The sequence below is a fragment of the Martes martes genome (genome assembly GCF_963455335.1).
Source record: "Martes martes genome assembly, chromosome: X".
NCBI classification, from domain to species: Eukaryota; Metazoa; Chordata; class Mammalia; order Carnivora; family Mustelidae; genus Martes; species Martes martes.
In genome coordinates, this window is record NC_137897.1 from 118,752,373 (window position 1) to 118,824,461 (window position 72,089).

General features: G+C 41.8%; 1 protein-coding gene across 1 annotated transcript; it reads left to right on the plus strand.

Moving 5' to 3' along the window:
- Window positions 1-1,423: 1,423 nt before the first annotated feature.
- Window positions 1,424-54,720, plus strand: PASD1 (PAS domain containing repressor 1; the record flags this gene model as incomplete). The annotated part of the gene is made up of 17 exons (XM_080795591.1): window positions 1,424-1,455; window positions 2,783-2,937; window positions 6,334-6,422; window positions 8,507-8,596; window positions 16,195-16,294; window positions 16,725-16,838; window positions 19,160-19,290; window positions 21,678-21,760; window positions 40,017-40,092; window positions 44,761-44,887; window positions 47,234-47,361; window positions 47,407-47,550; window positions 50,278-50,460; window positions 50,807-51,004; window positions 51,354-51,649; window positions 52,890-53,136; window positions 54,598-54,720. The coding sequence occupies 17 exons, from the start codon at window positions 1,424-1,426 to the stop codon at window positions 54,718-54,720; spliced, it is 2,316 nt and encodes a 771-aa protein (XP_080651717.1).
- Window positions 54,721-72,089: the final 17,369 nt, after the last annotated feature.

Genomic DNA, 72,089 nt, shown 5'->3' on the forward strand with positions numbered 1-72,089 from the left:
CTAATTTGTTTAGTCTCATAGTTGTTCATAGCAAGAGGGCTATTCCATGGCCATAAGCAGTAGTCCCTATAAACTTCTCTTTCCATTGTATCTTCAAAAAAATATTTTCTAATTTCTGGTATAAAGGAACAAAATTAACTTTTATATAGTAATCTGGTATATAGCAATCTTGCTGAAGTATTTTATTATTTTAGTAAATTGCAAATCTCTTGGATTTTCTGTGTAGATAATCATAGTGTTCATGAATGAGGATTTTTATTTTTCCTTTCCAAGAGTTATTGATTTTATTTCTTTTTCTTATCTAAGTGCATTGGTTAGTACCTTTAGCACTATATATTAAATGTTTAAGTATGATCTTTGTATGCTTTTGGTTGTTTCCCTCTATCAGGTTAAGGAAGCTGCTTTATCTACCTAGTCTGTTAAAATATTTTTTAAAAAATTATACATGTGTTTTGAATGATAGCAAATGCATTTTCAGCATTTACTGAGATGATCACATTCTTTTTTCTTTTTGTCTGATATATTGAATTATATTTTTTCTAATGTGAAATTATCTTAGTATTTATAGAATTAGCTCCAATTTTTAAATATTCTCTTGGTTTGGGTTTGAAAATTTTACTTTGGATTTTGCATCTGGATCATAAGTAAAATTGGCTTATAAAATTTTCCCTTTTGTTGCTTCCTTTATCTGGTTTGGTATAAAGAATATACTAGGATTATAAAATGAGTTGGGTGAGTGACTTCTATGTTTTCTCAAATAATTTGCATGAAATATGGTATACATATTATTTAAACATTTAGAAGTGTCAGTCTGTGAATGCCTTAGGACTCTTTTATTTAGATTAGGTTAGGTTTTGACCCTGAGGTGATGTGTGAGTCTCATTATACAGTTCAAAGCAGAGGACTTTGGTGATTTTAGGACCATTTTTTATATGCCCAGGATTTCTGTGATAACAGCAATAAATGCATATTTTTTCTATTGTGGTGTGGTATTGTGTATAGATATGAAGCTTTTAACCCACGTCTGTCTTTGTTTCATTAAGTGTTCTTCAAGTTAGTGGAAGTTAAAGGAATTTTAAGGTCTTGTAGTTAGACCTACAGATACTTTGGGATTAAGTTGTCTAACTTCACAGTGTTTTTGTAACTTTTTCAAATGTATTCATTTGTAGTGCTACTGTGACTAACATTCATTGGGGATCAGACAACAAAACAAGTCTTCAACATCTACATAACTTATGAGAGAGTTATTGGTACTTAATGAAATTCTATCTTTAAAAGAAGTAGGCATTCCTTAAGGGAAAGGTGCTATGCAATTGAGAATTTTGATTAGTTTTATTGCTTTATTGTGATTCATCATAGACTGATTTCTTAGTAAAATATTGTTCTACTTTGATTTCAGAATTCTTTGTTACATCGCTGAATAATGGATGAAGCTGAGAGAGAAAAAAAGAAGAGGTATGAATTCATAACTATCTGATATTTCTGTCAAAGCCCTCTCCCCTGTCTTTTGTTTCTGTTTCACATCTTGTAAAATCCTGCTTCCTTTGGGAAGCCTGACTCAGGGAAATTTGGTCTCTCCAGTGGGTTTTCGATAACTCCTAGTTCCAACTCTGTTATAAAACTTAGTGCATTAGCTTTGTGCAGTGGCAGTATCGTAGCCAATGAGGTTTATCCGAGGCGCGATTATTGCTAATTGAAAACTTGGTGCATTGACTATGTACATGACAGCCTCCCTCATAAAACTGTGTCTTCCATGACTTACACAGTGGCTGCCTGGAGCTGACACTAAATAAGTGCTTTACACTCCCTGATAGGGTTAGAAGCCTGTTTTGGGGCCATGGTTTGCCTAGAGCTTAAATTCATGTATGTTTGAAAAAATAAATTACCTTATTTTTCTAGTTCTAGCATCTAAAGTAAATTCCTGAGTGGGAAGCAATCAGAGAGGGAGAGAAACTATGAGAAGCCCTTAACTCTGGGAAACAAACTGAGGGTTGCTGAAGGGGAGGTGGGTGGGGGGGATGGAGTAACTGGCTGATGGGCCTTAAGGAGCACATATGATATGATGCTCACCAGGTGTTATATGCAACTGATGGATTATTGAACTCTACATCTGAAACTAGTGATGTACTATATGTTGGTTATTAAATCTAAATTTAAAAAAGATGTTAGTTAAAAAAATAAATTCCATTGCACTGATCGAAAAGTTTTTGTCCAAATTTTTTAGTATGATCTGTTTTTCAAAGGTTAAAAAAGAAAAAAAGCTCTCAATTAGCATTTTATTGCTCGGCCTTTTCTCTCAGATGAAGCAATGGCTTTGCAAGAGCCTCTTGAGTAATTATATATAATTTAGAAAGAATTTTCTTTAATCAGAAGTACTCTTGTAAAAGCAGGTAAGAATATATGGTGGAACAAAGATCCACCATTTAATTCAAGTTCATCTGGATTTAATTTATTTTATATAATTCTTAGGTTACTGTGCTAGACACTGTGCTGGGTTTTGCAATGGAAGACACTGAAACAGATGTGGTCCCTACCCTTGAGGACCTCATAGTCTAAGGGAGATGAGATTGGCTTTCATTTCCTCATTTTTTTTTCATTGCCTCATTTTAATATTGACAGTTATTTTTGTCCTGTGATAGATCAAGGGTCTGGGTTTTTGCTCAAAGTTTGACATTACCAACTCCCTTTCTCTCGTCTTATTTCTTCTCCATCCATTGTTTCATCATCTGAATTTCTAGACCTACCCTTACTGTTAACAACACTGATTGTTTTTGTCACTTAGGGATGTACCTGATGTAACTGAAAATAAAAAGGAGGACCGGTTCAATGTCTTCTTTACAGAACTGCGTGCCATGCTTCAGACTCATGGTTACCCTGTAAAAGGAGACAGATCTAAAACATCACAGGGGACTACTGCTGCTTCACAGGAGAAGGAAGGTTTGATCTGGGCACCCCAACCCATCCTTATAGCTTTTTGATTAGCCTTATGGAAAATTGGTTGTGGGTGGGACAGCTGGGTCTCTCTCTTTACTTCAAACATCTTTGGGAAGGATTAATGAATAGAGGATTTCCTGAAGCACCTCCTAATGCACAAACAGTTTCTCTCTGTTCAAAGTTTGTTTATAGTCAATACTGAAAATATTGCTAAGGTTCATGTAAAAGTGGAACAAGGAAATGAGAATTAATAGAATAATACTGGGTAGGGAGCCTGGGTGGCTCAGTTGGTTAAGCAACTGCCTTTGACTCAGGTCGTGATCCTGGAACCCAGGGATCAAGTCCTGTACTGGGCTACCTGCTCAGCAGGAAGTCTGCTTCTCCCTCTGACCTTCCCCCTTCTCTTGCTCTCTCTCTTTCATTCTCTTTCAAATAAATAAATAAAATCTTAAAAAAGAAGAATACTAGGCAATAATAATGCAGATTTCTTTATCCTAGGCGCTTGAGGCATATGGTAAATGTCACAAAGAGAAACATGTCCCTGAGGGTGTAAAATAGTACCTATAATACTTAAGTAGGCTTAATTCAAAACATCTGAATAGGTTATACCCATATGCATATAATCATGCTGTAAAAGTCTGGTACTTAAAAAAATGATACTTCTATTACTCTGTTTCTGTGGCCTCTTCACAGCACAACTTTTTGAAAGGAATGTAAAGACCCTGTCCCCACATCCTCATCCCTCATTCCGCTTCACTGAGGTCACACTGTTCGTTGCTCCAGTATGTCAAGTAGTTGGCATTTTTCTAAGTGGAACATGAGATAGTTTAAAGCAGCAGAGTAGTATGTGTTTTGTCAGGAATAACAGTGACCTCCACATCGCTGAATTATTTGGTCCTTAACTCTCCACATCTTTCTTGGCCTTTTAAAAACATTGGATGGGTGACCACTCCTTTCTTCTTGAAGTATTTTTCTCTTGGATTCCAGAATAACATACTCACCTGGTTTCTCTCTTAGCTCATTGGCTGCTCCTTTGCTTTTTTTCCCCTATTTTATTTTTTTTAAAGATTTTATTTATTTTTTTGACAGAGTGAGAGGGAGGGAGAGCACAAGCAGGGGTAGTGGCAGGCAGAGGTAGAGGGAGAAACAGGCTCTCTGCTGAGCAGGGAGCCTGATGAGGGACTGGATTCCAGGACCCTGGGATCATGATCTGAGCCCAAGGCAAATGCTTAACTGACGGAGCCACCCATAGTGTGCCCCCATAGTGATCTTTTAAAAAACATGTCATTCTAAAGGCACCTGGGTGGCTCAGTTGGTTGAGTGTCTGACTCTTGATTTTGGCTCAGATCATGATCTCAGAGTTGTGAGATCCAGCTCTGCACTAGGTATGGAGCCTGCTTAAGGTTCTCTCTCTCTCTTTCCCTACGCCCCTCCCCCCAAAACACATATCACTCTCCTGCTTAAAAGTATCTCATATTCCACTTAGAATAATGCTAACTCATTAACATATAACCTACATGATCTGGCCCTGCCTGTCTTTCAGATTTCATTTCCTACTACTCTATCCCTTGGTCACCCTATCGTAGCCACTCTGGCCTCTTGTTTGTAGATTAAACAGGCCAAATTATTTTCTGCTTTGCTTTGTACTTACTGCTTCCTCTGCTCAAGATGCTTTGCTCCCAGGTTTTCCTGTGACTGTCTTCCTGTCATCCTTGTCCATGTGTTCATTACCTACCTACGCCCTCCATTCTGTAAGATACAAAAGGATAGTCACATTTCTTGTCTTGTTCATACTATAAACTGAGTCTCTAGAACAAAATAGCATATACATAGTTGGAGCTCAGTAAATGTTAGTTAAATAATGGGGCACCTGTCTTGTGCAGCTGGTTAAGCATCCATCTTCTGGTTTTGGCTCAGATTGTAGATCTCAGGGTCATGAGATCAAGCCCTGTGTCAGGCTCCGTGCTCAGTGCAGTGTTTGCTCCCTCTCCCTCTGCCCCTCCATTTGTGTTCTCTCTCTCTCTCTCTCTCTCAAATAAATCTTTCAAAAAATTAGTTACATAAATGAATGAATGAGATTTAGTTTAATAAGAATTACCAAGTCCCTATTATGAGTTAAGTATTATGCTAGATACTGGGGTTTTAGTGAAGAATTGGATATGGTCCCCATCCTATAAGCCAAACAAGAATAAATTTGTGGATAATAGTAATATAAAAAGCTCTTTATGGTTGATTGATAAAATACATTGGTCTTATTTTCTTGGAAATATGTAGACTCTCTTTAGTCTTATCTATTTCTTTGGAAGGAGTGTAGGAGATGAAAATCACTAGGTAGAGTTGAAAGTCAGTGGGGAAATGACTTCAGCAATCAGCTGTAGGGGAGTGTCATGGGTTGTTTCCTGAGCTCGAGGAGCTGTAGCCAGAATTGAGTTTCCAGGCTGGAACAGTGGTCAGAAACACTGACCTTGAAGCATTTGTGCAGTTGGTGTGGTTTATTTTTATATTCTGTCGTTTCCCAGGCAGTTACACACCCGCTTTTCATTCCTTCTTTAGTGAGGGTTCTGAAGCTTTTCTGCTCATGCTTGGCTTCCTTCTTATCCAAATCTACTGATAGGAAAGGATCTGAGACCTATACCCACTGAGAAAACAAGCTCTGCTCTCGGAATTATCCTTGTCAGGGGACAGAACATTTTTTAAAGAGATCAAAGTTGTATGCCATGGGTCTCTGTTCTGTGAGGAGCAGAAACTAAGTTATTGACATGCATTAGAATAACTGGAGATTGGAGGGCTGCGTCAGGGAAATCCCTGTGTTAGTGCAGTTAGTGGAGTAGGTGGGATTAGAGGAGGTAGTGCTGGGAGATGTTGATAGCAAAGGTTCTGAGTGAGCACAGCAGCAGAAACAGTGCTCATTGGGAAAACCAGAAGAACTTGAAGAATGAAGAAAGATGGACAAGAGATAGAACTTTGTTAACAACTTTGAAGAGATATGAGATAGGGCTTAAAGATATTCTGGTTAGGTATCTTGATGTGCTTAGAGCCCTTGACACAGTGTGTACTTTCTCTGACATATTATGATTACTGGTTTTGGTGTAATGCAGAAGACGTAAAGAAGTCGAGAAAAGGAAAGAACTACAGGTTGAATATCAAAGTTTTTGGAGAGGTGTGTACAGTGGAAATTGAGTTGGATGATCCTCAAGGTCTTTCTCAGTTTGAAACACTTCTCTGTTTATGATCATTTATAAGCAATTAGTTAGTCCACATCAGCTCCTTCATTAGCACTCAACATTTTCTCTTGAGAGTCTTTTCTATAAAATTAATTATAACTTTGAAAAATCTAATACCCATAGCTAATCATTTTAATGTGACAGTTTTCTATCCTTTCTTTGTTTTTCTAAAAAGGCAAAGTCAATCCAGAAACCTCCAGAGAGCAATCTAATTGGATTCCATCATTTCATAGCTATGAAGACTTCAAGTGTAAGACACTGCAAGTAAGAGGGGATTTGTTCTTGGATTACCTCATATGCTAGAATACGTTCAATAGAAAATAAAGAACAGTGTTTTTCACAGTGTGGCTAAGAGACCATCCATATCAGGATTACCCGGGGAGCTTGGTAAAATTCCAGATTCCTGGGACCCACCTTAAATTGTTTGAGTCAGAATCTCAATTCTGGTAGGGCTAGGAGCCTGCATTTCTAGCAGGCTCTCCAGATGCTGCTTATGCCAACTGATTTTTGAAAAACTCATCTTGAGTGACAACAAATACGAATAAGTCTTTGTTAGGGGAAAATTAAGTAATATCTGGTAGATCCCTCAACATAGATTGTTAGCCTCTAAAAAACACCTTCAAGTCTTACCTTTTCCCCTCCAGGACCTGATGTGTTTATGGTTTCCATCTCCAAGGAAACTGGTTAGCTTCACTGAGTTCAAAAGCCACAAACTAAAGCCTGAATGACCATGGTCTTTTGAGACAGACAGATATGGTTATGAATCATGTCTTTGTCATTTACTTGCTCTGTATCCTTGAGAGAGTTATTGCCTCTGAGCCTTGATCTCTTTCTCTGTAAAATGGGTATTAAAAATTTTCTTTCGCTGGGTTGTGAGAATAAAGTGGATAGGTGTAATATGTCTAGGGACTTCCTCACTCCCTTCTCCATGTCATTCAGTTTCCTGTATTTTCCATCCCTGTCTCTCTCTCTGTTTTGGTCTGAGTCATTTCTCCAGCTGTTTTCTTTCCAGCTATGTTCTAGCATAGTGAATTTTTATTTTTGATGATAATATTGTTTCTAGGCATTTTGTTTATTTTTCACATCTGCCTGGTCAGTTTTGAGTCTTTTGTTCCTTCATCATATTTTCAAATTTGTTGTTTATTTAAGCCATTTAAGCAAATTTATTTTATATTCTATCTTCAATAATTCCATTATCTACTGTTCTTGAATCTGATTCTGCATTTTATTATTTGTACTGCCCCTTGTTCATGATGTTTCATTTCTTCCTCTGTTATTAATATCTTATTATAAACTCATGTTATTTGGAACTTTATCCACAAGAATTATTTGAGCCCTGGTTTTAGAGTGATTCTCTAGAGATGATTTCAGTTTCTTTTTACTAGATGTCTGGGGTCAGGAACACCTTAAACTGAATAATACGCTTGGGCTGTGCAAGTCCACACAGGTAGTTTGTGAATTCCAGCTCCAAATCTCTGTGAGTGTGGGTTTCTGTTTAGCAATTCTCAGAAGAGTTTTAGTTTTCCCTCTCTATCCAGAGCCGAAACTGAGGCATACATGTGCATTCACTGTCTTTCTTTGATGGATAAGATCTCAGCCTGCTGAGGGTGTTACGCTTTGGGAAGCTTGGTTTTATGCAGAAGTCTCTGATTTCACTTCCCACCTTGTGTAGCCTGGGTTTGCTTTCTCTCACCCAAACTCTATGCCATCAGTGTTGTGCAGATATTTCCAAGGCAAATACAGGCTCCAGTATCTCCCTACCTTTTAAATCCCATGTTGTAGTCATTTCTGTTACCAGATTGTTTGTTTTACTTTACAATAAGCTTGGTCTCTTTTTGAAATATAAATTTTTATATACTTTATTCATCATGTATGTGTTCTCTACCAGAAGGCATTTGTTTGGATATCAAATCCATTATATAGCAGGAAAATAATGGCAATATCCATATTTATAAGTAGATGACTAAACTATTCACAAATAAAAAAATGCCCTGCAAAATATTCTTAGCATTTTTGAAATTAATTCTGAATTAAATGTGAACAACCTACATACGGAAATGAATCTTCATAGCTTGTGTTGGAGAGTTTTGTGTTAATTGAGTATACATTAAAATTTGTTTGTCTAAGTGACACATCATTTGATAAACATCTCATGCTTAAGGTTAAGTAGATTCTGTGTAGGAGGCAGAATAATGGAATTTTAATTAAGTCTGTGCCTGCTTTATTGATATTTAAGGACCACAATACATTTTCAGTGTGCTATTGTAATTATTTATGCATTTTGAAATAAAACTATCATCTTATTATTGTTCCACTATTTAATTACATTATTATTCTCTCTTCATTAGTCATTAGATGGCTTTATGATAATACTGAGCACAGATGGAGTGATAATTTTTGTCGCTGAAAACATCACTTGTCTCCTTGGCCATTTACCAGTAAGTTTTTCCAGTTTGGGAGAAAGGATCATTCTGGTTTATTATTTAGAGGTTCATTATTTGTTTTCAGGAGCATACAAGTCATCAGAGATGTTCTCTCAGTGCTGTCAAAACGTGCAACTGTTTTATTGTCATCTTCATTGGTTTCAGTTTTAAATCCATAATAAGAAATTCTAATATGCGGTAATTCAATACTGTGTGTGTGTGTGTGTGTGTGTGTGTGTGTGTGTGTGTGGTTTCTAAACTGCCCTGAAGGTAATCTCCAAAGAAGAATGTGCTTTTTGAAATGGCAGTCTCCTCAGAATCAGTGGATAGCTGCCAAGGTGACTGCTTTGCAAGGCAGCCCTCACTGTGATGGATGTGTTTAATTCTGTACTTTTCTTTAAAGTCCACTATATACTGATTAAACAATGAATGTCATGATTTGTTCATGCTGGCTCATGGCATCTATTCCCAGATATGATTTGCTTTTTTTCTCTATATTGAAGAACAAATTACAATCTTATTTTAAAAAAATATAGAAGTGATGACATAGTTTAGCTGGAGACATCTACCCATGAGTTGTAGTCATGGTTTATGGTGTCCAAAAAGGTCACTTGGTCATTATACCCCTCCAGGAAAGCTTTCTCTCTCTTCATAGGACCATTGAGTTAGAATAGTGATTTACAAAAAAATTTTCTGGACCTTCAGGCTGCACATCTAACAAATATGCCACTTAAATATGAAACTACTACATTCTTTCCTATTCCATTAATGTATATGTGTGAAGAGAAGATATCTACAATACATCCTCCTCCACTCCTGAAATCTCTGTCATCTGGCTAGTTTTGTCAGTCATACTTGGATTGTTGCTTTCATTGTATATTCCTCATTCCACAGAGATGTCTAAAGAACTTGACAAACCTTGACCCAGAGATCTATATAGTACTTGAGTTTGAAACACGTAAATTAATAGTTTTGTTACATTATTCTTTAGTTAAGTTAGAAGTGGAGGATTAGAAGTTTATTCAACCAGTTACGCTATTCCAGCCAGCGTGTTCTGTGGTGTGGCTAGAAGCATAGACGTTTGTTTTGTTTCTACTCTTTTCTCTTTATTTACAGATAGTATGATACATATCTTTAGTTCTCATTCTTTTTCCTTTTTTTTAGAAAACATTTTACATTTTCAAATTCAGCTTATATTTGTAGGATGCCAAAAGAGCTGAATAAAATACAAATGCTAGAGATTTTCATTGAATTGGACTTATAGAAGAAGGATGGTCTTATTAAATCTATATTAAAAGAAAGAATGTATGAGTATGATATATGACAGGTTAAGTTTTGTTATAGTGAAGACCAGAAAGCTTCCCAAATTCTCGTATTAGATATTACTTAAGCCAAATTGGTCATTGAGTGAGACTGGTAAATTTTTCCTATTAAATGAGGGTTTTTCACAGTGATGGTCTTAGTTGTATTATCCTTGTTTCTTCATGTAGTTTGGTTCAAAGTTTCCACTCAAGAGAATCTTTTACCTTTCAGCATTTTAGGTAATACACACACAGGGGCTCACCCTAAGGTAGAGGAGTCTGGGATATGGGGTGGAATGACTAATCTTAAACCATGGAGTTGATTACCTGAAATGGGTATACTTAAAAATAAAGCTATGACTATTAGGTCTGTGCATAAACATTAAATGAGAATGCAGTTATATAGCCTTGCTGAAAAAGACTAGCTGAGGCATAATTTCACACCTTCCCTCATTAAATCCTAAGTCTTCTTAATTTGTAACAACACACAATCTTTTTCTAGGCTTTGATTAAAAATTTCATTTTTGGGGGCGCCTGGGTGGCTCAGTGGGTTCAGCCTCTGCCTTCGGCTCAGGTCATGATCTCAGGGTCCTGGGATCGAGCCCCGCATCGGGCTCTCTGCTCGGCAGGGAGCCTGCTTCCCCCTCTCTCTCTGCCTGCCTCTCCGCCTCCTTGTGACCTCTCTCTGCCAAATAAATAAAATCCTTTAAAAAAATTTCATTTTTTAAGTCACTCATCTTATATTAATATAGAGACAAAACCATTTCTAGAGTATCTTCCTGGCTCTAGGAATCTACAGTTTCATTAAATATCAAGATACCTCTGTCTCTTGGGCAACTCTAAACTGATAGCATAGTGGCTGGAAAGAACTTTGCCTTTGAAGTCAGATAATCTGGAGATTAAAATTTGGCTCAGTCACTCACTAGCTACATGGACTTTAGTTTCTCATCTGTAAATGTGGAAAGAAATACTACCTACAGAGTGACTGGAGGTGGGCTATTACAAATGTGGGGTTAGTAAAGACCTGCCTTATCAGGTGACGTTTGAACAGAAACCTGAATGCAGTAGTGAGTCACGCAGATAACCGGAGCAAGTATGTTCCAGGCAGAAGCAAAAGCAAGTCAGGAAGCACTAAAGCACAAATGTGCTTGATGTAGAAAAGTACAGTAGAGGGGCCATTGTGACTGGAGCACCGTGAGCAAAAGGAAAAATACTAGGAGGTGATGAGAACAGAGCAGTAACAAAGGTCCCTTGTTTAGGGTCATTGTAATGACTGTGCCTTTTCCTCTGAGATGGGAGAAAGCTATTGTGGGGGTTGGAGCAGATGAGGGAAATTATCTGAAAGTTTTGGGGCATCACTCTGGCTCTTATGTTAAGAATAGGTAATGGGTTGTTTGTATTGTTTCTTAAATCCCACTTATGAGCAAAGGAAAAAAAAAGAGAGAGAGACAAAGCAAGAAACAGACACTTAACTAAAGAGAACAAACTGATGGTTACCAGAGGGGAGGTGGGGGTAGGTGGGTGAAACGGGTGATGGGAATTAAAGAGTGCTCTTGTTGTCAGGAGCACAGGTGTTGTATGGAAGTGGTGAATCACTATATTGTACACCTGAAACTAGTATGACCCTGTATGTTAACTCTACTGGAACTAAAAAAAAAAAAAAAAAAAGAGTAGGCTATGGGAGCAGGCATAAAAGGTAGAGAGTCCATTTGGAAAGCTATTACAATAGTCCGGGCAATTAGATGGTTGGATGTTGAAGTCATCAGTGTTTTGGGGGTAAAATAAGTTTTGCTGATGGATTAGATGGGGGTGTGACAAAAAGATGTGAAGAGTCCAAGGTATGGCATTGTAACACACACAATTATGACCAAATGATGGCTTATTAGCATCATCATGGTATTAAATTTATATCTGAAATCTGCCATCGTATTTTTCCAATTATTAATTTTCCTTGACAGTGTTTTCCTTTGGAAAAACTTGCAGTCACTTGTAGTACTAGTACTTCCAAGCAGCCTGCCCTCCTACTCACCTTACTTCATCACTCCCCCCCAAAAAAAAATTAAAACTGGGAATTTACATGTAGTTGTTCTTTTACAATTTTTAAACAAATGAAACTTTTCAAACACAGATTTCCTCATGGAAAGAGTTTCTCAGCATTGAGTTTTTAAGAAACTTTATCAGGTTCTGAATATAGGTATATGGTTAGTTCATGATAATTGTGATGAGTTTTGCTCTGTTCTCCCTGCAGAGCTTACAGTATAGTAGAGAATTATCAGTGATGAGTCTTGTTTGATTCAAAATGCAATCTGAATTTCGTGCAGAGGCTCTTCTCCTTCCCTGTGCCCTATGCAGTTGAACAGTTTTCTAATGCCTGTTTAATGTGAATGTCTCTGCCAACAAAAAGATATTTCTTGCCTGGATTTTCAGTAAATGTCATGAAGTGGAGTAAATTCTTTTCCTTTTTTTTTACATGATTGAGGCTCACCATACTAATATTCATGGGACAACTAATGGGTATTTGTACACTTGGCTTTTGAGAAACTTCCTTAACTTTTCACTGGTATTTATCCTTGCCTTGATCTTTCTACCTTGTGTAGTAAGAAGAGCAAATGCCAAAGATTTACAAAAATAACATAGTGTTGATAATGTTTTCAGATTTCTGCCCTTTAACTATGGAGCAGGACCACTGCAATGATTGTTACATTCACTTTTTTAGTTGGTGGTCAGTAATAGGGCGTTAATTGTCACTATCACATTCCTTAAAGAATGTGGTTAATTAATAAGAAACTAATTGCCAGTATTTCCATCCAAGGGAATGTACACTATCAAAAGACTGCTCACTTTGAATTCTTTTATGTGACTGTGCTGTCCTTTATTCTACTAACGAAAGAACTGGTGAGCCATGGCACTTTGTACCTCTTATTATGGTCTTATTGTATAGTTAGCATCATCGTTTTGTGTCTGTCTCATCTGTCTTACTGAACTGTGTATTCATTAAAATTAGAATTCATGTCAGGGTCATCATTTTTAACCCATGTAAGTACTCAGTAAAAAAAGAAATTGATAACTTACTTCCTTTAGAATGTTCACAGGGTAGAAACTGGCCCAGTAGCAAGTCAGCTGCTCCTGATACCAACTGGACTTGAGGCAGCTATGGTGTAGTGGAGGAACAATGGATATAGAATTAGTTGGGCGGACTTGGGTATGAATATTATCTCTGAACTTCTGACCTCTCATTAATTGGACAAGCCTTAATTTCCTCTTAAACAAAATAGAGGATAATTCTTCTTCTCACAGGGCATTATGTGAGCTAGTTTGTGTGAATATACCTAGCACAGAGCAGTTGTTAATCATGTGTTAGACAAACGAATGAATGAGTGGTCTCCACTGACCAGAGGTAACTTGATTTGGTTCCTAAAATTTATTTTATAACTAAACCAATGAAGGAATTTTTACTGAAAAAGTTAGATTTAATGAAAAATATCTCTATTTCTTCTGGGAAGTAAATTTCTTATTGGGTGACTTTCATTGTCAAAATTTATTGCCTATTAATTTCATAATGTTTTGTTTGCTAAATTAAGGTAATGTTTCTGCCCTGAATTGATCCATACTTTTTCTTGATTGAGATAGGATCCATCTGCTAATTTGAGCATTGGCTAACTCATAGGCTGGCTTCTACAAATGGGCCATAAAAACATATTTCTGAATTTTGACCGTATATTATTAATATTAATCAGTTAAAAATTATTTGAATTTGTGGTTCATCACCCAAAACCATTATTCAGCTACAAAGAATACTTTGTTTTTTATTTTATTCCTATCACATTAAAAACTCATTACTTAACTTAATGCCTAATATTCAATTTATCCACGTGTCACCGTGTTTCAGCTACATGGTACAGCATTATTCATTCATTTAACCAATATTTATTGAGTGCTCATGTGTGTCAAGCTATGCTCTAGGTGTTGAGGATGTAACAGTGAATAAGACAGCCAGGGTCTCTGTTCTAATGCAATTTACATTTTACTGAGGGAGACATAATAAACACAAAAACATACACTATAATGTCAGGTAGGATGAGTATGCTATAAAAAAAAAAACAGGAAGAGAATGTCAGGAAATTGGTGCCATTTAAAATACTTTTGAGTAGAGAGTTGAAGTAAGGGAGAACGTCATTATAAATATTTGGGAAAAAATGTTTCACATTGACATAGAGCAAGTTTAAGGGCTCCTATTTGGAATATTTGGAAATGAACAAGTACTTTGGCTTTTACTTTGAATAACTTGGGTAGCTGGTGGAAAATGTTAAGTAGAAGAATAACTTGACCTGACTTACGTTTTAAATGAAATGCTGTAGCTGCTCTGTGAAGAACAGAGTGGGAGCTGGGGTGTGGCAAAAATAGATGTAGGGAGACCAGTTAAGTCTGTTTGTGGTAATCCAATCTAGAGATAATGGCTTAGCCCATGTGGTGAAAAGTGGACGGATTCTGCCTGTATTTTGACTGTATTACCAACAGTTTGCTGATGGACTGGGTTTGGAGTTTAAGAGGAAATAGGCAAGTCAAAGACAAACATGTGGGTAAATGGTGGTGCCTTTTACTGAAATGCAGAAGACTGAGGGAGGATCATGTTTTGTGGGGGGAAAGATACAGGTATGGTGTTTTGGATATCTTAAAATTGAAATCCTGTTAGACATCTAAGATATCTAGAAGAGTTTAGAGAGAAGTCTGGACCAGAGGTGGGAAGATAGGTGGTACATAATGAGCTAGAACAGGAAGAGCCCACCCAGGGAGGCAGTACAATGAAAGAGGTCCAGTGACATGGCTCTAGGCACTCCGATGCCAAGTAGTCAGAGAAATCTCCATCAAAGAAAACTGTGAAGGTGTAACCTTTGAAGCAGAAGGATATCCATATTTATATGGTATCCTGGAAGCCAAGTAAATGAAGTGTTTCAAGAAGAAGGAGGGATTTGTTGTATCAAATGCTGTGATGTCAGGCAAGATGAGAGTTGAGAATTGACCATTGGATTTGGCAGTGTGGAGCTCACTGGTGACCTTGACAAAGTTGGAGTGGTTAGGTAAAAATAGTGATTAATGTGGTTTCAAGGGAGAGTGAGAGCTGAAGAAATGAGAGGCAGCAAATATAGTTTCTTTCAAAGATTTTTGTTCTGAAGTAGACCAGAGAAGTGCTGGGGGAGAGAGTGTAAAGTCAAAGAAGGTTTTGGATTTTGGAAATTTTGTGTTGTTTTTGTTTTTAAGATGACTGATATTATAGCATCTCTGATAAAACATTTACATGCTATGGGAAAGACCTGGTAGAGAGGGAAAGCTTGACACTGTGGGGAACAAGGGGAAATTTATGGAATGATGTCCTTGACTAGTTGAGAAAGGATGAGGGGCAGTGCACTAGTCTTCATTGGAAGCTTAGTCATTGGAATAGGAGAAAAAGTAGTTTTCTAGCCACAGGAACAGAAAGGTTGGTAGATCTGATAGCAGGAAGATACTGATGTTTCTTCTACCCTTTGCTTTTAATTACAATAAGAAATGAGATCCCCAGCTGAATATGAGGAGGATGGGGGAGGGTTGGAGGTTTAAGAAGGAGGAAAAGGCAAGTCATGGTCACAATGAAGAGTAGACAATTTCCAGACAGATCTGAGTGCCCATTTAAAATAACATACAGTCGTGGGGAACCTGGTGCTAAACCATTCGTAGATGACCTGCTTCTGGGTCGGGGTTTCGTACGTAGCAGAGCAGCTCCCTCCCTCTCTGTGATCTATTGAAAGTCAGCCCTCGACACAAGGGTTTGTAAAAAAAAAACAAACAAAAAAAACCCCCCAAAAAACCCCAAAAAACTCAAACTTGCTTTGGTGAAGTTATAAGGTAGATGAAAAGTTGAAATGAACCAGAGTTGGGGTTTTCCCAGGCAGATATATCAGAAAGAAAGAGAACATGGAAGTGATTATAATGATCCACCAAGGATTCTGAGCTGGGTAAGGAGGGATGTGACAATTTGCAAGAGATAGTGTCCAGTGAAAATGTGATGGGAATGGACTGGACTGGGGGTCTCAGTGTGTGGAATAATTGTTGAAGATGTGGGGTATTTACATGAGTACACTGGAAAGGTAGGAGGTAATGGTCATGGAATGGGATAATGTGAACTGAGACAAGTAGAGGTATAATAGGTATGATGGTAAGATATAATAGGTAAGATGGCTGAAAGGGAGCAGATGATAAGCTTACTGGAGGTAAGGAGGTAGAGGAAGTGACCAGTAGTAGCACATATAACAAAATGTATTTTCTCTCTTTCTCAAGAATGAGATCATAGGTAAAAAGTTATTAAGTCTTCTGCCTGATCATGAGAAAAATGAAGTCTACCGAAAGATTGCTCTCAAACTTCCTTTGTCAAACTCAGGTACAGATTGTTTTTTCTCAGTTATAAGTCCTTAGATTTTAAGAGACAAGTAACAGTCACTCAGAGGAGTAATAAAAATGAAAACGTTAGGGCCAATATAGCTGCTGATTATATATTAACTTAATATAATTTCACAAATTATATTTTCAGTATTAAAAAATTTCTCCTCCATTAAATCTTGCTCTTTATCATGAACCCTGATTATTTCAGCTTTTGTATAATTGCATTAGTGTTATATAAATAATGTTCTAGCTGGTATTCCACTCTACGGATACAGCATAGGTAGTTATGCAAGTGCTAATGTTCCTGGAAAGAAAATAATATTTTTGTAAAATCTGTTCTAAGTAAGATAATAGTCCTATGAAATAATCCTGCCAAATATGGTAATGTACAATAGTAAACATGTTTTGTATTTGTTTTTTTTTCTTAGTGGGAAAACATATTGATTTTTGCTGTCATTTAAAGAGAGGAAATGTTGAACATGATAGCAGACCTACTTATGAATATGTGAAACTCATCCTAACAGTACAAGATATTTTAAATGGTAAGCAGTTAAGTTTTTAATCTGATCTAAATGAAGTTAATGGGTTACCTAGCCCATCATTGCTAACATAAACACCCTTCTACTGTTGATTCTTTCACATTCTCTGATATTCCTATGAGCACAGGTTTTAGTTATAGATAATCAGACTTTTAAAAAAAGAAGCCCATGATTTAAAAAAAAAAAGGCAGAGTAGACAATAACAGTGCAGACATTAATGGATTACCTAGAAAAGGACCAAAGGAAAGCTCTGATAAAAAGAAAGAGTAAGGTGATTATTCCAAAGGATCTCATTGTTTTAAAAATGGACCTGATAATATGAAGCACCTTGCTTGTAACGGTCTCTGATCTTTATTTCTGAGACCAGAATTTGGGATAGATAGCTTAGATATTTACCTGACACTAATCAGAAAATACACGATATTATATTTAAAATATGTTTAGTTATATTTAATGATTCATTCCTCAGTTCCTTGTTCATTAAAGTAACTTTCATTTTTGCTATTGTGGTTATGAATAGAAAGTTTGTGCCAGAAGACACTGCTACTATATCAGTACCCCAAAATCCTTGGGCCTTTAGTGTTATTGTCCAGGCTCTTTGAATCTGAGCAGAGTGCAATGTTACTGTGAAACAGTGCAGTGAGACTGTGCAGTGAAAGGAAAGGGGGTTTTTGGAGATGATGAGGACTGGAAACATAAAGACAGTATTATTACTGTCCAGTACAATGGAGCAGCTTACTTATGAGAGTTGTAATTACTGTCTTATTGCTCTGAGGAAAGTAGAAAAGAGAGGGAAATAGGGGAAACTCTTCTGTAAATGGAATACTTTTTAACAGAAATATCTAATGTATGTTATAAAATTCTAATCCTTGTTGAATTCTTTATATTCTTAAAAAGTATATTACATATTCAATTAAAAAGTATATTACATATTCAATTCATAGTGAAATTTACAAGGTAGGGCCACATGGTACCATGGTGGACTGAGCTAATAAGAATGACTCTTTCCTTCTGTAAAAACAGGGAAACAGTTCTTAAAACATAACCAAAGAAGTTTGATGCATAGCCAAGCTTAAAGAAAGGGAAGTTCATGGGTGCCAGAAATTACAGGATAAAGTACAAGACTCTCATGGTAACAGGAGGCCTAGGTGGTGGCCTAGGTGGGCTGTAAATCATATGTGGGCTCCATTGGCTGGGGTCTACAGTTCTAATAGTCATTCAAGGACCAACACATAAAACCTAGAGACTTCGAATGATCAGAAAATTGTGTCCACGGGCCTAGAGGAAGAAAAAGTTTGCCATCTTCCTCAGAATTTGAATGGAAAAAAATGTGTCATTTATAAGAAATCAAAACCCAAATCTGTGTTGCATGGATATGGGATGTAAATTTACAAGTTTTAAAGTTTCAGGAACTATAAGTGAAGAAATGAATATAAATACCGATTTTGGGTCACTAAAACATCTAGGGCTTGAACCAGAGGTAAACGGCCCAACAAATATGTAAAAAGATGCTTAAATTCACTAGTAAGTAAAGAATGAAAAATTTAAAAACCAGTGAGATAGCACTGTATACCCGTCAGAATGACAGCAATCAGGAAGTGTGAATAATAAGCAAATATTGGTGAGGAGGTAAGAATTAAAATACTAATACAGCATAAAGAAAAATGTAAACTCATGGTACATTCCTGAAACACAGGGTGAACTTAAATTGTTAATTATCCAATGACTCAGCAATCCCCATCACTAGGCGGAAATATACCAGAGGCGAACTTGCAGAGATCTGTGTCTAGTGGGACGTGTACAATGAATGTTATGTAGTTGTTTGTGGTAAGGAGGGAGTTGGAGATAGCCTAGTTATGCATCATTAGGGAAATAGACAAGTAAAATGTGGGAGATATAAAATATGGACAATTTTGAAAACAATGACCTGTAGATACAGATACCTGTAGATACTACAACATGGTTAAATCTTAAAACCATATTGTTTTGAAACCATATTGAAAACCATATTGAAAAATGTAAGAAACTGAATGAGCTAAATTTCTTTTGGAGACTACAACATCCATCCACAGAATAAGAACACAAGGCTGAATATCACCCTGAGGTCAACAACAGTTGTTTCTCAGTAGTGACTTCATGTTTTGGTGGAGACATGGGTGAGGAGGGTAGCTGGTACAGAAGGATGGCAGGAAAAATCTGAGGCTCAGAATTCTGAAAATTGTCAGTTGGCTGGCACATGGCCCACTGATGTGGCAGATGTTCATCTTGTGTAGCCAGCCTGCCTTTCCATTTGATTGTCACATGTGTGTCTCTGTCTCCCTTAGAACCTTTGATACTCTTCAGCAGCTTCTTCCCCAGCCATGCCTATGCTGAGTCATCTCCTACATATCTTCCTCTGGAGGATCGGTTTTATGTGGTGGGGTCCATCTTTCTCTTCAGGGCTCAGACCCTACGGGTGAGTATGTTGTGTGTGTGCCTTCCCTACTGTGGCCTTGTGGGCTTCCTTTGAAAGGCCATATCCCCTTTGGTCCCTCAGCTACTGGACAGTGTTGCTGAGGAAACCCATGTGTGCAGGGGGTTGTGTTAAGTAAGATATGTGATTGAGGAAATATCAGCTTCTGAGTTTCAGAAGGTGAGCGTGTCAGTGGAGATCTCAACACACCCAAAAGAGATGCATAATCAGTCATTTACAAGTGGTTTTGCTGTGATATGAAAGAGTTATACAGGGACTGAGGGGTGGGACATATGAAGAAAAACCATTTTAGGAGGTGGACAAAGGAAGGTTTCTGTCACAAGGTGAGTTTTGAGGTAGCTGTCCCCAACGCCCACCGCCATTACTCACTTAGTGTTGTGCTAATATAGCACTCCCAGATTCTGTCTCTAAAAACAAAAATCAGTCTTTAGAATTCATTGGATAGATTCAAGTTCAATGAATTTATTCACTAAGTAACATATTAAGTAAGAACCTACGATGTGTCATGTGCTATGCTAGGTCAGGGAGTAATATTAGGGGAAATAGATAATAGGCAATTAATATTGATAAGTGCCACGGGGATGATAAAACAGTCATATGCTAAGGACTGGGAATAGGGAATTTGGACACAGTGGACATTGAAGGTCTTTCTCTGACGACCTGTCTTGTGAACTGAGACCCACAATGATGTTGTTGACCCAGCAAAGAAAGGAAGGTAATCCAAGTATAGGGTTCAGCAGTCGTAAAAGTACTGAGGTGCTAACTAGCTTGGAGGGTTCCAAGGAAAAAATACCATTATGTGACTAGAAGAAGGTGAAAGAGGGAAGGAGTAATAGAAAATAAGGTATAAGAGGTAGTCAGAGGCCAGGTTATGGAGAACTTTGAGAACCATGATCATGAGTTTGAGTTTTACTCAAGTGCAGTGGAAAGCAGGATGACGTGATCTAATTTCATCGCTTTTGTTTTTAAAAGATTAGGCTGGCTGCTGGGTGGGAAATGGAATCTGGGGGAACAAGAGCCTAGGCAAGAGGGGTGCCATAAGGGGATATGGGGCTTGGGCTAGGATTGGAGTGATGAGGATTAGGGTTAGAAGTTATACAGATTAGAAGTATACAGATTTGGGTTATCACTGGCAGACGGGGCATGAAGTCCTTGCTGATGTGATGAAAATGGGTGGGAGAAGAGAGAAAAATGACTCCTAGCTTTTATGTCTAAGCAGCTCAGTGAATGGAAGTGCCACTAACTGACTTGAGCAATTCAGGGACACTATGGATTGGATAGGGCAATGTGGGAGTGTAGGGTGCAAATCAAGAGCCATGTTAACATTATGATGAACTGTGACGTACAGCACGTCCAACTGCCTTGCGAGGGAGGCCTCTGGATCCAGGCCAGCTGCAGAACCTCATCCAAGCCGCTTACGTCTTGTAGCTTCAGTTTCTTTTTCTATAAATGGTGAGACTAGAACCTTCTTTTAGGGTTGTCTTGAAGAGTGAATAAAATGGCACCTTATGCATGGTAAGCACTTGGGAAAGAGGTTGCAGAGAGGAAAAGTAAATAATCATCATTATCATCATTATTGTGATCATCAGGATCGAGAGAGGGCAAAACACCTGCTTTACTTTTCCTCTCTGGTTTAGAATGCCAACTTTAGCTGACCACATTTCGGAAACCCGTTAAGGACCCCTTAACATTGAGTTGTATAGCAGTGATGTATATCATCATTTTTCCAGATTTAAGACCGTGAGAAAAGTGGCAGAGAGAAAAAGCAATTGAAGGAAATTGCTTGTTCTGATTGCCCCAGTCATTCTGCATCTCTGGCGGCTTTCTGGGATTTTAGCTCTCATATCTGCCACAGAGAAGCAGGCATCCCACTTTGGGGGTCACCTCCAAATCTACTTCCTCCTCTGAGAAAAAAATCTCATTTGGCACACTTCCCTCACCCTCGTCCCCCCCATGAAACAAGGATCCTTATTTGTGATCTATTGTATTTTCCTCTGGGTTTCTAGGACATTTGTTCCATATTGGTGGTCACTTTGGAGAACAAATCTTGTGAGAACAGAGGAGTTTTTGAAGGAAGACTTTTCACAGTGTGATTGTGCAGTGCAGTGGATAGAGCAGTGAACTGAGGACAACTGTGAGATGGATCTACTTTGATCTTGAATCTGTGCATCTCAGGCCAGATCATTACATCTCTGTAATCCTCAGTGTTCACATCTGTAAAATCAAGTGCCTTTCTCACATTGCTATGCAGATTAGCTGTGGTACTGGTTATGAGATTGCTTCCAAATTCACTACATGCTATACCAACGTGGTGGTATTTTGACTATATAAGTACATTTTAAGTATCTAAAATGCTAGTTTTTCTGCAGGAACTTTTCACTGTAAAGAAAGCGGAGGAAGAGGTTCTGCTGATACAAGACTCTGATGAGGAACCTGTATCTCCAGAGCGCAGGTGAGTAAGTGAGGGAGACCTCGGGTACACTTTCATTAAACAAAACTGAAATGAGAGAAATAGTATCTACAAATATTTTCCCATTAAAATGAAAAAACAAACAATTGAATCCAGAAGCGCAATCTACTACGCTGAATTCCTTTGTCCAGCTAATATAAATATTACTTCTCCAGGTGAATGTAAATACAGATGATTGGCTTCTTTTTTTTTTTTTTTTTGAGTATAATTCGCTTTTTGGCTTCTTATTTTTTTAAAAAGACAATAAAGCATGCTTAACTGACACAGATATTTACTGACTTTCAAATTAAGACAATACATTTAAAAGTGGTACTTGATTACTTCTTTTCCTCGAAATACTTTTAAATGGTGGAACAGCAGGTTCACGTTATGGCAACTGCTATTAGGTGTCTTTTTTTGGTGAATATAATCTGTTTCTTTTTTTTTAAAAAGATTTTATTTATTTATTTGACAGAGATCACAAGTAGGCAGAGAGGCAGGCACAGAGAGAGGAGGGGGAAGCAGGCTCCCCACCGAGCAGAGAGCCCGATGCGGGGCTCCATCCCAGGACCCTGAGACCATGACATGAGCTGAAGGCAGAGGCTTAACCCACTGAGCCACCCAGGCGCCCCTATAATCTGTTTCTTAACATTTGTTAACCGAATTTCAGAGAATGGAGGCAGTATTCCACGATTTTGAATGAGAAAAATAAAAACGCATTCCTAATCCACAGGAAAATGCCAGTTGAGCAGGTACCACTAAAACCCCTTTTTATAACTATTTAACTATTCACCAGGGATTTCTACAAAATAGAAATTGTTTGTGATACTATCTAGTTATTTAATACTTGATAAATTCGTTAGTAGGTATGTCTGTATGCAGAAAACCATAATACTAGACACTGTCCTGTGTTGGGAGTGGATTACATTTTCCTTCTGCATCACAGTGTATATGTATATGTAAATAAATGGGAAAATAATATATTAAAGATGTGCACCACATGCCAATAATACTTAGCAAAATAAAATAAACAAGATAAATTTTCAAGAGGTTTCTTATGATTAAAGACATGCTTGTGTGAGGTCTGGTGGTAAGAGGAGGGAGCTGGAGGCAGTGGTCACTGGTGCTATTTGGTGGTGGGGGTGGTAAAGAAGAAAGAGCTGGTGAAGAAATGAGTTAAACAGGAAATGTCTGATGTTCATCTGTGTCTGGATCTAAGCAATGAGGGGGAGAATCTTCCCTTCCTGGCAGGAGAGTTCAGAGGTGTTTGGTTGTGAACCATTGTCTGAAGCTACACACGAAGCAGTGGGATGGAAAGCAGAGCTCCTCATGGCAGTCTGTTTGCATTCCATGGGCTTGGTGTCCTGCAACTCTCACTAACATGGGACTCCATTTGTAATTGGGTGAATGTGACAAGTCTGCTCATGCCAGGATCACACTCACTTGCACCAGCAAAACTTTTTTTTTTTCAGAATCTCCAATTTCTTGTGAATATTCAGCATTGTGTTTGTGGTTTGTAGGTGTTGGGGACAGACACGTGCATGGCCAAGCCTAAGACTAATAGTCATTCCACTTTCTCAATGTGCGTTATCACTCCCGGTTTTTCTCGGAGTGCACGCATTTCCTTCATTAGTTTCTCTACTTTATTAGAAGACCTTTTACTGAATAATCTGGGGAAGAGGATATTTATAAACCATAACATGTTTAAACAACATGAACTCAAGACACTCTCCTGTCAGGAGAATATCTGAGATGCAGCAGCAGCAAACCACATGGGTAATGAATTTTGTATCAATCAGCCGATCATTGTAGCAAAGATTCAGATAGAGTTCAGAGAGTGAGGAAACCTGTGTTTTACTTTTAAGTAGAGTTTAATTGGATGAAAAATATTCTGATGCAGAAGCGATCCAGCTACCACATCTATGCCACTGATCTACATAGAATATAAAATGTTTTCTTGAGGCTTAAAACTGCTTCTAATAATGTAAGAAATTATCACTCCAGTGTGGATGAATGCACTCTAGTTTTATATGTTGTATACTTCTATAAAATATTACTAAATTTCCTTCAAAAATTATGCAATGGATTATATATCATGTAGACAGTAAGATGGAAAAATAACACTTAGGACAGAGCAGATGGGTCTGATGAAGACCTTCTGTTTAATTCCAGCCTCTCTGTCCCTTTCATATCCTTCCCCTCTCCTCCAACACCATGGTCACCGCTCTGCTCTCAGCCACCTCAACTCTCACATGATGGATTGTTGGTGGACCAGGCTCATCCACTATATTGAGGTCTGTAAGGGAGGAGCTGTCAGTCTTGTCCCTGTCTGGCACAGAGCCTCACGTTGAGTAAGCAGAAAACAAACATCTACTCAGGGACTGACTGATTAATTGATCCTATCAAATGGTAATCTATTCCATGACATGAAACCTCTCAAACATAATGCAGTATTGTTATAAATTATATATAAATTATATAAAACATAATTGCCTTATTTTTGCCAAAGACTCGATCCTTGTCCTCAGGATATTTTTAAATAATAAGAAGGAGAAGAGATTGTGGCATGTCAGGGTCATAGTTTGCAGTCATTGGTATTCTGGCTTCCATTTTATAGACTGAGGGATAGTTAAAAAAGTAATCAGGCACAGAAGTCATAGGGACCATAGGGACCAAAGTGCTTCTGGAATTTTTCTTGGTAATTCTACACGTTCTTTGAAAGGTAAGAAGCATCTTGCTAAGAGGCTTGAAAACTTTGTGCTTATGAAAGAAACACAATGAGGGGAATTTGAGATCTTCAGAAGAAAGAGTCTGTTTCCATGGAAGATATCTTGTCCTTGCATATTTCAGATTTAAGGCTAAGGAACATTTCATTTCAGGGGAGGGACTCAAGGGTTGGGTTATTTTCCATTAAAACTACATATGCACTGGAGTGGAAGGTCTTGTTTGCTTGGACCACTGAAGATAGAAAGAAGTCATGAGTACTCAAAAGTCAGTGAGGGGCAGACCCAAACTGGAATACTGTGTAGCCCTCTCCTATCTGTCTCCTGCTAGAGTCAGAAGGATGTACCTAACTACTCGTTCAGTTTGGCCAGTGGTACGTAGAGGTAAGGCCCAAATTCCCATCGTAGCATTGTCTCAGTACAAATGCATTCTGTATTTCAGCCTTCAGAATAGGATTTCATGTTTCTTAACTTAGTTATAAACAAATCTAAAAGGTAGATTTTAGACCTGTTGGAACATAGTCATAAAGCATACGCAATTTGCCCAAACTCACACAGTTGGTTCCACAGTAGAACTGGAATTGGTACCCAGATTTTCTTGGGCTCATTCCTGTCAGGACATGAGTTTCAGGAGCTGTGGCTAGTATGAGATTCCAGGGAAAAAACTCAAGGAGTCTTTAAGAAGTCCTTGATTGGGATGTTATTGAGAGAAAATCTTTTTTTTTTCCCTTTAATTTCACCTTAAATGTAGAGGAGAGAACAATTAATAGATAGGAGACTACGATGATTAACCCTAACACTGTTGATAAAGATAGCATCTTCTCACCCTTCGATAGAGTAAAGAACACAAGAAAATCAAATGGCAAGCATTTCCAAGGGTTCTAGTAGCTCTTATATTTGCTTGCAGTCTTCGAAAACTGCTACAGTGCTGGAATTGGTCCCTGGGGAGACTCCACCTGTCAGCAGCTGCACCAAAAAGAATGTTCCTGCTTAATTCCCCTTTCAGCTTGTGTCAGTGAGGACTTAGTTGTACAAAGGTGGGAAGAGAATTTTATAAAGTTGTATGATGATTCTAAGAAGCACACTTTTGTTGTGTGGAGCCTTGGTACTATTCTGTACTGACTTGATTCCTCGTGTCCACCCCATCTTGAGCAGGGAAAGACCCTGCATATCTTTGTATCACAGGCTGTTCAATTGGGTTTCTCTGCCTCTAAGGAGCTAGCTTGCCAATCTCATCATTCCAGTCCCAGTGAACCTCATTCGTATTTAACACCTACTCTGTGAGAAGTTCTGTTCTAGGCTCTGAGGACACAGCAGTGAACAAAAATTCCTAACTGCCTAGAGCTTACATTCTAGTGGAAGAGAAAGACAAAATCAATAAATATCATCAGAATAGGTAAGATGGTGAGGAGGGCCAAGGGCAAATGTTAAGCAATGAAGAGGGATAGGGAAGGTTGTTGGGGGAGGTTACATTTGATTTAGGTTTTGCCATATGCAGTTGACATTTTTATCAGTTAAAAGATGGTGCAATGTTGGCAGTTCCCAATGGTGTCATGTAATAGGGTGGCCAGCTCAGCTCTCCACAGAGACCTTTTCACAGCCTTAAACCTTCAGTCAAGTCTCCCTGCTCTCCCTGTGCAAGTTACTTGGCTAATTCTACTCCACACTGCCTGCCGTCATCTTTGGCCTATAGTGTGGAGGTCTTGTGGCATAGTACTACTTAAAACAACATAGGATTGGGATTTTTAAACTACAGTATTTGGGTTTTACTTCTCAGCTTGACCATTTACAAGTTGTGTGATCTTGGAGAAGTCTCCTTGACTCTCAAATTCTTTTTCTATAAACAGTAAATATAATTACTGCAGAAAGTGCATCATAATCCAGTAAGATAAGGAAATGAGAGCTACCTGCTTTGATAAGTAAATGAGATCTATCTGCTTTGTAAAATACTACACAAAGCCAAGTTATTATCAATTAAGAAGTATTTCCAAAAATAGAGTAATTATAATTTAAATCTGTACTAAATCTTTAACTGAACTATAATGACATTATTAATTGCAAAGGGTTATATGTAAACTTGGCTTATGGTCATGATCTGAAGTCTGTCTCTGGTGATATCTTAAATACTCTTATTTTTCTATTAATTTAAGGTTGTTCTCTTTTTCTGTTTAAAGCCAGCACATTTTAAATTCTTATGAGATGGTTCTATATCCATTAACACCCAAATTGTTCTCTGCAATGTGTCCACCTCGCCTTGCTGTGTGTGTGGGGGGGGGGGCAGTGGGGAAAGTTGTGGCCAAGTCTGAACATGACAGAATTCCCAGCTTGGAGGTCATATCTACTCTAATAACTGCATGCTTTCACACCTGCCTGAGGGACACGCACATGATGATTCCTGGTGCTAACAGATAAGGAAAGGAGTTGGGGTCCATTCCCATGCAGCTGTAGTTGTTAGATCTGGAGCCAGCCTCTTGGTTTCCATTTAAATTATTGTGTTAGTATGTACAGGACCTGGTTCTTGAGCAGGGAAGCCATCAAAAAAATGAAGAAGGAGAAGGAAGAAGAAAGAAGAAGGGAGAGCAGGCTCAGGATTCTGGGTTTTATGTTTCATTGTGTTTATATGAATCCTAGCCCACCCGTATTCCATCTTTAGCTATATGACATATTATTTTGATCATCTCAGAGCATACAGTCATTAGACTGTCTTATTAGATTTACAATTGATAAGAGTAATTTCATTGTTAATATTTTTTGAAAAGCTCAAAGTAAGACTCAGAACTCATTGAAGCAGCTCTGAAATCACTGAGGGCTTAGACAGTAATGAAAAGGAGTCTAATAAATATCATCAAAGTTTGGAAAAACTGGGAACAAATTATCGAGTATTAGCCTATTTTACGAAAAGTAGTTTTGGGCAAATACACTGACAGCTGCTAATTCTGCTCAGACAGTTAACAATGTAATATCTTCTCTCTTCCTGGTGTTCATTCGTCTTTCTGTAATGAAGATGTCAGGCTGGGTATTAGGATCTGAGGAAGTGGGACATGTTCTGGCTCTCTTTCAACCTAATGTTTTTTGCCCTATCTTTTTGTATTCCAGAATATTCTTCTGCTTTAGCTCTGTTAAACTTTTTTGTTAATTTTTGAACTTTTAATTGAATATCGGCAGGAACTATACGTATGTGTCCTCCTCTACCTGTACTCACAATGATTGGAATTTTGCTGCATTTGCTTTACCATTATTTATCGTTATTCTCTCTCTCTGTCTTTTCTGCTGCACTATTTATTTATCCATTTGTTTATTCACTGGATTATAGTATTATAATATTTTTCCATTATTATTTATTTCAGTGCTCAGATTGTCCCAGAGTCGACCCATGGTCGCCCCTTTAATCTGGTTCTTGTGTCTTTTGAGTGCTTCTCACCATTCTTGGAGCATTCCTTGCTTTCTGGCACTAATGATATTCCAGGTTTGTTTTGTTCTTTCTCTGCCTCCGCCATGAAATCAGCTGGTTTTCTAAACCTTAGCCAAAGGAATCTTGGCTTCTTAAATGCAGGTATTTACAAGCCAAGATCTGGATGCTAGTTGTGCTCCTTGTTGCTGACTTGTGACTACTTCTAGTGCTTTTAGAACTAGGACACAAATCCACACACACACATAGGCATAAAGACCTATATCTATATTTGTTTCCTTGTCTACCTGTCTCTTTGTATGTGTACCGTGGTATATATATGAATATAAAATAATACAAACCGTGAATTCATATGGATGCCTCCAATTTTAAACCAGCACCACAAGGTTCATTCTGGGCCTCTCATTTCCATTTTTGCAACACTCTAATCCAATAGTCAGATCAGCTTGACCCCATTATCCTCAATATATTTACTTATTAGCTCAAGTCTAGAATACACAGAAAGGAGTTTTCAGGTTGACAACTCATGTCATTGAGAAAAGCAAACTTCTTCATTTGAGTTCATATTGTTTTGTTTTTAAGGTAAAATTTATATGTAATAAAATGCACAGATCTTAATTCTGTTATTGCATGAGATTGGACAAATGCATAAACACATGTGACCCACATTCCCATCAAGACATACAGTATTTTCAACACACTAAAAAGCTTTGTTGTGCCCTTTCTCTGTTATTCCACTACCTAGAGGCAACCGCTATTCTGATGTTTTTCACTATAGATCTTTTCCCTTTGTGAGAACTTCATAGAAATGACCCATATAATATATACTCTGCTTAGTCTACTCTCTTAAAACTCAGTATAATGCTTTTGAGATTCATCCTGTCATACGTATCAGTCTTTCATTCTTTTTTGTTGTCGAGGAGTATTCTAGTCTGTGGATATGCCACAATTTGTCAGACATTTTCCTTTGACGGACATTTATTTCTAATTTTTGGTTACTACAAATAGAGCTGCAGGAAATACTCTCTTATAGGTCTTTTTGTGGACATACATTTACATTTTTAAATTGTTAAACAGTTTATTAAATTATACAGCAAAATTGATTTGTTTTTTCTTGGTGTACAGTTCTATGGTTTTAACACAGGCATTGATTTGTATAACCATGACCATAGTCAAGATTAAGAACAGTTCCACCACCCCAAAAAAACCTCCTTGTGCTGTCCATTTATAGTAATCCCTACTTCACCTCACCCTCAACCGCTGTCAGCTGCTCATTTATTCTGTATCCCAATAGTTTTGTCTTTTTGAGAATGTTCTATAAATATAGTCCTACAGTATGCAGTCTTTATTGCTGAGTTGCATTTCAGTATATGGATGCACCACAGCTTATTCATGCACCTGTTGAAGGACACCTGGGTTGTTGCCATTTGGGGGGCAATTATTAATAAAGGTGCTATGAACATTTGTATACAAGTTTTTGGTGGACATAAATTTTCATTTCATTTCTCTAGGGTATTAAATTATGGTATTAATTCAAATTCCCCTAATGACTAAAGATGTTGAGCATCTTTTTATCATTTCAATATTCAGATGCTTTGTCTACTTTTAAAACAATGTTGCTTACTTTCTTACTACTGAGTTTTGAAAATATTTGTATAGTCTACATATAAGTCCTTTGTCAGATATTTGATGTGTAAGTACTTTCTCTAGTTTGTAGCTTCTTTTTTCACTCTCTTAACAGTGTCTTTTGCAAAACAAAAAAATTTTTAATTTTAAAGAAAGATAGTTTTACCATTTTTTCTTCTTTTTTTTTCTTTTGGGGCCATGTCTAAGAATTTATTGCCAAACCACAGATCACAGATTTTCTATGTTTTTCTCCCTGGAAGTTTAATAGTTCTGTGTTTAAGGTTTGTAGCTATGATGCATTTTGAGTTAATATTTTTATAAGGTGTGAGGTTTAGGTTTAGGTTGAAGTTCCTATTTTTTGGCATATGGATGTCCGATTGTTCCAGAACCTTTATTAAAATATCATCTTGTCCCTCTCCTGCTAAGAAGCTCTCAGTGGTTTCCCCTTGTTCTTACAATGAAATCAGAAAGCACTTTGTCTGATTTGTAAGTCATAATGCTGTCATGCTTACCCATTCCTCAAACCACATTTTGTGGCACACTTCCTCCTGTCATACTCCATCCACACCATGAATTCTCACAGCTCTTTTCCAACACAGAACCTTTGCACATGCTTATGTCTTCAACCTGGAATATTCTTCCACTGTGTCATCCCATGGTTCTCTAGATCCACTTTTGGTTCTCTCCCATGGCATCCTGCTCTTTTTCGTTTGTCACACTTTTTACAGTTCATAAATATATAGTTATCTTCTATTTGTTCATTGAATTCCACATGAAATTGTAAACCTGTGGGTTCTGTGTTCTCAGTGCCCAACACTGTGCTTGCTCTCATGAAACTTATTGCCTAGTGTACATATGGACAAGTAAACAAATAACTATAATAAAGTTACCATTCCATGTAAATGTGTCTAAGCTGTTTCACTGTACTTTTGGTCCTGTTTTCTGCACTGATGAAAATGTTCTTTGCCTTGAGATTACACAGATGGTCTTAGCTCTTCTGCTAGAGAATCAAAAGCTCCGAGAAGGAAGTATTCAAACTGCATTCAACTTGTGCCTCTCTCCATACAGAGAATCGTTTGTCTTATTAAATTAACTCACTTTCTGGTTTCTAGGATACAAACATGTGAGTAGCCGTGTGCCACCTTGCCAGTGAAAACTAATGGGGCTGATGTGGAGAACAGAAAAAGCCAAATTTAAAGTTATATCTCATATCTACACAGCCAACACTTGGGTTATCAGTGCTTTAATATGCAGTGAAGACATATAAAAAAAAAGTTTTTCTTTTAAAATATGCTGGAATTTGACCTCTGTAGTTTTTTTTTTTTTTTCCCAAATGGCTCAATAATAGTCCTATGAAGGTGACAGAAGAAACAAATAGAATGCCACCTTTGAGAAATGATTAAGACAGTTGATTATAAAGTAGGAAGATTGAGATGCCAAATAAAACAGGGGCTGTTTGATAAAACCTTACCATGAACATAAGTATCCAGGCCAGGCCCTCTGAAGCCACTGACTGTATTAAAAAGAAGTTGGTCCAGCTGTGTTTTTTTCCGTGTAAAAATACTGCGTGTTTCCTTTTTTTTTTTTTTTGAAGTGCTTTGTCAAGGGAATATCTTAGACTAAACAATGATGAACTTAAATTCATAAAACAGTTTTCAAACCATTTCAAACTGGAAGCAATATTTGATAATATACCTAAACATGAAAATAATGAAATATGCAAGTATATATAGTAGCAGATGAATTATAAAAATGCATCTCAACTATCAGTTCCAGTCCTTCAAAGACTGTTCTCTTGGAGTAGGAGATACATCCTTATAGAACCCTGTGCCGTGCTGCAAAGCTTGGTGTTAACAGGCTTATTCGCGGGAGGGAACAGAGCCAACTCTCTTTATACCTTCCCACACAGTGCTGGTCTTAGTATAGTCTCCTATCTGATTTATGAATTTCTCCTGGAATGAATTTTCCACAAATATATGATGGAGAACTGTGTAGCTTTGACATTCAGTCTGCCTGTGAATGTTAGCAGTGTGAGCACCTGGCACCAAGGCTGAGGTCTAGGCATGTTCCAGGGGCTCACTAACCAACACTATATGTCACCTTTTCTATGTTTGAAAATGGGGCAGACCACAGAACACTAATCAGATTCTAAAGGTTCTTTCTTGTTTGTTTAATATTTTCATGCTGGTCAGAAGAGCAGTGTTCTTTTCAAGATGATAAAATGTTGAAAATTTTTTCTTTTGGTTATTGATTATTGACCACATTTCATAGCAATAGGGTTTTTATTTATATGGGGTTTGCTTTCTTTTCATTCTTTGACAGCAGGGCATTGCTTATTATAGGTTTCTTGCCCTTTGAGGTACAGGGGACATCAGGCATGGCTTTTACCATGTTGATGATTTGTATGTACTTTCTAAGTGATAAGAATATTGTGCATTTCTTGTTTTTCTCTTCTGGTGAGGAAATACCACTGAGTGGTGTTAGATATTTTTCCTCTTTTGATGTGTTTGTGGAAAACTGGTGTAACCAAGAAAGCACGTTACAGAAGTTCAGACTGGCCCTTTAGAGAGTGCTGTTTTCTATGAAATGGATAGAGTAAGCCTTTGATGGAAATTTTCCCATTTGGACTCCATCCTTTGTAAAACACTGAAGTATATGAGGGTCAGAGCATTTGAGTTTTGTTCCTTTTTAGTTATGTATCAGCAGTGGTTGGAAACAAGTCTGTTTACATATCACTAAAACAAGGACTGAGTTTTCTTAGCTATGTGATAAAAGTAATTACCTCCCAGATAATTTTTTTAGAGATTTTATTTATTTATTTATTTATTTGACAGAGAGATGGAGAGAGAGCACAAGTAGGCAGAATGGCACGCAGAGGGGGAGGGAGAAGCAGGCTCTTGGCTGAGGAGGAAGCCCCCAACGTGGGGCTTGATCTCAGGATCCTGGGATCATGACCTGAGCTGAAGGCAGACGCTTCACCGACTGAGCCATCCAGGAGCCCCTCTTCCCAGATAATTTCAAAAGGGACCCCGTATTTTAAACATTTGAAACTGGACATTTTGTTTTAAATCTTCATATTCTCATACATTTGAATTTCCTGTATGGTATAGGTTGGGTAACATAGTAGCTTAGGTTTAGGGTAAGGGAAGATGCCATTGATACATTTGGCTTAGAGACCCTAAGTCATCTCTTAGGAGCACCAGTTCTCTTGGCACTTTGGCCAAGGAACAACAAAGGGTGAAGGGCTCAGAGTAGGAATCTGAGAGAAGAATCAAGTATTTCCCAAGGCATCCTATTTCATTTTCTGCCTACCTCCCAACCCTCACACACACTCACATACAAACACACACACCCCAAACATTTCCTGTTCTATCCTTTTTGGCCCCAGAGTATTGGTTCAGAAAATATATGCTTGTTTTTTTGTTTATTTTTTGCCAGAAAGTGCATTTAAAAACTGCCAGGGTCCTCAATATAACATAGTCAATAATATAAATTACTATACAAGAGAAGACTGGATATTCAAATAGCACACTAATTTCATTCAGAGTATCTGAAATATCATACTTTGCCCCCCCCCATAAAAAGAGAAAGAAAAAAATTTTGAAACTAAAAATAATTTAACCCAAAAAACATTTTTGGAAGCACTGTATTACTCAGCCATCTGAAAGGACAAATACCCACCATTTGCATTCGACAAGGTTGGAACTGAAGGGAATATGCTAAGTGAAATAAATCAAGCAGAGAAAGACAATTATCATAGGGCTTCACTCATATGTGGAACATAAGGAATAGAGCAGAGGACCGCAGGGAAGGGAGGGGAAACTGAATGGGAAGAAATCAGAGAGGGAGACAAACCATGAGACTCTCTACTCCAGGAAACAAACTGAGGGTTACAGAAAGGAGGGTGGTGTGGTTGGGGTGACAGGGTGATGGGTATTTAAGGAGGGCACGTGTAGGGATGAGCATTGGGTGTTATATGCAACTGATGAATCATTGAACACTACAACAAAACGTATGACATACTATATGTTGGCTAACTGAACACAATAAAAAAGTGTTATCATATTCAAATGCTAAAATGTTTTTTAAAAGTGGGGGGTGGGATTTGCTGTCCCTTTGCTAGCAAGAGACTATGATCTTGAACAACTTCCAGTCCATCAAGATCTTTCCCAAGCAGTACTGAGCCCAGGCTGCTATGGGAAAGAGTGGAGAAGCTGTTACCCAGGACTGGTAGTGGCAGTTCCTTGGGGGTCCAGCAACTCGGGATCCCAGTCTGTGTCCCACCCCGAGTCTCAGAATGTCTCGGGGGAGTGTTTCAGAGTGAGATAGTCATCCAAATCTGAACACTTTCCACCTCAGTGCCTCATATATGCAGTGAAAAAAAAACGTGAAGATAAGAAAGAAGTTTTTAGACCTTTCAAGCCTGTTGATTTGACCCCTTTGGCAGTAGAGCTTCCAGCAGTGGAAGATGTGTGACGCCCACACAAAGAGAAGATGACTAGTTATCCAGTGAGTAGTCAGGGACAACAGATGAGGAAGATGATGATGTAGAACAAGAAGGGACTGAGGAACTCACCTGTGGACCTGAGGACACCAGAGCAGCAGCATCTCTGAATTTGAGCAATGGTGAAACAGATTCTGTGAAAATCATGATTGTCCATGATGATGTAGAAAGTGAACCAGCCATTACCTCTTCTAAGGAGGGCACTTTTATTGTCCACCAGCCTCAGTCTGCTAGTAACACTCTCCAGAAACACAAATCTTCCTCTTCCTTTGCATCTTTTATAGACCCCAGATTACTACAGATTTCTCTATCTAGTGGGACAACAGTGACTTTTGTGGTGGTATTTTCCTGTGATGGAAAAAGTCCAGAAGCCATAGGGCAAGACCTAACAGGAAGGGCTCAGCAGTCAGTGTGAATCCCATGAACACTAGACCACAGAGTGACATCAAAGAGATTCATAAATATAAAATGAGATTTAATCCTGAGATTCTGTGTGCCACCTTAAGGGGAGTGAATTTGTTAAAGGGTACAGAGAGGGACCTGATATTGCTCGACAGAAGTGGCCAAGGGAATATAGATCCTCTGATTAAGTGAAGATGATTTCAGCAAATGGATGTCCTTGAAGGCTTGAATGTCTTGCTGACAATGTCTGGCAAAAAGGATAAGTTAGTTGTCTATTATCGGTCTTGGTTAAGAAATAAATATTTCACAATGTTCCAGAAGTTGAGATGAAGCAGGGATGGACAACCATGGGCGACTTGGAAGTATGTGTACACTATAAAATTGTAAAATATGAAAGAATCAAATTTCTGGTAATTGCAGAATTCTGTGAGGGTCTATGCGTGGGCACCCAGGCTATGTCAAAAATTTATGGGCTTTAAGTCATTCAGAGAATTGGTACATAAGCCATTACTGGTGGATATCACTGTTGAGGAAGGCCAGAGGTTGAAAGTGATCTACGGATCCTGTGCTGGATTCCATGCTGTCGATGTGGATTCAGGATTGGTCTATGACATTTATCTACCAACACACATAAGAGGGAACCCGTACTCTATGATCCAGTGTAGTATCAAACCCCATGCAATCATCCTCCTCCTCAACACAGATGGCATGGAGCCTCTTTTGTGTTATGAAGAAGAAAAGGTTTATGGGTGTCTGGGTGGCTCAGTTGTTAAATGTCTGCCTTTGGCTTAGGTCATGGTCTCAGGGTCCTGGGACTGAGCCCCACATCGGGCTCTCTGTTTTTCAGGGTACCTGCATCCCCCTCTCTCTCTGCCTACTTGTGATCTCTCTCTCTCTGTCAAATAAATAAATAAAATCTTTAAAAAAAAGAAGAAAGGGTTTACATGAATGCTTAATGGAAGAATCTCCAAGGATGTGGTTCTGAAGTGGGGAGAGATGCTGATGTCTGTGGTATGTATTCAATCCAGTCAGATGTTGGGCTAGGGAGAAAAGGCCACAGAGCTCCGTTCTGTGGCAACTGGTCAGTTGGATGGTGTGTTTATGCACAAAAGGGCTCAGAGACTAAAATTCTTATGTGAATGCAAGGAAAAGGTCTTCTTTGCCTCTGTTGCATCTGGTAGAAGCAGTCAGGTTTAATTCATGTTAGGCAGGGCTTCTCTTCTGAGCTGGTAGAAGCAGTGTAATGAGGATTGTTGGCCCCCAGATTTTTCTAGATCCTGAGAACTTGGAATTCCTTGCATCTTGGAGCTCAGAGCTCCACTGGTGTAATCCAGGACAGCTCTGTGTGTGTGTCTAGGCACTACATGTGGGGTGTTCTGTTTTCATTTCCTTTATGCACCTCTTACCAGTTTATCCCTCTTCTTTTCCCTACTCAAAATTAAATCAAGGCTGCAATACAGCTGGTGCTGTTCACATTCTTAAAAAAAGAAAAAAAGAATAATGAGCTCAAGATAATCCTTGTGACAGTGAGGCATATTTCAGGATGTCAAATTGCTCCTTTCCACTCTAATGGTGATGATGTAACTATTGCCCTCACTGACATAAGGAGTTGGCAGACTGGGTTTCTATTCAGACTTTGTCATTTATTATGAACTTATATATTATTAACCTTGTGGAGTCTTATCTTCATCATCTATAAAGTGGGGATGATAATAGAACATATGCCATTGAGTTATTTTAGGATCCAAAGCAGCACTATGTATAAGTACCTACTACATGGTAGGAACTCAGTAAATAATAGTGTCTCCCCTGCCAGTCAGAGGTGAGATTGGTGATGGGTATGCAGTAAGGTTAGTTAGCAGTTGTCATAGAACTGAGGGTGGTGATGGGGTACTCACTCCAAATTACTGATTTCTTGAACTGATCAAAATTATCCCCTTTGCCTATCTGCCTTTCAGTAAGTTTCCCCCAAATAAACTAATTCCATCTTCAAATAATGTAAGTCTATTAAGATGACATTCTAGAGTAATTTATTTACTAAAAGGTGTTATAGTGAAAGAGAAGGAATATTTAAAAGGCAGCGTAGTTTTTTTGTATTAGTAGGGATCAATTTGTACATTGATCCAGGGGCTCTTTACAAGTGTGTGTTGTACACACAGTCATGTAGCTACACAATAATACCCCTCTTCCTCCACCAACCCTTGCCCAAAGGAGTAACCGTCTAGGTGATCTGCAGTAATAGCACTTCTTGATCCCCAGTCTGCTTATCTTAATACTGGCGTGTCTGCTTGTTGGTTCTAAAGGAATAGAGCAACGGTAGCATATGCAGAAAATGTATAGAACACATTTTCTAGGGGAGAGAATTAAAATCACAAAGAATCATTTTAGAGCAAATCACTGTCTTATACATCCCAAATCATATATTTAAGTGGAGAAGAACTTAGAGGAATGGAGCAATCAAAGGGAGAATGACTAATGAGGGCATTTGAGGTGATCACATTGGACTACACAGATTACAAAGCACTTTGTCCAAACATTATTTCATCTTTACAAGAATGTCGCAAGGTACATATTATGAACTTCACTTTAAACATTCATAAGCTGGAGCTCAGGGAAGCTAAAGGACTTGCTCTAAGGCTCACGGCTAGGTAGTATCAGGGCTGATGTTTGAACCCAAGTCTGTGTGACCTCAAATTCTGTCCACCTTCCTTTGGCAGCTCTGGAATGCTGGACACAATGGTGAAATTGGGGAAAAGGTAAAAATAGGAGGCTGTTTCAGGCATTATCACTAGGGGACCACTTAAGAGACTAGTGACTTGAGGAGAGGTAGGCTCTGGAGATGATGCTAGTACTAATCCACTTGTCAAAGATGACTGAGATGCAGTTGGGCCTGGAGGAAAAGTGGACCTAAGATTTGACCATAAGATTGACCTAAGATTTCCCATTTCAGACAGGGAGTTTGTAGTGGGTTTCTCCTGTGAGCCTATGGCCTAACTTTGGTTAGAGTAATCTTGAAAATTAGTTTCTTAAACTTTGGTCACAACCTGTGACCAAGAAGGGAAACCTGGCTTTCCTTTTTGCCATCACTTCAGAGGACATCATCTCAGCTGTTAAGTTAAACATGGAGAGACATTTAAGATTGTATTTACTGCCACAACTGTTAAAACAACACCTTCGTTTATACTGTATTGATGTATGAAAGGACAGTATTCATTGAACATCTTTTTCATATTTACAGTTTCATCTACAGAGCAAGTAGAAGTATATGGTGTTTTTTGAGCCAAGAATAACCTTCCATTAAAGCAATTCAGCAGCATTGAGTGCTTTACCAGTGAATATCAAACCTCGGGAAAGATGTAAAATAGAGAGAGTAAGAAACATTAAGAGTAACATTTTGAGGTTTTGCATAATGAGACAGGTACTTTTCTTTGTAAAATTAGAAGGTGTTATTTCCATGTAAACATAGCTATCAAAGTGTTCTTTGGTCATTTCCTTTCTTTTTGAAAATTAACTGATGAGATTTAGTAAAGGAAAGTTCTGTTTCTGTCTGCTCCTAACAAAAGGGCAGCAGTGTTTTATGGTTGCAAACCCTGCATTACATCTCCTGTCCTGAGCCTGAATTCATCATTTACATGTACAGGCTAGTTGGGTATGAAATTCTCTTTAATGCTTTTTTTTTTTTGCAATGTATGCACTTGTTTGTTAATTTTACATTCTGATTATAAGTCACAAATATGCCATCTATAGTGATGTATAAAGAAGCATGAAATACAAATTCATGGAAGAATCTGGAAAACAATTACATTCTTGATATCCAAGCAGTGGATTTAAAGCAAATGATCATTACTTCATGGTGTTTTGTTGTCAAAGTCAGTGTCTCGTCCAGTAAAACTCACTGCATCCTTTGATACAGCACTGTCCAATAAAACCTTTTGTGATGACAATGATGCTCTTTATTTTTTTTTTAAGATACCTTATTTATTTGAGAGAGACAGAGTGTGTGAGAGAGCATGAGCAAGTGGAAGGAGCAGAAGGAGAGGGAGAAGGGCTCTTGGCTGAGCCAGGAGTCCAATGTGGGGCTTGATGTGGGGCTCGATCCCAGGACCCTGGGATCATGACCTGAGATGAAGGCAGGTGATTAACCAACTGAGCCAACCAGGTGTCCCAACAGTAATGCTCTTTAATATGCTCTAATACCATAGCTGCTAGACGCATGTAGCTACTGCACACTTGAAATGTGGGTGCCGTGACAGAAGAAATAAATTTTAAATTTTCTTTAATTTTGGTTTTAATTTAGCCAGATGTGGTGAATGGCTGCCATATTGGACAGTGCAGTAATACATTCGTTCACATGCTGTTATCTCAGGTATAAAGATATTTGTGGTTTAGAAGCCAATATAGTGACATTTAATTGCTTTTAAGGAACAGAGAGAAGCCTCAGTTGTCCTTGAAAATAATTGTGTCAAGCCAAGCTGACCTGGGGTGAGGGAAGAATGTGCAAATATTTCCATTGAGCTGGCTGGTCAGATTGTTTATTCCTTTATTTACTCAGCAAATATTCATGGAACACCTAGTATGTGCTCCATTGTGCTAGGTGCTGGGGATACAAGAGGTTCAGTGCATGTGCACTGCCTTCAAGAAATTCACCAAGTAGAAAAGTTGGACAGGAAGTTAGTAACAAACTCATATAGAAGAGAGTAGAGAAAGAATGAAGAGTCAAAGATGACTCTGCGGTTTTAGTCTGGAGTGACTGGGTGAGTGATGCTTGGAAACAAAATACATTTCCATAACAGATCTTTGGGAAATTTTTAAGTCTTAAAAATTAGTTTCAGTATTAAAGCCAAGATTCTCATTCATTCATATTCTCTCACCCTCCCCAACTCTCCCCCAGTTCTCTCTAACCTTCCACTCATTTGGCGAAAAAGAAACTAGTACTTAGACTCCAGTGCCAGGAAGCTGCATTTTCACCTTGGGCATCGAAATTCTAATCCTGATAGAAATGAATTGTTAATGAGCCAAAGAATAGAGAGTTTCTCTAATTACAGGAAACAAAATTAAATTTGGCCTGAAGGCATTTTTGGGTAATTGCTGTTGGTTTAAAGATTAAGAAGATTCACTCATATGCCTTGCCTTTTTTTTTTTTTTAAGCTTGCTTTGCTCAGCACTGTTAACCAAAGGCATTGAGACCTGTAGCAAACTTCATTCTAATGAGGGTCCAGATGATTTATTTTATAGATATGCTGCAGAACAACTTTCCCTGTAGGAATAGTAGCACCTCAAAGATTGATATGATGTATTAAGAAAAATAAATATTTGTTCTTTTTTTAAAAGATTTTATTTATTTGGGAGAGAGAGAGATGGCAACAGAGAGCGTAATCGGGGAGTAGAGGGAGAAGCAGAGCCCGACTATGTGGTCCTCAATCCCAGGACCCTGGATCATGCATGACCTGAGAAGACTCTTAACCAACTGGGCTACCCAGGCATCCCTCAGATATTTGTTCTTACTTTGAACCTTATTTTTACCGTACAATAGAAAATTTAGATTTAAATGGCAAGTGAGATGTGCTTATCATTTCTCTGTTCATCTCTTTACAGAAGCCAGGGCCAAAAGAGAAGTTCTAGAAAGGAATTGCTTCATGCTGAATCTGCTGCTGCTGCTGCTGCCTCAGAGGTATGTACATAAGAGTCATAGGGTAAATGGATGGATCTTTCTCCCTGTAGTATTTACTCCTTAGTTACTGTGTGTTCCCAATAGAAAAAAGTTTTCATTTTGAGAAGTATCCCATGTGGGCATAGCACTTGAGCGGGGTTCCACAACTGCCATTTTGTAGCCATTTCTTTTCTTTTTTTTTTTTTTAAGATTTTATTCATTGATTTGACAGACAGAGAGACAGGGAAGGGAGGGAACACAAGCAAGGGAAGTGGGAAAGGGAGAAGCAGGTTTCCCACGGAGCAGGGAGCCTGACATGGGCCTCGATTCCAGGATCCTGGGATCATGACCTGAGCTGTAGACAGACGCTTAACCCCCTGAGCCACCCAGGTGCCCCTTCGTAGCCATTTCTTATTGGGAGCCGGCAACTACTATGCTCACATTGGGGAGCAAGAATTTCCTGTGCCCTTCAAGCCCCTCTAACCAGACTAAGGATCAAATCAACATGAGACAATCCTCCAACACCGTTGGTGGGAATGCGAGTTGGTGCAGCCACTTTGGAAAACAGTGTGGAGGTTCCTCAAAAAGTTGAAAATAGAGCTACGTTAATGGGAGAAAATCAAATTTGATAGCGTACATGGAGGGAACCTACACAGGCATGGACATTTCAAAGAAGCCATGCAGCATGAGGTATATATGTCATTCTGAACTAAGGAAAAGGGGGTAGGGGGTCTGGGATTTCAAAGGGAAGGAATGCAGTCCTCAGGAAGAATGAGAAAGACTAAATGTCTGGTAAACAAATGGTTGATGGGCCCCTCAGAAACAATGGGACACAGAGAGGACTTTGATCAGACAGGCACTGCTAGGTTCCTCCCTGTCCACCATTCCTAGTTCATGGTATAATGGTACATGGTGATAGCTCTCTTCATGGAGCAGGGCCTCTACTTAAATTATTTTAGGCAGTTGTCTGGCAGGTAAAGAGTTTTTCCTGAATCTGCTGAGTTTTGATTGCTTTTTTAACTCAAAATAAACTTCATGCCAAAGTGACCCACCTTGGGGACGCCTGTTCTTGGCCCCCAACACTTGGTATGGTCCCTGTAGTATTGTTTTAAAAATTAAGCTAAGCTCTATGCCATTGTTCAAGGTCTTTTTGACCTGTGAATACATTTCAAAAAGGAAGAAGTTTACTGACGTGCCTGCTGCAGTAGCCTCATGTGGGGTAGACTCATAAGCTGGCATCATCCCTTCATGGGCAGAACCCAGGCCCCAAATGGTCTATGTTGCCCCCATCGTTTTCCTAAGCCACTGAACATTTCATCCATTTATCCATTTACTGGATGTCACTAGAGAAGATCTTAGAGGGATGCACATTAATAGAAATATGAAACCTGGATCTGCATTCAGTGATCTGAAACTCTAGTCTGGGAGAAAGGATCAAACCGCAAGAAAAAAAGGCACAGAACAGAAAATGCCTCCCAGAAAACTGTCCCTGGGGATGGTGCTCCACCTTACCTTGCCAAGCCCTGCGTGCCTGTTACACAGCTGCTGTGGTGGTGGTGCCTCAGACTTCAAAATGTAAGGGTCAATTCCTAATTTGGTCATTTACCAGTGTTGTGACCTGGGGAAAGTCATTTGCCAGTGGAGAGCCTCTGTTTCCTGTCAGGAAAAGGGGAGTGGTCATGTGCCAGGCTCTCTCATCTGGATGTAACCTCATTTATCAGTGTATGTTCTGTATTCCTGCAATAGAATGAAGCTTCTGTGAGAACAGGGGCTGTCCTGTTCATCAGCCTATCCCGAAATATCTTGAACAAGGTTTGCCACACATAGTAGGCGCTCATACATATTAAATGCACCGATGAGTATTGTATGTCACAGCACTGTGTCATTTTTATAGCATGCTCCAAATGTAACGTAAAGGGATCCCAAGAGCAGTATAGGTAGGCTGGGTGGGTGGATTTTCACTTTGGTTTTCAGACCTGCATGTGGTTTTGTCTGAAAAGCTTTGTGTGTTTCTGGGACTGTGCAGACAGCAGGTATTTTTACTGCTTAAGCTCTTCTCTAACATAGGAGACACACCTATGTTTTTAAATACAAAGTGCTGATTTTATATTGCATTTTCCAACTATTGCTCATTGTAGGGGACCAGAATTTACCACCCCAAAATATGTTTCTGGGCTAAAGATTATTTTAAGCTGCATATCTTTAAGAAAGTGCAAACACAGGAGAAGCTCCAAAGACTGAGTAGAAGTTAACCTTTTGTAAGAGACATTTACATTTATAAGGGAAATCTCCCTTTGTTGGGGGTGTCTCTTGCTCTTGGTATCTGGGAACTCATCAGTGGAGAAGATAATGATTTAGATCTGCATAACAATCTTACCCTTATTATTCTGCTTCTCCTGGTCACCTCCCATCAATGAATTCGCCAGACTCAACATCTTCTTTTGTCTTTAGCTGGAGATGGTATTTAAGGTGATGGCTTTGGCCACCTTGGGGAGTCAGTCAGTTTTCCTGGATCTCTCCCATGATACAGGAGGTATCCATGTTTGATTTTCTCTTATTCTATCTCTTATCTGTCTAATGTTAATTTAATTCTTAGGCCAGTCAGAAGAAACTTAAAGGGTAATAAGCTACTTGTATGTAGATGAAACTCTGAAGACAGCACATCTGCTAACATTCTGTTCAAGAAAGAATGAAATGGCTGAAATTAGGTAGAAAAAAGCTAATTTAAACAGAGCAGTGCTCTGTTTACACACAAACTAATTGCTGTTATTCTAGGAAAAGAGGCCAAGACATCCATAGAACTCTGGCCATCATTCTAGTGTCCATGCTGCTGACAGCCTGACTTCATCAGTCCACAAATACTCACCTAGAATCTGCAGTGTGTAATGTGTGAAAACCCCAAATCCTTCAATTTAGTGTGTCTTGGGGAAAGTTGGCCTTAAAAATTCTCACTTCATAAACTTATAAAACCTAAGTAATTATAACATGTAATGGAATTTTTTAAAAGAAACCCATAATCCCACCACTATGGCATAATTGCTATTTATTTTTGCTTATTCCCATTCAGTCTCAGTCTGCCAATTTTAATCATTTCAGTAACTGTATGATATTTCATGGAGTTGAGAAACTTCTGCTTCCAATCAAGATGGCATGACTAAGGACCAGATTTAACTTTCCTGCCCCCATGACAAAAATGTATGAAATAATAGTTTTCAAGAAAATGGTCAGTCATTAGGCAACAAAGGACAGGGACTCCTAAGAGATAGGAAGCAATCAGATGAGCCCTGCAGTTGCCACAGCAAGTTTCCAGGTGGCAAATCTGCTCCCCTTCACTGGTAACTTTTTTTTTTTTTCCGGAGGAAGTTTATTTGCTTTGTTCCCCCCCCCCCACCCCAGGCCAATTACCACTGGTACACATGATTCTATTATTTTAAGTTTGTTTAAGCTTACTGAATTTATGTTGATAGGCTAAATAAAACATATGAACACACAAAAAATGGACATCTCAATCAATACCTGAGTATACATATTTCTATTGAAACATCCAAGAAGCAAGGAACTAAAGACTAAATTGATATATGACTGTGATAAAAAGCAGAAGGAAAAGGACTGGGAAAAAAGGTCATATCCCATCTTATTGAATACCATCTCACCAGAATTTCTGTCTCAATAATGAAAAGATTGTTACATCCCCAGCAACATATTGCTTCTTTTAAGGAGTACAAAACATAGTGCGCTTGAACAGGGAGGTTGTGCAGTGTCCTGAAGTTCAAATGCTGGGATTTGATCAGGGCCAGTATGTTCCAACAAACAGGTTTCTTGTAGAAAAATTGGCATGGGTCTATGTCTTAATCCAGGCTGGAAAAAACAAAATAAAACACAGCCAAGGCACTAAAATTTTCAGCAGAAATGTGAAAGATTCCTCTGCTAAACCAGGTACTTGTATTTCATATGAGCAGTGAGCTGCAGACTGTTCAACAAGGATCTAGTCGTTAAGGAAGCGGAAGGGGATCACTAAACTCAGAATATGACGTGTACAATTTAAAGCAGCAAATGGCTTCAATTGAGGCATGAGGGTTAGGGAAGAGAGCACTGGGTTTGAAGCCCTTGGACTCTCTCTGTCTCTCTGCTGCTGCCCTGCTGTGTGACCTTGTCCTCTTTGACACTATCAAAGAGGGAGGTTGCACTAGAAGCTCTCCAGAGCCATTTCCATCTCTGTACAACTATAGTAAAGATGTTCTTTGGTAATAATACTTCTGACTTCAACCTACATTGAAGACGTGAAGCAGCTGTCCAGCAGCCTCCATCTGGCAGGCCCTCTGGTGGCAGTGCCCTTCTCCCAAGGCCGGGTTAGCATCCTACCAACACCTGGGAAAGGCGGGGTTTTTTTTTTTTTTTTTCTTTTCTCTTCTTTTCTTTTCTTTTCCTTTTTTTTCTTTTCTTCTGCCACAGCCTTTGAGTGACACACAGTTTTCTTAGGCTTGTGCTTTTAGCGCATCTGTACTGTGTTTATTTTCTCAGTTTTGTCAGAGTATAGCATGTGGCAACTATAATCACTGCTTATTCCCTTCCAGCAATATTTTTCAAGGACATGTTTCATGATGGTTTGTGTTCTGCCTGTGTTTCCTGTTGTTTATGTATCTGTCTCCAAATTGAAATGTCATTTTCTCCTCATTTGGAAATTCCCAGGATCAAGTTGATATTGGAACAGTTGAGCAGTATGGCCCCCAAGAGTCTGATCATGTAATTACGATAGAGTCTGATACATCTTATGATTCCAGCACATCATCCCTGGAAAGCATACTGGCATCACCAGGTAGGTACATTTGGATGTGTGGATAGGGATTATCAGAAGAAAAACTGTGGCCCACAGGGTAGTTCTTGTTTTTTCAGAGGATGAGAATGTTCTGTTCATAACGATGCAAAAATCACAAGACTGAACTTATTTCATCTTCTGTAAGTTTTTTTGAGATGATGATTTGAGAGTGATGAAAGTGAATATCTCATCAATGGTTCAAGTGCTTGGGAATGGTATTATTCTGTCCCATTAACATTTAATCTTCTAAAGATTGGTGCTAGTGCTCAGCCCTTGGAGGAGTAGCATCTCATCTCTTTGTCCTTACTCAATCTTCACTGCTATGCCACAGTGGTTACAGTCCAAAAAAAAACCCTTGTTTTTTAAAAAAAAAAAGTACTATAAGAAGAATTTTTACTATAGGACAAAAAGGATAGTCTCTTAGAAACAGTGACACTTATTATGTAAGTTTCAATATTAAAGACATTTCATAAATATAATTGTATAGAAGTACAAAACTTGAGGTGGTGCCGGATGCTTAATGCAGATCCTGTCCTTTAATTTGCTGCCTCTAGCATGGAGTCTTTACATCGTGGAATCTTCATATATAGAACTAATTTTTATTTTTATTATTTTTTTAAAATATTTTATTTCTTTATCTGACAGAGAGAGAGAAATCACGAGTAGGCAGAGAGACAGACAGAGGTGGGGGGGTGGGAAGCAGGCTCCCTGCTGAGCAGAGAGCCCGATGTGGGACTCCATCCCAGGACCCTGGGATCACGACCCGAGCCGAAGGCAGAGGCCCAACCCACTGAGCCACCCAGGCGCCCCTAGAACTAATTTTTAAATAGCTAGCTAACCTAATAGCTAACTAACTAATAACTAACTAATAACTAACCTAATACCTAACTAAACTGATAGCTAATTAACTAATACCTCTATTTTTTAATAGCTAGCTAACAACTCTTACATTATGGCTGCCAATCTCAAATTTTGTTTAAAAAAATCTTTTCAAAATAATTGATTTGGGGGGGGTAGTCTGTGAACCCATGATTGTGATTTCTGAAACGTGTAAGAAAAAATTCAATTTTGAATTTGCACACAGTAAAATTCACTCCTTGGGATGTATGCTTCTGTGGGTTTGACAAAGGCAAGGAGTCCTGTATCTGCCACCACAGTACCAGACAGAACAGTTCTGCCATCCCCAGATTCCTTTGTGTTGTCTTTGAACTCCAGCTCCGTCCCTCATTCTCTGGCAACCATTGGTCTGTATTTGGTCTCTGGTTTCCTTTTTCCAGAATGTCACGTAAATGACAGAATCATGCAGTCTCTCACCTTTTTGGTCTGGCTTTGTTAATGAAATGCGTTCAAGAGTCATCCATGTTGTGAGAATCAATGGTTCATTCCTCTTTCCTTGCTTAGTAGTACCGCACCTTGTGCATGTACCACAGTTATTTGTTTAAAAATCCACTCATCTGCAGAAGGACATCTGGGTTGTTTCCATGTTTTTCAGTGACTATATATAAAGCTACTATAACCATTTGCATAGAGGTTTTTTGGTGTAGATACAAATGTTTAATTGACTTGGTTAAATTCCTGGGAGCTGGACAACTGGGGCATATGAGAAGCATGTGTGAAAGAAACTGCCAAACTATTTTCCAAAATGACTCTGCCCTTTTGTATTCTTCAAATAATGTTGTCCAGCTTGTTTTTTTGAAGGAGAGTCATTTCTCAACACCTCCACCAGCACTTCAAGAGCACTCCAGAGATCCCCACATTCTGGGGAACCTACATTTTGGGAAGTGATTTATGATTATGTTTGATTTGGTATTATCAGTTGGAAGGTACCAAATTTCCAGAAGCATAGCCAGAAGAATTTTATGATGAAAAGACCCTCAACACGAATGGTTTGGGTACCTGCCCATTTACGCTTGGGTGGGTGGAGGTAAAGTCAGACACTCCTTCCTTTTTCTTTATTTTCAAATATGAACACATCTTTTTTTTTTAAGATTTTTATTTATTTGATAGACAGAGATCACAAGTAGGCAAAGAGGCAGGCAGAGAGATAGGAGGAAGCAGGCTCCCCGCTGAGCAGAGAGCCCGATGCGGGGCTGGATCCCAGGACCCTGAGATCGTGACCTGAGCCGAAGGCAGAGGCTTCAACCCACTGAGCCACCGAGGCGCCCCCAAATATGAACACATTTTTAAGGAATGTTCTGAATTACTCTTGGTACCTGGCACATCTAATCCTTAACATGGAACAATGCTGGACTCTCCTGTTTTTATGACTTATAAAGGCAATAAAGAGAAATCTGTAAATCTCGTTGATAATGTTGGTCACGCGTTCCACTGGGCTTTCTTCTTCAGTTGCATCACCTTCGCAGAACTTTGAATTCCAGCCGGCGGTGGAACAGGTGTCTGATGTGGATGAGGTACAACCGGTGGACGAGATGGAAGAGGTGGACCGAATGGAGCAGATGGAGGAGGTGGAGGAGGTGGGACAAGCAGATGAAGAGGAAGAGGTGGGGCAGGTGGAGCAGATGGAGGAGCTGGAGCAGGAGGGGCAGCTGGACCAGGTGGAGGAGGACAAACAGCTGGACCAAGTGGAGCAGGAGGACCAGGCGGACCAGGCTGAGCAGAAGGCCAGATCATCCTCCAGTGCGGCTGCTGGCAACAGTGATGAGGTACCTCTGGGAGTCTTGTTCCTCATATTTGTCTGGACCACTAACCCTGCAAAGCCCTGAATTTCCACTCTTGTGTTCAAGTTTGCTTTGTAGAAAACATCCTATTTTTATCACTCTTTCTGTCATACTGGATTTGCAGATGCAGCTGGGAGTCCAGTGGACCCTAGCAAACAGGGAAGTGGGAAGTTAAGAAAGACAAAATCTCTGTTCTCCTCTTAATGTGAAATATGTGAAGACACTTCGGGTTTGAGAGAAAGTTTGGGCCAAATAGGCAGCTTATCTACTAAGAGAAGGCAGTATTTTTAAGAGCTGTATTCCTTATCACCTGGGAGGGGATGCTAACCATCTCAGGGGACGATGACTTTCCTGGCTACCATACCAACACCTCCCCACCACGAGCTAGGCTTCTCCAATGGAGTTTGTTTGTTTGTTTGTTTGTTTGTTTTTAGTTTAGAAACATGCCTTTCAGAATGCTAGTTGTATCCAACCTTCAAATGTCAGCACCAGTGTATGGTTCGAGGCCAAATCAATGCAGTTGGATTTACTACTCTGTTGCTCTTCTATCCACAAATTTGTGTACATAATCACAGATTTGGACAATCATCTTTTATAATAGCAGGATTATTAAAATTAGGATTGGCAGGCAAGATAATGAATTTATGGTCTGTTATGTGGAATTGTATACATTAATTACAAAGCCTAACATGAGTCCCTCCCTCTTTTATAATCAAAAGAACTGAGAGCTACAAGACTGTTGTTTGAATTTGGCCCCAGCCTTGACCTTGCCACATCCCTGAGCCTCAGTTTCTCGACCTCAAAATGGTCTGCTTGCCTTGCGGGGATTTCTGGACTGCTGTGAAAATTTTTTGAACAATTTAAAAAACATTTCTGTAGCAATCCATGCTGTCTTTATTTATATCTTTACTTGCCAAAAGGCTGTGGTTCCCCTTTCCCATTGACAGTTTCTCTTCTGCTTTGAATAAAGTCATAACTAAACTTTTTTTTTTTTTTAAAGATTTTATTTATTTATTTGACAGAAGTAGGCAGAGAGGCAGGCAGAGAGAGAGGAAGAAGCAGGCTCCCGCTGAGCAGAGAGCCTGATGTGGGGCTCGATCCCAGGACCCTGGGATTATGACCTGAGCCGAAGGCAGAGGCTTTAACCCACTGAGCCACCCAGGCGCCCCCATAACTAAACTTTAAACGTAACTTTTGTTTACAATAGTCAGAATATGCAGCAATGAGTGTGGGTAGTATAGCCCTGCATGTGGTAGCGTATTGGACTTATGTGCAGTGCCATGGATTGACAGACTGGAGTGTATCCAGAAGCTAGAGCCCAGGATGGAGAGAGGCTGGAAAATGTCATGTTGTCAGTAGTGGAAGTTAGTCACCGTGGAAGGCATTGGAGAAGGGAGATTGGCAAGGAACAGGACAGCCTGCTCCAAGTAGCTACACAGCCATGGTGCTCCTGAAGTGGAAGCGAGTCTCCAGTGCATTAAACTCGGGTGGAGACGTAGCAGCTCAGGGCAGGCAGCTTTCCACTCCCCCCAAGAAAGCCATTCTCAGATGCGTGAGGTCCCTTCCCCAGGCGGTGTGCTCCCTCCCCTTCAGCAGAGAGGTGTGAGACAAGCTTGGTAACTCCTCTGCCAGGGACAGCAGAGAGAAGATTCCTGCTTGGAGAATGGGGATTTGAATGGGATAACCTGTAAGGTCTGTGTCTGCCAGTCCCTAGTTTAGAGTATTATATTTATTCTTTCATTTATTTATTTGCTTAATGAATGCCTCCTTTTTTATACGAATATCTACATAGTTCACAACGAAAGAAGGACAATTGGGCAATTTTCACAGAATTTTTTATTACAAGCGAGAAAAACAGCTTGCGTGTTTTTTGCTCTGTCTCTTTTTAATAACTCAGCTGTGCTCTTCCATTAGCCACAGTATATGATCGAATAGACTCTTGTTTTTGTTCTCTAGCGGTTGCATGTATATGTGCCTTCTCATCATTAAAATCGGGACTGTGGCTCTCTCATCTTGTTTATGCACACAGTGCCAACCCAGATCAAGGCAAAGAATAGCTTCCATAGATAGTTCTTTCCCAGAACTAGTTCTTCTTCTGCCTCTTCCTTCCACCCTCAGCCAATCACTTAAGAAGCCGTGTCCACTTAATTTCTTTCAAATGTGTCCCTTCCTTTCTACGTCTCCTGCCTCTAGTCTGTTTCAGGCCCCTGTTATCTCTACTGTAACTGTGTATGGAAGGTAGGTACTTTCTAGGACGTTGTGAAGGTCAGATCCATGAATTTCTTTGCAAGTGCTTAGAGGAGTGCCTGGAACAAAGGAAGTGCCATTTGAACTTCTACTTCTCACCCCATTGCTAATGGGAGTATCTGATAGACGTTTCCCACGTGCCTTGTCTGTGATACGATGACCCACTGAGCTCTGACTCTCCCACTAAGGATATTGGGCAGGTTGCTGCTTCACACTTTGGGGCCAATTCCATGGTTTTATATTTTGAGGAAAAAAATCAGACTGCCTGATTCCCGTGATCCATTTCTGATCTTGAATTCTTGGATTCTCTAGCCATTTCTTCAGACTTTCTAGTCATGAAGGAAATTGGGAGTGCAGGAATCATTCTCACTCTCAGTCTTTGCAGACTTGGCAATAAAACAGTCTGGTAGGATTTGGAGACCCCGGTGTCCCTATCTGTGAACCACGAGCAATTCCTCCCCACAGTCAATACAACCACCACCATCAATTATATCATACATCAACAAGCGGGAGCTGGAGCTGATGAAAAAGTTCAGGGAGCAGCTGGAAGAGCAGACACGGATGCTGCAGGCTGACATCCGAAGCCAGCGGGATGCACTGGAAATGATGAAAGAACAGCTTCAGAGAATACAGGAGTCCACCTTTCAGGTCACAGGCCAGTTCCAAGTAAGTAAGTGGCAGAAGGGAGAGGAAAAAAGAGACCTTGACAGTTGTCAAGCAGTCAGTCACCGGGGCCTGCTGGGAGGGAGAGCAGCTGCTCCAGGGTGGCATGGGACATTTGGAGTGGTCTTCAGCAGGGACTTTTGCCTGTGCTCTTTGTCTCTTGGCTGTAGTGGCTGAGATCGGCCCAGCCAGGCTCTGGCGGTGGCAGACACAGCTCCTATATAGCCAAGGCTTCCCGGGGGGCCTGTCCCACTCTGTCCCGGGCATGTCCTGTTCCCTGAGGAAAGGCGCGGCCTCTGAATAAGACCTCCATGATACTGTGTCCTTCCAGATGCAGCCAACCACGTCACACCACCTTGACCATCCGGAGTTCCAGTCTTTGGAGCCAGTGCCCAAGAAACAACGCACTGAGCAAATGAAGGAGTCCCTCGCAGACCTCAAGGAGATCAGTCTTTCCTGTGGTTCATGTTCACCCTGCTCTTTCAAATTCTCTGAGGAGCTGGAGGAGACTTGTGATGACTCCAACCAGGTACGGAAAGCCTGTTTCAACTGGGGAGCTGAAAGGAGATTTTATTGTCATAAACACCGGGGCTCACCTGGTTCTCCTGAGGGGTTGGTGCCTATTCAGTTGGCTGCGGTTCACTTGCCTGAGGTAAAAATTCTTGGCGAGCTAGACCCAGACACTCGTTCCCAGGCACGCGTATGTGTGTCCCGGATGGCAGCACCTTGTGCCCGGATAAACACGTAGACATCACCCTGACCACACCCGCAGGCGCAGGGCTGCTGTCATCTGCTCTAGGAGAATGGAGCAGGGCTGTTCAGTCGGCTTCTGGGGGACTCTTGTGGGCACTGAGGTCCTTTCGTCTCTCCTTCTGAAGCCACTGCTGAAGGGGCAGGACCCGTTCCTGCAGCAGCCGTCGCAGCAGGTACAGGACCAGCTTCTGTCGGAGGAGCAGACGCAGGAGCAGCCCCAGCCGCTGAGCACCGTGGTGGGAAGGCAGAAGCTGCAGATATACCTGCCAGGCCAGGCCAGCGTAGCTGTGCCCCTCTGTGAGGACCCCATGACGTTCATGCAGACCCAGCCCATCGTTCCTGTCCAGTTAGCAGCTGGACAACAGCCCTCTGGCTACTATCAAGGCAATACCCTGGGGGACGAAGAAGATGACAGCTCTAGGTAAGAAGTGCATCGAACAGTGATAAGTGCAGAAGTCCCTGCTTTCCCCTCATGGCCAGACACTGTGCCTGAGACCATGAGTGACTTACCCACAGGGCACCCAACCCCCCTCATCAAAAGCAGTGTGCTCCCACTCACCTTGCTCTGTGGCTTCCAGACCCCAGCCTCTGCATGCACAGTGCGTGGCCAAGCATGTGCAGGTGGAACGGAGGAGACTGTGAAAATAGGAGGCCTAGATAAGGAAGCTCCCAAGCTAGGGAACCAGCAGATCTTGAAATCGCTTGGCTCCACCCACCCAAGCCCAGTCTTATGGCACAGGGCGTCTAGAGCAAAGTCTTATGTGCCCATAGCTGAGTGACTCCAGGGCTCCCAGCTTTCTTCTCCTACTCCACTGTAATCTGGTGATCACAGCAGACCAGAAGAAGGGGTCTCCACAGAACTGACAATCTCTGTGAGGGAAGTGGGTGTGAAATAGTTGCTAGATGTCCGTTGGATACCAAGGAGCTAAGCTCCCAGAAGAACTAAGTTCTCGGAGGCAGTATGAGGACATGAACACATTTTCTGCTCAGTAATAAGTCTGTGGTCCCAAATGCCAGAAAGAGAAGCGTCTGCTCAGCAGTGAAGGGGTTGTAGAGCACATGCTCGGTGCCTAGGAAATATTTTTGAGCGAATGCCAGCTCTCTGAGCGGGCTTCCCAGAGCTCTCCAGATTTCCTTCTGGACCTCCCCTGTAGAATCAGTGACCCTGATACGTCTGGTGGATGGGTTAGTGCCGTGTTTCCCATGGGCCTGATCATCAGAATCCACTTGAGGAGGCTGTAGGAAGTACAGACTCAGAAGTCCTTATTTACCCAAGACAAATGGGGCTCTTGTAGAGACAGCACTGGATTTGTAGGGAGGAACTAGCCCGGCAGCCCCAAACAGCAACAAAGGGCATGTCCCTGACTTTGGATGGGTAAAGTGAGAGGCCCAAGGCCACAGAGATCACCATTGTGGGAAATTCAGGGCTGTCCAAGTAATACAAATAAAACCACTGGAGCCAAAAGACTAATTCACCTCAGTCTTTACATTCACCTGACTTCGGCAAATGGAATCTTCTTTGGGCAAGGTGAGGATACAAACCAGTGATTCCTGATGTAGCCACCAAAACCAGTTGTGCCATAAGCCCCTACCAAAGAGCAAGGCGATGGCTCCTGGGTCATGGGTCCCAGACCCATGTCACTATAACATGTGTTTTTCAGTTTTCTCCCTGAGGAGCAGCAGAAGGTGTCCATGGTGTATAGCCCGGCCTCTGACACAGTCGCTTCTACCAGCTTTCCTCAGTCTCCCATACATTCTGACTCCAGCTTAGTCACCCTGGAGACCTCGCAGGCTTATATCCAGCTTTGGCAACAGTCACCAGATTCACAGCATCACCTTTACCTCCAAGTGAATACTTGGCCTTCCAGTGAGCAGAACAGCCTGCAGGACCAAGCTACCTGGCCCCAGGTATAAACCTTTCCTTTCCCCTATGCTTCCCAGCCCAGGTCAGGGCGTTCGGCATGGAGGCTGGGCCCCTTCCCCAAAAAGCACACACCACAGCAGTATGCTCTGGGTGTGAAATCCAGACTTCAAAGCTCAGTAAATTTGAGAGCGGTTACTCGCATGGCGGCGGCACACACTGCTGAGTAAATTGATTCCCTTCAAGTTTCCATGAAAAAGTGAGCTGTCCTCATGGATATTAAATGTGATCAGAGGTAAAAACTTTTCAAGCATGTTAGCTGGATAAAGTGAGTCGTGCCATATCTTGAGCTTGTTGCCCAAGCCCAGACCCCTTTCTGAACTTGTGGATCATTCATTCTGCTGCAAAATCCCGGGCCTAGTGTGGGTGTGTTTCATTGTACTAAAAAATAAACCAAGGGTCCTTCTGTGCAATGTGCTTGGTGTTTATCCACAGGGAGCTTCATACTTGCCAGGAAAGACCCCCACCTCAGGGACCATCTGCTACGGTCATATTTCCAGGGCAGTGTTGGCAGCTGATCCAGATGGAAGTCATTTACTGGGTTTGGTCCCAGAAAGACTCTCAGCAGGCGCCTTGGGACCAAACACGCTCAATCTGACTAACAGTACTTATAAAGGGTGTTTTGATTCTGGCTTTAGAAATCTTAATGGAGCCTAACGTCTGATTTTTTAAAACTAATGACAACAACAAGGCAAAAAGAACCCAGTAAGTTAAGGCCGAATGAGTGAGTTTGGAATTTTAAATGGCTAAATATGTGGTTATTTTCACATACACACCTTGACCAGCTGGGCTGCCAGTCCTCTAGAAAGTTGACCCACAGGAGGGACTGCTCACATGAAAAGAGCACATAGATTCTCAGTGGACCCTGTGGTTCAGTTCCCAAGGCAGACTCTGGTGAAACTCTTCATCATGTCTGCTCTCAGGGCACTACCATCTGCATGGACCCTTAGGAGCAGAGCAGCTATCCCAAGGAAGTGGAAAAGGGAGGATGCCTGGAAGGTTGTTGGGAGAATGCAGTGTGATGGGAAAGGTAACAACAACCCACGCTGGTATTACTGCATTCTCCCAACAACCTTAGCTGGCAATCAGGCTCAGCATGGAAGTTACTTATGTTGAGCAGAGTAATAGCAGGGTCCAAGGGTAGGGCCAGGGAGAGAGCTTCCAAGCCTTCGGCTAGCCATGGCTGGCAGAGAAGCTGGGCTAGGGAGGCCAGACACAGAACCTCGTAGTCTTGGGCATGAAGAAAACTTTGGGGGAGACCAGGGCAACTCTTGCTGGTCTTTAAGACAAGATGTTGTTGGAAGACAAAAGTGGAGAGGATCCCCATTGTCCCCATCTTCACCTTCTGCCCGCACCTTGTAAGTCTGTGTTCCAAAGACATACTTCTCAGCAGCTTGCTGACTTGGACTAGAGGGAACGTTTCACCTCGTCTGCCTTTTTCTTGGCAGGTGTCATCTCCTCAGGCAAGTCCCGAGGCTTTCCAGGACCCTGAAGAACACTCACCAGGCCATATCGGCTATTTTATGTCTGCCGAGCAGTCTAGCTCGGACGAGAACCAGCACCAGCAGTAGTTTCATACCAAACCTTGAGAGAAGAGGGGCAGACAGGCCAATGAGGCCTGCATGGCCAGGGGACCTCCAAGGCTCACAGAGTCCCTTGGAGTAGGGGTTGGAGAGGGAGGGGTGGATATTTTCTTTTTTTTTTTTTTTTTCTTTCTTTTCTTTCTTCCATTTCTTGGAAGGTATATTGCAGAGGTAGCCTGTGATCTCCAGCGTGCTGAAGTGTGACAGGAGCCAGGCCCCAGCAGGAGACTGCTGTCCCTCACCTTCCTGCCTGGCCTTGCACACACCTGTTCTACCATGGGCGAGCAGGCTGCAGAGTATACTCAAGTTCGAATACCGTTTTTCGTTTTCGTTTTTTGTTTTTTTCTGCCAAGAAACATTTTCCAGCATCATTTACAATCTAGTAAGAAGCTATTTTGTCTTAAGCCACAGTCATGTTGGGGAAATCACAGGTAACAGCATTTCAATGGTGGGAAGCTGAAATCAGATGAACACAGGAGCTTTGTACTAAAATAATCACAGCTCCAGTGCTTAATAAATATCTTTCATTGCAACTCTCTGTGAACTTTTGATTGGTCTTTTGGAATCTAGAAATGGTACTGACCTAGTGGACTGGTACTGGGGTCCTGAGTAAAGGGCTCATTTCCTGGACTTGAGCCCCTCATGGGCACCTCTGCTCCCTGTCACATTTGCAGAGACCGATGGCTTCTGCCACCCTGAGTAGCCGTGTGCCCAGGCCCTCTGTGTGGCTGAAGCCTGCTGGCTCTTTCATTGATGCTGAGGGCAGCCACACGCTTACCGGGCCCAAACCAGTGGGCCTAAACTAGGCTACCCACTCTGTGGAGACCATGTTCTGCCTCATGCATCACCCCTGAGGTGAGCCTGGATGCATTGCATGCATGTTCCTTCTCTCCTGTCTGCAGCTTTTCCTCCAGGGGGGTACTCCCTGGAGGGAAAGTGATTTGTTCTCTGGCTAGATACCAAGTAGAGCATCTTTCCAACTGTCTGCACAGGGGCCAAGAGGAGGGGAGCAGGAAGCACTTGAACAATCTTATCAGAAGTCATCCTGAGCCTTTAATGTCCGTCTTAAGATAATGAGTCATTATCTTATTACTTAATTATTACTTACTTACTTATTACTTACTTATTTTGAATAAGTGAAAGGAAGCCCCCAGTCTCTAGGGACAAGTTAAAGGGGGCACATGAGGCCTCACATCCACAGGAAGATTCCGGCATTCTTCAGGAAATCTAATCTCTACCAGGGTGGTCTGGACTGAATGTGTCCCTCTCCAGTTCATGTATGGAAACCGTACCCAACAATGTGATCATATTTGAAGGTAGGGCCCTTGGCAAGTGCTCAGCTTCAGATGAGGTCATAAGGGTGGGCCTCCCACAGTGGAATTAACGTCCCTATAAGAAGAGACACAAAGAGCCTGCTCCCTCTCTCACCTTGTGCGCACAAAGAAGAGGCCATGTCAACCCAGAACAAGATGGTGGCTACTTAAAAGCCGAGAGAAGAGGTATCAGAATAGAATCTACCTCTCTGGAACCTTCATTTTGGACTTCCATCCTCCAGAACTGTGAAAAATAAAGGTCTGTTGTTGAAGCCCCCCATCTATGGTATTTTGTTATGGCAGTCTGGGCTGACCAAAACACAGGGGCTATTTGCTTCTTGGTTGTCCCTTTGTAGCCATTGGGAAGGAGCAGCTGAAGGCTCACCTACCGCAGTCACTCCTTGGCCCATTGTGTTCGGCAAAGGTAGAAAATTTCCAAGAACCAGTTCTTTCGGGATGCCCTGTAGAGATTGCAACGGAGAAGTCAGGGACACCCTCGATTCCCACCTTGACTGTGGATGAGCAGAGTTTGAAGTGACGGGCATTCTGGGGGTGTTGGCAGGGACTCTGTGGCCTCCTGCACTGGTAGCTGCCTCTCTTGGTTGGGTGATCACCTTCCCCTCCTGCCGGACTGTACAGGGAGGACTGCATGTGTACAAACCATGCTGCACTTGTCAGAGTGAGGAGAGGGTGTGCACAGAAGCCCAGGCTCAGAGGTCCTGAAGCTGCCTTGTGGTCCGTGTGCGGGTAGGCGGTAGCATGTGGCTCGGCAGGCTCCTTCAGTCTACGCAGTCAGCTGGTAGTGTTCTGACCACTCCGACCATGGGGGAGGCTCAGAGGCTTACTGTGGAGTAACAATGGTTCCCATGGCTGGGCCTGCTGTTCCCAATATGAGAATGATTTGCTCCTGCCTCCTTTGTCCCTTTATGTGGTCAAGCAGGCCCTAAGAACAACACACTCCCATCAGGATGCAGCTGAGGCCCTGTTCTGCCTTGGACAAACCACTTAAGCTCTCTGAGCCTCAGTTTCTCCATCCAAAAAAGGAGGGAGAATGAGATGACGCTTTTCCTGCCCGGCTCTCAGAGCAGGTAAGGATAAGTGGAACGGTAGAGCTGGAAGAGGTTTTGGGAAATGCATCATAAAAGCTGATGAGGCTGGAGGCATTTGGTCATGATTATTGTTATTGCTGGGCCAGGACATGTCTGAACGGGCCCAGTTGATTCAGGCTTCACCACTCCCTGGATTCAGACAAGGACCCTGAACTGGGAAGGTCTTTGGTCACCTTGGGCTGTGCCTCAGTCAATGGCTTAGCTCCTGACTCAGCCCTGGGATGAGGTTGTCAGAGGGTCAGAGGGGAAAGAGGCCTTGGTCTGCTCTTTCTCAAAGATACCCCAGATCCCAGAACCAGTGCCCACATGCAGGATGGGCCAGTTGTGAGTTTGTTCTGTGTATTACTGAAGGCAAACCATGGTGAGAACCAGGCAGAGATTTCTGGCAGTTCCAGGCCCACTCCCTGCTCCAAGGCGTTCCTGCTTTTCCTGGCCCAGACCTTGGACTAGGCTTTAACTGGGGTTGGCTGTTATTTACCTTTTGGTTCATTTTCCTGGGCATGAGAACTGATTCCCTCAGCTCCAGAGGGTCTCCTGATGATTGTAGCCAAGGAGAAAGCTGCGTGTTCTCAGGCTTTGTAGGGCACAGGGCTGACCGGGGCGGAGGAGGGCAGGGCAGCACGAGGGCGAGGGGTGACTGGTGTTCTGTTAGCAACAACAGAATCAGAAACAGGCATGAACTGAGGAGTGGAGCCTGGACCAGCCTTGCCCAGGGCAAGACAGAAGTTTGGGCAAGACTTGAGTCAAGAAGAGTGGTCACAGAAGCTTCTAAGACCACGGCTCAAACTGGAAAGAGTTATGGCTATTCTTGCGGTCTGTGCTAAACTAAACTGCTCCAGGAGGCCCTGGAGACTTCGCAGCCCACATCACCAAGTTTCATCAGAGAAATCTTCAGATGCCACACCTAGAACTGCTCTATCACCTTCCCTCCCAGCCCACACGCTGTACACATGGTGCATGATATACCTGGGCCACCTTGTCTTGTCTCTCAGGCTCTTCTTGGGTGTGGGAGAGTGAGCCAGGGAAGAAGAGCTATTTCTCCAGCAGCCCAAGGGCAGGCAGATCCCAGTGAATGGGTTGGAAGGGGGACTCCAAAGTAAAGCAGGTCTTGCTCTTAGGATACCCACCCCAGCACCCCAGGCTCAGCTGCCTGGCTTTCCTGCCTGGGTGGCCTCCAAGAGGCAGCGGCATCCTGTCTTGGTCCCTGAGCACTATGGCCCACACTCTGCTCACTGGCTGGGATACAAGGGTTGTCTGTTCCCTAAATTTCCCAGCTTTGCCATGCACCTCTGCTGGGACAACTGTGGCCTCCTCCCTCATCCCAGCTACTGACACAGAGATCCAGGAGCCCCGGGCCCTGGATGTCCTTCATACAACACAGCCACCAGCAGTCCCAACATTCAAAGAGGGTGGCCCCCAGCAATGCTGTAAAGAAGGTGGCCCCTGGCTGAGACCATTGTCACCTTACCATGACCCCACAAGACTCGATGGTGGCTCAGTATGGATTTGTTTACCTCTCCAGCATCCAGCCACACTGGCTTCCCCTGTCTGGGAAAGCACAGGAGTCGCTTTTCTCTCTGGGTTGGTGGGGGTCAGGGAGGCTGGAAGGACGTGACTGAAGTGCCCCAGCTACCATATGTGTCAGAACTTCCAGACACCACTCCCACGACCCCCACATCAACTCATCCCTGGGTGGATCGCACAGCTTCCTCAGTGAGCAAGACTAGGTCTGGACAGAATAGAGTACTCCACACACAGCCTTAACACCTCAATATTCATGTGTTTTATGTGGCATCAGGAATTTATAAATGTTCCTGTTCCTGAATGCCTTTGATGAATAAAGAAGACCATGTCCATGGACAGTGCATCACTGGCTGATGCCCTCTGCAGCATCTCCAGTGTTCCAAGCATTTTGAAGATAATGAGAGCAAAGGTAGTGAATGAGAGTGAGGGACGTTATGGGTATGAACATTGTTTGGCCAAAATCACTGGGAAGGAAAGGGTGAGGGAGAAAGACTGTGCAGAGGGCAAGAGGGCAGGCAGGTATGGGAGCTTAGAACAGCAGCTTCTCTCACCAGGGTGAGACAAGAACTTGTCTCCAGCCTCAGGAGAGAGCACACCAAATCCTAACCCCAGCTCTCAAAATGGGCTACCACAATTGTAATGAAAACCCTGTGCTTTATAGCTAGGACCCAATTACCTGTTTCATAGGGGATATTAAATAATTGAGATGTGTTGTTTTCATGGGTAAGCAAGACAATGTTGAATGGTTCTTCACTGCTTATTAAATAAAATACAAGTTCTCAGCCTTGCATGGTCTGGTCTCACTCTTCCTTACCAGCTTCTTATCCCTCCTCCCTTCACAGACTCTGCCTCCAGCTTCAATGAAACACTGGGTTTGACACAAGCCCTGGTCTTTCCGCCCTCGTGGATTTGTCCCTATTCTGTATACCTGGCATGTCCTTCCCTCCCATCTCTGCATTTCCAACCTTTGTCCATGATGTAGAGCTCAGACGGGAAGCCCTGGTCTGTTCCATGTCCCCCTCCACCCCTGCTTGTGCCTCACTCAGAATATTTGTGTCTCTGTTCACCTCCTACTACACACGTGGCCCCTTCTAGACTGAGCTACAGTGGGCAGAGATCAGGACAGGTGTTAGAGGCCCCCAGAATACCATGCCTTACAGATTGAGCCTTTTGTCTACAAATGTTCCAATGAACATCTTTGTAATGGAGTCCTTAGCAGTCATCTGGAAAACTTCATAAAGAAAAACCCAGCTACTTGAGGCAGGATCATCGAGTGGGAAGTCAAGCTGGTGAGGCCCTTTTCTTGAGCAACTTCCTAGCAGCTGGGAGGGGCCATGACATCCTTGGGGCCAAAAAGGACCCACCTGCCCCAGCCCTGGGCCCCAGCAAAGCCTTCCTCCTCTGTTCATCTAATATTTAGCTCAGGTGTATATGCCCATAAGCTTCTCAATGTTAACCAGTAAACCTGTAGCCCTTCCTCAGGCTTCTTCCTCAGGGAGAGACTCGGAACCCTGCATGGAGATGGGGGCAGGGGGAGGAGAGCAGGGGGAATTGACAGTGACAACTAAATGCCAAGAGGCCTGAAACTTCCAGAGCCATGGATGTTTCCTGCCCAGATGGAGGCCTTGGCCCTGAGGGTCAAAGGGTAATTAACCACATGGTCACCTTGTTGATGAAACAAAACCCACAACCCTGCAGAACCAAAACATGTCAAAGGCACAGAGGCAAAGGTCAACAGACAGGACAGACAAATTGCAGTATTTAGAATTGTGCATTCAAGTGTTTGTGTAATCTATTTAGAGTTCTAGCCCACCAGCTTGTGGGGAAGGTAGGTGGGAGAGGGGCTGAAAGTTCAGCTGAGGTGGGGTGTGACTTCAGCTGAGAACCTGGCAAAGGGGAGGATTTACACTCACAACCTTGGAGCACCTGATCTGCTAAGAAAGGCAAACGGCACGCATGGAGGGGTGTCTGTGACAGCAAGAGACCCAGGAAGGAGCTGGGGCCACCCACTTTAGTGCTGCTCCTGTATTCTTCCCCCTCAGTTGCCTGGGAGCAAAGCCCAGCAGTTTCCATCCGGAATGTGGTGCTGAGGAAAGCAAGACATTGAACTTTTATGGAAGATTTCTACCTGCTATCTACCCTCTTGCTGTGAAACTTTGGGCAGATCACTCAACCTCCCTATGCCAGCGGTGATTCTCTGGAACATAAAGGCAAAGATAACAGACCTGCTCCAGAGCCGGAGCTAGAGCCAAGAGCTTTTCTGAGTGAAGGAACAAATGAATGAATGAGCAAACAAATGTCAGTCTGGCCCCTGCCCGTCTGACTCCTCCTCAGTGCTAATGAAGACACAGAGGGGTGTCTGGTCCCTGAGAGGACTGACCTACTGCAGATACTTGCTGCCTTCACAACCCCACTCTTTGTCCATTCAGGTCCCCTTTTCTGGTCCTTTCTGCTCAACTTACAAGCATTCTCAGGACAGTGTTCCGTCCAAGCCCCCCTTCAGACCCACTTTCTCCTTTAATGGCTGAACTTCCCCCCCCACTCAGCTCTCTGACCCCCACCTGGGAAATGATACATGACTCCCAAACCTCAATAGCCCACCCCTGCTCTCCCTGCTGGCCTCCAGTCCTGTAGATCCAACTGCACACCTGGTGATGGGTATTAAGAGGGCACCTGATGTGATGAGCACCGGATGTTATATGCAACTGATGAATCGTTGAACACAACATCAGAAACTAATGATGTACTATATGCTGGCTAATAGAACGTAATAAAAAAAAGAAAAAAAAAGATTCCATTGCACACTGGACATCTCCCTGTGGGTGTCCCCCAGGCACCTCAAGTCAACACAGCCAAAAACAAGCACTTCACCAGCTCCCCTCTCAGGGGCTGGCAGCTGCACCCTCTCAGTCACCCAATGTCAGACATTGTCCTTGACTCCTGCCTTTCCCCAGACTATCCTCTTAGGCATAATTGTCTGTTTCCTCCACTGACACACAGTTGGAGCAAGGAAACTGTGAATGAATACAGGAGTGAATGAATAAACAGAGGGCTAGATTGTTTATACGGTCTCGTGAGCCCAGCACAGTCTGGGCATGTAGATATCAGGGAAGATTTGCTGGACAATGGACTCTCTCCTCTCCACCAGAGCCTTTCCAGGCCCTTGCTTGGGCACAAACACACCTCCAAGCTCTGGACACTTGGCTCTAGAGGTCCTTAATGTCCACGGTAACAGCCTCAAGAAGTAGGTTTGATGAGCTAGGACATAGGCTGAGCTTCTTGGTGCCAGCTTCCCAGACCTCAGGGTGCCCAAGAGAACACTCAGAGTCTCTTCCTATGGTTTCTCAAGGCTGGGGCATTGGACAGAGCCCAGATATGGGCCAGGAGCACAGGACTCGTACCAGTGAAGATGTTTCCGTTATCTGTGTCTTGGGGCTCATGGTTTCTTCTGTTCCTGCCTTACACACCTCACCACCAGCCACCTGGTGGTACCAAGAGTAGGCTCCAGCTGGTAGGCAGCACCACTCACGCCCATGCCTTAGGGAAGCTTAGAGCAGTCAGAAGGGTCATTGGCGCTCTGGCCACAGGCCCCCAAACTTTAGGCGGGGCTTGGCCAGACTCATTTCTTGTCGTCTCTTGCCCCCTGGCGTATGGTTGCAGTATTGCAGCCCTCCCGTGGCTTCCCTTGTGAGCAAACCAACTAACATTTCCTGAGCACCTACTCGGGCCCAGACCGTTATGCTGGCAAAATTCTATTCTCAAGACTTTGGTCCAGCCCTTGGTCAGCTCCCTGGTATCCCCAACTTCTCTACTCTCCAAGTGCTTTCAGAGTCACCGTCCATTATGTAGTCACTCCTGTTCCTTCTTTGCTTTGTCAAAATTGCTGGCAAATCCCCAACTTTGCATGATCCCAACTATTTGTCCTCTGTGTGTCTGCACTTAAGTGTCTCTGTGCTGCTAGGGAGAACTACTATAGATTTATGATCTCCAGCCTCATCCAGGCACACCTTTGTGCTCAGAAGGCCTTCCATGTTTTGTGTTTGCCAGTCCCATTCTCAGAATGGTGACTTGCTCTTTCAAAGTCTTTCCCTCCTGCTTGCCTCATCTGGGTTTGATTTAGAAATAGGAGGATGTGGAATGGAAATTCCCTTGTCATCCCACCACCAAGCCTCGCAGCCTATCTTCCTCTGTACTCCTTTCCTGAACTAAAATGGCAGAAGTATCCTTTCTTCTTTCTAGGCCGATGCCTTCTCTACATTCTAAATGCCATCCCCTCCCACAGGCCCCCCTCTCTCTCACATCACCTGATTCCCCCTCTCTACTTGACCAGTTTCATCACCATGCAGACATGCTGTAATATTTCCTATCTTGAACAAAACTCCTTCCTCGACTCCCACATTCCTCCTCAGCAAACACATTTTTCTGTTCCCTTTCCAAGTGCCTGTTTGCAAGTACTGTCTCTACTTCCTGTCTCTCCCCAGTGTCATCATCAACATCTCAGATCCAGCCTCAGTTCCAACCCCTGAAATAGCTCTTACCAGGGTGGCTGATGAACTCCATGTTGTGAAGTTCACTCTGCACTTCTCTGCCCAAGCGTTGTTACTCTGGCTGTTTGCAGTATTGATCCACTGGACAGTCCCTTCTGTTGCCCCGTCTCCTACCTCACTGGCTGCTCCTTCTCACTATCCTATGCTGGTTCTTCCTCCTCACTTTTTAAACCCTGGAAAGCACGGAACTTGAATCTTGGGCTTTTCTTTACCTCCAGTCCCATAGCTTTAAGTCAGTCACACACACACACGCACACACACACACCTTCCTTTACTGAACCAGGCTCATAAACAACTACCCACTTTATACTTCAAAACTTAAATACCTTATTGGAATTTAAATTTTAATATGACCCAAACAAAACCTTTGAGACCCCACAAGCCTGCCTCATAGTTTTTCCTCTTTCAGTAGATCAGACCCTCATTCATCTAACTCCTTAAGCTACATATCGGGGGTATGCTTTGAATTGTATCCCCCAAACATTCATATGGTGAAAGCCTAACTCTCTAATACTTCAGAATGTGACCTTATTTGAAAATAGGGTCATTGCAAATGTTATTAGTCAAGATGAGGTCATACTGGAGTAGGGAAGGTCCCTGACCCAGTAAAACTGGTATCCTTTCAAAAAGGGGCAACTTGAACATGCAAGGTTAGGGGGATGCTTCTATATCTCAGCAAACCACAAGAACCTGGGGGAGAACATTCTCTCTCACAGCCTCAGAAGAAAACAATCTTGCCAACACCTTGATCTTGTACTTCTAGCTTCCAGAAGTGTGAGACAATACATTTCTCTTGTTTAAACCACTGTTGTGGACTTAATTATGTCCCCTCAAAATTCATGTGTTGAAAGCCTAAACCCCAATGTGACTATTTCCAGAGAGGGCTTTTAGTGAAGTAATTAAGGTTAAATGGAGTCAGAAGCTGGGACCTAGTCTAATAGGACTGGTGTCTTTATAAGAAGAGGAGCATCAGAGATTCCTCTCTCACTGGGCACACACAGAGGAATGGCTATGTGAGGACACAGTGAAAAGGCAGCCATCTGCAAGTCAGGAAGGGGGCCCTCAACAAGAAGCGCATTTGAAGCACCTTGATCTGGGATTGGTAGCTTCGAGAACTGTGAGAAAATAGATGTCTTTCGTTGAAGCCTGCCCCATTCTGTACTCAGTTGGTGGCATTCTAGACAACCAATGCACCCGGGGTCACTCTGAACTACTTCTTTTCCCAAACCCTTTGCATCCACCCAACATGCATATCTTGTTGGCTCTCCCTCCAAAACTGACCCAGAATCCATCTACTGCTCTCCGCCCCCCAAGTTCCCACCATCATTTCCCACACTACATAACACTTTAGCTTTCTAAGCAGGCAGTTACAGAACTTGCAAATGATACATTTCTGCAATGTGTCTTTTCCAACATGTATGCCTCTTGTTTGTTGTCCTTAGTACATTGTTTTAACTAAAATCACCTCCCTTGTTAGAAACTCTTATAACAACACAAATCATCTCCACTTCTACTCATATATGATTTTGTTGACTAAGTAAGTAAATAGACTTACCCATATTGAATAAATAACAATGTAGTTTCTGCCCCCACCCCTGAACTATATTGCAAAGTGGGGCGGAGATTGATTCCCCACTCTCTCCAAGTCCACGGCATAGGGTGGCCAATCATTAGGTGTATGTTGAAAAGAAGAAAGAAATAGAGATGGTTAATGAAAGCAAGCAGTGGTTTGTGGCAGAATGTCAGCACAGGCTTCTACTGGTCTTAGCTCTAAATGGATGTCACCAGTTAGAGAAGGTTGGGGGTGGGTGGGGTGAACATTATACGAAGAGGAAATAGACACAATAAAGGCCTGGGAGCTATGGAAGTGTTATAACCCCACCTCACTCCAAGAGCTTCAACCCCTTCTAAGCTTCTGGATTTACGTTTTCCTTTAATTGCAAAGCCATAAAAAAAAGTATGAAATATCTTTCTGATCCGTGTGTGAATGGGGCTTTTTACATTTAAAAAAAGGTGGAAAGAATTGCAAAGGAGAAACAAAACAATGGGTTTATCTTCATTTGAATAATAAATGTTTGTATGCCAAGAAGATAAGCAACAGTAAAAGGCAAGCAAGAGCGTAAATACGTGTACCTAATGTGCACAGAGCATATGTGAATCAGTAAGAAAAACACTAAGATTGAGCAGAGAATAAGAGCATAAACAATTCACAGAAAAGGGATATAGTGAATGTGTGAAAAAATAAACATGATAAAAATATAATCCAAAACAATGAAATATTTGAATAATTTTTACCAAAAAATTGAGTTACAGTTTCTTGCTGGAAAGGGTGAGCTGAAAACACCTTTCTGCACTGGGATTTGTTACAGTCTTGTATAACAGCTCAGCTCTTCAGGGTCAAACCCTTTCAAGGTTCATATTCTTTAACAAGGAATTTTATTGCTAGGGAACCACCGTTCTACTTTTAAGAAGTTCTCACTCACATGAGGATATGGTGAATGCAGAGCTGGGTAGACTCTCTGTAATCCATATCACCCTTGATTTACAAGAATTCAGTGGTTATTTATTGAGTTGTATTAAGCTGAAAAATGAATAGAACTCTGAAAGGACTAGACTACTCTGTATTAGCTACCTCCTACTCACTCTAAACTTCACTCAAACGTAGCTGCTGGAGATGCCCCCCAACTAATTCAGGTACAGGTGAACCAGAAAGGCCAGCATACTTGAAACCCCAGCCCCGTCCCATACACATAAGTGTTCTTTGGTAATCTTGGTCAGTCGCTTGTCCTCCTGTTTATGTAAAGAAGGAGAAGAAGGAGAAGAAAGAGAAGGAGGAGGAGGAGGAGGTGGTAGAGGAGGTGGAGGGGAAGGGGAAGGGGAGGGAGAAGGAAGAGGAGGAGGAGGACAGTTACCTGAGTTCCTCCAGTTACCTGAGGAATTGTTAGGAACATTTTAAACCTCCATGCAATGAAACAGTATCTGTGAAAAAAATACTGCAAATAAACAAAAGTTATTTAATCACATTCAATTCTATTCCTGATTAAAATAACAAGTAGTGAACTCGGAATAAAGGAGTTCTTCATCAACATGATACTTTAAATGTATCTGAACCAACCGTAGATGAAATGTTGTTATGCATCCTGAGTCTGAGACATTGTCATCAAAGCCAAGGACAGGACGTTGCAGTAGGAACAGAACAAGAAACAAATGACATGCATATTGGAAAGGAAAAGATGCATTTATCATTATTTGCAAATTCTATGATTATCTACTTATAAAACTAAGAAATGTTTTTAACAAGGCAGATGTATACAGGATAACTTTTACAAAACTCAGCACCTTTCTCATAAGCCAACAATAAGCGGACAGAAAAAAAGATCCAACTTGCAACTGCAAGAAGTATATGTATGTTATATAATATATATTAATATATAATGTATGCCAGGGTGCCTGGGTGGCTCGGTGGGTTAAAGCCTCTGCCTTTGGCTCAGGTCATGATCCCAGGGTCCTGGGATCGAGCCCCACGTCGGGCTTTCTGCTCCGTGGGGAGCCTGATTCCTCCTCTCTCTCTACCTACTTGTGATCTCTGTCAAATAAATAAAATATTAAAATATATATATATATATAATGTATGCCATGTATAATAGAATACTTATAATACATAATGTATAACATATATGCATATTTTAAATGCTTTATGTGTGGTTTATATATATAAATTATAAATCATACACATCATGTTTTATATATAATGTATATAATATATAATATATATACATCATATTATATATAAATGTGTTTATAATATACAGTTTATATACATTATATATTATATATATATTATAATATACAGTTCATATATATATAATATATATAGTTTATATATATATTATACATAAAATGTTTAAAAATATGCAGAACCTATAAGAAGAAATAAGAAAAAAGCCAGACAAACTTACTGAGGGACATCACACAAGATTTAGGAAAATAAAGAGAAATACTAAGACCTTGTTTTTTTCTGTTTGTTTGTTTTTCAGTAATCTATACCCCCAACCTTGGGCTTGAACTCCTGATCCTGAGATCGTGAGTCACATGCTCACTGGCTGAGCCAGCCAGGGACCCTGAGAAATACCAAGAGCTTGAGTGAAAAAAATTGCATTGTGAAGGTATCAGTTTTCCCTAAATTTAATCCATAAATGTAAAGCAATTATAAGCAAGATAGCAATGGTGTTATTTTTCTTTCGTAACTTGATGAAACTATTCCTGAGTTTAGATGGCGGAGCAAATAAGCAATAATGAAATTTGGGGGGAAAGAGATAGAACTGACCGGGGGCAATGGGTGAGAGGGTACTTGACCCACTGCATATTGCCTGTGCGTTCAAACTATCCCAGTCGCCCCGGTCTTCACTGTGTGTGACTGGAATAAGAAGACGAATGGACTAGACCAGAAACAGAGCCACCAATACAGAAGGACTGGTGCTTCCCTGTGTCATAGCTGAGACTTCAGAGTTGCTTACAGGTGAGTCTTTGGCGGGGTCAGGAAGGACTGTCTGCGGAGGACCCATGAAGCCTCAGGAAATAGTTCATATGAAAGAAATGCAGGGCAAGGGACAGGTAGTGGATATGGCAGAGGCCCTAGCCCCCAAAACCTTGTCTTCTCTCCAGTGCTGCTGGAGAAATGACGGTGTTCCATAAATATTAAACAGAAAAATACAGCTAAACCCTAGTTTAAATCTTAAACCAAATTCAATTCTGAACAGATCAAAAATTTACATGTTGGGGCACCTGGGTGGCTCAGCTGGTTAAGCCTCTGCCTTCAGCTCAGGTCATGATCCCGGGGTGCTGGGATCCAGGCTCCCAGCTCAGTGGGGAGCCTGCTTCTCCCTCTCCCTCCACCCTTATCCTGCTGTGTCACGTGGCGCGCTCCCTCTCTCAAATAAAGAAATCAAATCTTTAAAAAACTTACGTTAGCTAATGAAAACATAAACATTTACAGTGAAAACAATAAATGTTTTAAATGTTGGGGGCGGAGAAGGCCTTTTCAAGCAAGAGATAGCAAAGGGAGAAAATGGTCAAATGCCTCAGATGTGTGTACCAGCGACAGCATTGTTTACAATGAAAACTAGGAATAGGAAGCAGGACCGAAGTCGGTGTTGCCAGGCCAGGGAGAGACGCCCACGAGATCACGAGACCTGGCTGAGGGGGAAAAAACTCACAATTCCTTTGTGTGTATGTGAGAGAAAATACGCATGTAGAAGAAAATATCGGAAGGATAGACCCCAATTACTAATTATTAACGTGATTCTCACCAGGTGGTGTGATTAGGGCTGATTTCAACCTTTGGTTTATGTATGGATGTTTTGTCTTAATATTTTAATAATGTGCATGCTATGACTTTCATAATTTGATAAAAACAAAGGAAATAAAAAAGTCTTTACATCGCGTGATCTAAATGATGTAAAATCAGATTTGTGGAATGAAAAACAGGAAGGCAAGATATACAAATTTTAATAATGGCTTTACGGGCTGGTGGGATTTCTAAAATTGCCACAATGGGAGCAAATTACTTTTTTATGATGAGAACTGAAAAAAAAAATACAATTCCTGGGCTGTGTGGTGGGAAACAAGATTAGAAAAGAGGGAAGGAGTCCGGATTACAATCAGGTCTGGGAGGCAGACCAGCTGCAAGGAAACACAGATGAATGAGAAAAATGGCAGGGAGTGGCAGGTGCTCTGACGGAAAGCACCCCAGGGCTGGGAAGTCACTAGAAGCAGGGAGCAGAGGGGAGTGGTCTCTTCTGATCTTCTCTTCTGCCTCTCCTCCACACGGAGCTCCCTGCCTCATGATCCACAAGGATCTGGTGACAGGCAACACATAAGGCAGGCGCTCTGGCACTGAGGAGCCAATTCCAGACTTCAGCAAGGCACTGGTATAGTTGGCACTGTCCCCAAAAGGTGGAGAGGGCCACAGGGGAAAGTCCCAACACTCACTGGAACCAGACAAGTGGATGAGAAACTGCCTCCTGGCGGCCTCCCACCAGATAGAAAGGCAGATGAGGAAGGGTCTTGTGATGGCTCCTCAGAAGACGGCCCATCTTTCCTGGGAGGATCACTGGGCATCCCATCGGGGCATCCCACCGAGACTTGAGTCAGGCTGCAGTCGAGCCTTGCATGCCTGGCCTGTGTGGAGATGTGCAAGGTCACCAGAGTATCATGGCAGAGCCTTTCCCTGGAACTCCCCGTTTCTCAGACTTGCCAAACACACTCCTGCCTCAGGACCTTTGCATTTACTATTCCTGGTTTCCAGAATACTCTCCTACCTGTACAGCTGTCTCTGTTACCTGCTTTAAATACTGCTCCAATGTTACTTCTCAGTGAGCTCTTCCTTAACCAGCTAGCTGAAAATAGCAATCCCTCATTCCTAGCCTTTCCCACCTCCCTTTTCTGATTCATTTTTCTCCATAGGCCTTATCACATTCTGACATGCTAAGAGGAACATCTTTGTTTCTATTTTGTTCCCCCTTCAGCCTCGGAAATCAAGATGACTCTCATTTACAACGCTGCCAGGCAAGCACCAATCAAAAGTGCCAACATCAAAACTCGCGGGGTGAGTGTCAGTATTTGAGAAGAAATCCCCAAGACAATAGAGAGTTAAATTCTTTAACTTCTAGGAACCAATGGCTATGGGTGCAGGGCGGAGAGTGGTACCAAGGTTGTAGATCAAATGTGATCAGCTACGTGCCCTAAGCAGGAGTCTGGAGTGAGCAAGCCTCTGGGAATTCCAAAGCCTAATTTAGGCCCTGGAGGCTTAAAAAAATACATTCTTTAAAGAAAGGCCTCTTCCTCAACACTCCTGATGGCACAGAGGATGATGCTTGGGCAGAAAATGGCTTACTTCTTAGGTCATGCAACTGATGCCATCTCAGATCTGATGATACATCTACATTGTGCTTATTTGTTAATGTGTCATCTGTCATCCCTACTGCACTGTCCCTGCAGACAAGGCCTTCAGTTGACTTGGATGCTGTGCCCCCCAGCCTCTAGAACATGCCTGTGCATAGTGAGTGCTCAATGAACAAGTGCAACATCCTGAGGTGGGGATGAGTTCGTGATGTTCCTGGAATAGCAATGAAGCCTGTAGCTAGAGCTCTGTGCCTTCTGACCACCACACTTGTCATTGGGCCCCTCATACCTTTCATTAGCATCCTTTCCCTTAAGTGTCTACCCTCAAAGACCGAGGCTGGTGGCTGGTACCTCTGCTGCTCGGTGAGCCTTCCAGTCAGTCAATGGCTCTGGGAAGCTCAGTCCCCTTTTGAGCACCGGCATGATTCTGGCTCCCCACCCCCCAAACAGAAGAGCCAGGGACAAGGGATGTATTTGGACTGCAGCCGGGAGCCCTCCAGCATGGTTGATGGAACTTCCGTGATAATGGGATCCAGACAAGACTGGCACAGGAAAGGAATGGACCTGTGGGGGGTCCTGGTGGTGGCGACAGTGTCCACTGTGTCCAGGAGGTGGCAGTAGGGAAAACAAAATGCAGGACTGAGGTTGCTTGTCTGCTTAAGCATCTTTTTTCCAGAGGAGGGTGTGTGTGTGTGTGTGTGTGTGTGTTGGGACAGTAGGGATGTGTGGTTGTGATGAGCTAGACGATGGCTACCCACACCTGTCTTTGGTTCCCCAGTCCTATACAGCAAAGTCTTTGAGAAATACTGGTCTAGAGGTTCCTCCACCCTCCTATCAGGGCAGGTGGCCAAAGGGGCGATGACTGCCCAGGGAAAGGAAGAGAGAATTCCACTGCCAGGGCAGAGGGGCCAGGGATGCTGAAGGAACTTTCTCTTCCTCTTTAGGGAAAGTCTAGCCTCCAATCTTGGGCACTTCCTCAGCTGTCCTCAAACTGCCAGGCCTCTGAAGCCTCAGACCCTGTCTCCCCAAAGAACATGCTGGGTCACATGAAGGGGGGTTCCAAGCACGTAAGCTGCCTGCTGAGAGGCAGTCCGGTGCCAGCCAGGAAGACAGAAGCTGCTCTCACATAGTCAGAGCCAGAGTAGGAGCTGGAATAGGAGTAAGGGAGGAGGTATTGATGCTCAGGAATAGACCTAGAACCAGAAGGGTTCTGGGTCCAAGAGGGGGTGGGGCTGAGGGATGGACACACAGAGTTTTTGTGTAGGAGAGATGGTCAGGGCTGGGGGAGCTTTGTGGAGGAAGTAAGCCTCTGGGCAACATGAAGCTGAGGGAGCAGATAGAGGAAGCTTGATGATGAAGCTCAGTTAATAGCTGAGCAACAGATGAGAAGCAGGAATGTCATTGGGGGATGATCTGGAGGTCAAGCCCAAGAAGAAGGGGAAGTGAGGCTCAGGGCTAGGGTTGAAGTGGGGAGACTCCGGGGGCATAAATGAAGGTACATATTGTCACCATGAGCTCGCCTGGAGTGAGCAGCCCACACACTGGAAGGCTCCAGGAACGGGTTAGAATCAGGATGACTGACCTGATGTCCCCTATCCCCCTTCCCAGCTTTGGTGTCCTCCACTGTACTTCTGCCAACTGCTTTCTTACGTATCCTCCATGTTTGCTAGTTTTTTGTCTCTTTTCACTGACCAGAATAGAAGCAGAGTAGACATCGGTCTGTTTGATTCACTTTTCTGTCACCAGCACCAGGCATAGCACCTGGCATATAGTAGGTGCCCAATTAAATGTTCAGGGGCAAGATTCAGGGAACTTACGGTGGATTGAGACATGGAGTGTGGCACTTGCTAGGGTGTAAGCTCAGTGGTGGGGTGACCTTCAGAGCAAGTGAAGTTGAGAGAGGAGGGAGGTTTTGGGAACTGCTGAGTCTCAGGAATGGGGTGCCTCGCAGGTTGATGCTA